Source organism: Ailuropoda melanoleuca, chromosome 14 (assembly GCF_002007445.2).
Source record: "Ailuropoda melanoleuca isolate Jingjing chromosome 14, ASM200744v2, whole genome shotgun sequence".
NCBI classification, from domain to species: domain Eukaryota; kingdom Metazoa; phylum Chordata; class Mammalia; order Carnivora; family Ursidae; genus Ailuropoda; species Ailuropoda melanoleuca.
In genome coordinates, this window is record NC_048231.1 from 38,006,147 (window position 1) to 38,067,815 (window position 61,669).

At 54.8% G+C, this 61,669-nt stretch overlaps 1 protein-coding gene and 1 long non-coding RNA gene across 7 annotated transcripts in view; one reads left to right on the plus strand and one right to left on the minus strand.

The window, feature by feature from the left end:
- Positions 1-8,731: 8,731 nt before the first annotated feature.
- Positions 8,732-43,144, plus strand: LOC100471845. Of its 6 annotated transcripts, none has more exons than XR_002142314.2 (7): positions 8,732-8,833; positions 11,707-12,253; positions 12,399-12,440; positions 14,151-14,264; positions 19,019-19,196; positions 28,172-28,247; positions 42,768-43,144. It is a non-coding gene; the product is annotated as an uncharacterized LOC100471845 (long non-coding RNA). The 6 variants fall into 6 exon arrangements; XR_004620173.1 differs by lacking the exon at positions 42,768-43,144 and adding exons at positions 28,588-28,814; positions 35,916-39,174 and having other exon boundaries at positions 11,707-12,440; XR_855331.3 differs by adding an exon at positions 11,386-11,462 and having other exon boundaries at positions 8,739-8,833; positions 11,707-12,440.
- A 17,965-nt stretch (positions 43,145-61,109) lies between these two features.
- Positions 61,110-61,669, minus strand: part of RTL1 (retrotransposon Gag like 1) — a 3,939-nt gene continuing 3,379 nt past the window's right edge. Inside the window, exon 2 of the mRNA XM_034643081.1 lies at positions 61,110-61,580. Coding sequence (XP_034498972.1) covers positions 61,110-61,580 — 471 coding nt within the window. The remainder of the gene's footprint in view (positions 61,581-61,669) is intronic.

Here is a 61,669-nt window from a genome sequence, read left to right on the forward strand (position 1 = left end):
TGTGTGAGGGCCCTGTGCAAGCCCCCAGAGCGGGGGCCGGGATATACACTGAAGCCTTTCAGGGACAGCTTGGGCTGGGCAGCCAGACAGTTTTGCTTGGATCTCTGGGGCGGCCACGTGGCCATACGTTCAACGCTCCGAGATGTCTGTGCCCTGAGCCAGCCAGAAAAGTGACTTACAGCTGAAAGCAGGGTTTGAACGGTTTCTGCTGTGGGGAGGCCCCTCAGAGTAAACAGTAAGAATTTCTGGGAAATGTACATAAGGCCAGACTGTTGGGAAAGACGTGGGCCCAGAATTCCTGATCCTCAGCCCCGGGCGAGAGGTGCCAGCTTTTCATGGTCCTCCCAGCTCCCACTCGGCTCTCTCTTCCAGTTAAGTGACAGTTCTCTATTTGCCAATCCTCCCAGGGAGGGCAGAATGGCTCACTCATCTCGGGCCCGGGCTGAGCATACTGCCTACCTGAGATCCAAGCAGAGGCAGCCAGAGGCAGGCCTGACACATAGTAGGTGTGCAGCCCAGCGCCTCTGATCTTCAACTGGCCTAGCGGGGGGCTTGTCCCATCACTTGTCATTTTATCCCTAGCAGCTAAGACAGTGACAGCCAGCCCTGGGCACCCAGTGTTTCTTGAACTGAATGAATGCACAAATACCTGGACTTGCCCAACAAAGTTGGTAAAAACTCAGCTAAAGAGGCAAAAACTTCAGTGGGCGTGTTTTGGGGCAGCCCCCCCCCCCCCCCCCCGCTTTGAGCGTGCTGGCCTGGCCCCTTGGCCCAGGAGCCACCTACTAGGTGACTGGCTCCCGAGGGCCTCCACCACCCCAGCTGGGGACTTTGACCCCCAGAGTCCCTCAGAGAATGTGGAAGGCTTTTTGTGTTTCACAGTCTGTTATTCGATCTTACTCTGTGTTCAGAGCAAACCTGTGGCCTGAGTTTTGATTTTCATATTTTTTGCAGACGGAAAAACTGGACGCTCTGTGGGGTGAAGTGGGCAGGACCCTCCTCAAAGGGCCAAGGGGTCCAGAGACCTTCCCAAAGCCCCCCACCCCCAACAGTTCACAAAGGCCGGGGGATCTTTAGGTTGGGAGCCAGTGGGAGCAAGCAGGCCTTTGAAAGGCGGCCTTTGTTTGCTTTTCTTTATCATCAAAAGTGCAAGGGCAGCTCCGTTTACCTAAAGGCAGGCGCCTTTAAGCTCATCCTTTCTGCAAACACCTAAAGGGTATGTTGAACGTTTGAGCCCTGTCTCAGAGGGCAAAGCGTTTGCAGAGCATAAGCCCAAGCAAGCTGGTAGATGGGGGCGAGACACCGAGGCCTGCGGAATTCTGAAATGACCTTCAGTGCCTGGCCTTCACCCCCAGCACCCCTGGTGGTGCAGTTACCCCAATGGGGGGGTGAATGAAGCTTTTCGGTGGGCTGTGGCTACAAGATGTGCGTGCATTCTGGCTCTAGAAAGGGCACGGAGCAGGGACTGGCGTGGGCGGTGCCTCCTCGCCCTCAGAAACTTTGCCACTGCCCTTCCATTGGGATTGCCAGGACCGAGAGCCTCACGACTGCTCTCCCAGGCCCAGAGCTGTTCCTCCTCAACTGTGGGGAGGCTTTGGCAGAGACTCTGTGCTCTGTGTTCCTCTGGAGAGGGTGGCCTTGCTAGATCTGCAACCCCGGGGAGTGTGTGTGTGTGGGGTGGGGTGGGGAGGAGGCCACCCCAGTGACTGAGCATCTCCCTGAGCCCTGCACTGAGGGCTTCCCGTGAATGGCTTCATTCAACCTTCTTAACAAGGTGCTCGCAGAGAGGCAGATACCATTATTTTCCCCATTTTACAGATGAGGAAACTGAGACACAGAGACACCTAAGATGCCCTCAGAGCCAAGCAGCTAGTGAGGGGCGGTATCCAAGTTGGAACCCAGGCCTGAGGTCAGAGCCTGCATTCTAGCCCACCTGGCCTCATGGCCTCCTTGCCAAATGTCCATGCCTGTCGTGTCCTACCAGGTCTAGGAGGACAACAGGGAAGAGGGGGAGGAGGAGGGCCATGTGTCCTGGGAATAATTTTTATCTGAAAGATCTCGTTTCCCCCTGAGCTTGCAAACTGCATCTCAGATCCCAGACTTGAAGATGGGAGGTTGTACCAAAGAAGACAGTAGGCCCTTGGTGGTGGTGGGGATGGAGGGTACTGGGCCAGGTGGCTGTGTTCTGGGAGCCGGCCTGGTCCACAGGGAGCCCACAGGGCCCAGCAAAGAGGCTACAAGTGGGGAGGTCTGTTTCTCCGTTCTTTCTGGCCGATCGTGGGGACCGGCAAAGCCCAGCCCCGAAACTGTGGGGGGGAGGTTCAGCATCCGTGCTTCTCAGGCATTTTGGAAAGAATGGTGTTCAAGGCCATCCTACCCACATGAGAAGGGCACCTTCATGTCTGTGGCAGGCCGACAGAGTGCACAGAGCACAGAATTTTTGCTCATTGACCTAGCAGTTTTACTGAATTTACTTTTTAAAAAATTAAATTAGATTTTATTATTGCTATTTTTAAAGGAGATAGACGTTTATTGAACACGCCACAAGGGAGTGACAGGGAGGACAGCAAGGGAGAGACTATCTGCCTTTACCTTTTTTTTTAATTACAAAATAAATTTATGCTTCCTATAAAATAAAGGCAAACAACAACAACAAAAAAAGATCTCTTTGTGCAATTCTTCGTGCCCTATAGGTGGGGACACATGGTGAATACACACTCATATTTTCCCTCCCCATTTAATCTTACCACCAAAAAGAGGCATTTTATCCCCATTCTACTCATGAAAATGAGGCCTGGGAGGCTGAACAACTAAGTCAAGGCCACACGGGGAGCAAGTAGATTTGCACCTGAGGTCTGATCTCAGGGCCCAAACCCTCAACCACCAGGTGAGACTAGTCCACCAGAGGCTGAGAAAGGAGGCCAGCAATGGGACTTTGTGACCGCAGGGCTGTCATCCCCCAGCCTCTCCTTCGCAGTACAACTTCTGAGCTATTCCCTCCCATGGGAGTCACGTGCACGTGCTTCCTTCTGGCTTTTTGGCAAAAGCCAAGGGGCTGGGCATTCCTCTTTTCGCCGGTGCCCTTTCCAGTGGCATAGACTGTTACACGGACGGCCTAGGGTCCACAAGGGAGGACTGTGTGCCCCTGGGACCCCTCTTTGTGCAGAGGGTCCCTAATTGCCCCGTTTCCTGGACGCCCTTGACTCTCTACCAGTGAGCCGGTGGCTTCTGGGTGAGGCTGAGACACAGATATCACCAGGCTTGGCCCAGAGAGGCCGACTGTGCTCTCTGGAAGGATCTAGACCTTGAATGTTTAAACTGAAAGCGTGCCCAGAATTGGCCCCCTTCCCTTTGCTGTTAAGAAGACAGGTCTTGCTATAGTCATCACTGAAATCTAGTACAAATGTCTTCTCTTGGAGCCTCTTGGGTGGGGTGGCAGTTTTTCAACTGTCAGCGATCTTTTAGTTTTTTTTAAAAAAAAAAAAAGCAAACTTTCCAGTCCTGTTCTACCTGGAATACATTTTCTTCTGGGGGCCCCTCCCCCAGGCCTCAGCCCTTCTGTCAACACAGCAAAGCCAGCCCCCTCCCTCGCCGCAGGCAGTTGAATGAAGCAGTTCTTTGCTCCACCGAAGGAAATATTTCCATGGAGTGGGGCCAAGAAAACCCCTCGCTTGAATCCGGGGGCTGGCCCACGCCCAAAGCCAGGGGGGCTGGGTGGGGGCGGGGCGGGTCGAGTGGCCACCTTTTCCTCGTGTCAGGATGTGACTTCTAAAATCTGACCCATGGCGGTGTTCTGCTCCGCCAAGATCCCATTCTTGGCCTGCCTCATCCCCTGGTAGATGGATTTCTTTAGGCCCCTCCTTCAGGAAGGAAACCAGTGAAGCTCACTTTGTTTTGCTGTGACCAGCTCAGAATTTGCTCGCCTCTGGTGCGGGTTCGAGAGAGCCCTTCCAGAAGTTGGGTGTGGCTGTGGGGCTGCCCCAGCCCTTCCATGCCCACCCCACTCTTGAAAGCCTCTATCCAGGGACTGTGCCTGAACTACTCAGGAGGGGGGTCCTGAGTCTCTTCGTTTGCATTTATTTCAGAAAAAAATTTCGTATTTGAGGACCCTAAGGAGGAGGCTCAAATGGTCAGTCGTCTTGCACTGCTGCATTTTTTCTAAAATGCACATTATAAAAGCAATACGTGTGGTAAAGACACTTGTAAAAGTAGAAGAAAAATCACCCAGAATCTATTCACCCGGAACAACTAATGGTTTTGGGGGGTATTTGGGGTAATTTTGGGCTATCACCTTCCGGTTCTTTTTCACTGGCTCTAGTCATGGAAAGTATTGGTAAAGAACCGTGTCTACCCTCTCTCCCGCATACCACAAACCCCCAGAGCCAAACATGCACGCTGCCTTGAAGCCCAGCTTCAAGTCTACCGGGAAGTAAGCTTTATCCTTGGCCTTTTGCAAAAGGCGCTGACTTTTATTTGTCTTTTAATATCTACAATTTGACAAACTCCTCTATGCAAAGGTTGAGGCTGCACCCAGAAACTCAGGTTTCAGGGAAGCGGGGTGTTCCTGATATTGGTGTCCTGGGTGGGAGAGGTCCAGAAGTGCAGAGGCAGCCACGGTGTACAGCCCCTGACTCCCCAACCCCAGAATCACGACCTCCGCCAGAGACCCCCCTCCCCAAGCATCCAAATCACAGGAAGTGTGGGTATGAACTGTGTTTGGATAATAAATAAATACATAAATAAATAAATAAATAAATAAATAAATAAATAAAAAGTGAGCCCCTCATACAAGTCCTTAAATGGGAAAGAGGTTAGACTTCATTTTGAAGGCAAACTCAAGTTCCTGAGAGGGGTGCCTGGCTGGCTCAGTCGGTAGAGCACGCGACTCTCGATCTCAGGGTTGTGAGTTCAAGTCCCACGTTGGGTGTAGGACCTACTTTAAACTTCCTGAGGGGTTGTTAGTATCAGAGCAGTGGGTCTGTGTGCATTCTAGAGGAGTCACTGTCAGTTCCAGGACCCCAGAATATGGGACTCTTACTTGATCATTTCCCCCAAATCCTTGACTGCTTGAGGTCCAATCTCTCACGTCATAGGAGGCAGAGAGGCTGTTCCTGACAATGCCCAGGCATCTCTACCCCAAAATAACTTCAAGGGAAGGCCCTCTGAATGCCCTGCTGCTTCTCTGATTTTGGTTGAGGTCTATGAGGAGATTGGCAGGGGGTTCAGAGATGTGTGATTTTGGGACATTGGCATTGCCGGAGGCTGGCTTTGGAACTGGGGATTAAGAAGGCACAGCTTTGCTGTAGCCACTTGTGGGAAGTGTGGAAGGAGCCTCAAGAGATTTCTGGGGAATACTATCATTTTAGGGGTACGCGGAAGACTGGGAAAATCTGCTTAGAGGAGCAGCCACATGGTATTTTGTAAAAGCTTGCATTGTGGTTTTTGAGAAGAGAGTGCATTTACCCATGGCTGGGAGATTGATATAGGAGGACCTTGTCTTCATTTCCTGGCCAAATCTTAGGACATTTGTACACTTGCCCACAAGTATGTACATGTGGATAGGAGACTGCTCACACAGCTTTTGAGGGTTCCCAAGTATGAATTTAAAAAAGAAGAAAAATGTGTGCTTTGAATTAGGTCTATGTGAAAAAAAAAAAAAGGCAACAGGCTAAGCCATGCGTCTGGGACACTGGCTCTCCTCCAGGGCCCTTCAAGAGAGCTGGGTTTCAGCATGTACAGAAAGAAAACGAGTCATTTCTCAAACCTGGATTTCCTTGTCTGTTTGGCCCTATTGATATCAATCTGAGCCCTCAAATGTCCTTTTTTGAGCAAGGAAAGCATGCACGACATTGCTCAGATTGAGAAACAGTTTGGATCCAAATATTACCATAGATTTGGCTCTTTCAAGTTATTTCTTCCATTGCTTTGGACCAATAAATATTTAAAAAGTTAGGTTCTGAGCTCCAGAAAAGCCAACAAAAACATTTAAACATATGGATATCTTTTTTTATTGTGGTTAAAACCACGCTCAGTAGAGATTAGTTTACAGCAGTGTTTTCTTTCTTTCTTTCTTTCTTTCTTTCTTTCTTTCTTTCTTTCTTTCTTTCTTTCTTTCAGGAAGCCAGAAGGATAAACATGTTGCCATGGTGTTCTGTTTAAAATAAAATACAATGGAAAGAAAAGCAGAATGATGAAGTAACCACATGGACTGCAGGATACACCTGATACTAATTACTGTCATGCAGAATGTTCTGGAAGACATTTGACTCGCCTGATGTATACATTCAAATCAAGCAAAGCAGGACTGGAAGGCTCCTTGGGGACCATCTTGTCCAACTCTTTCCTTTTTCCAGATGAGGAAATAGGGGCCCAGGGAGAGGCCTGGACCTCAGCCTCCCAGTTAGGAGGGAGCAGAGAGGGGATTCACCGCCCCCCCCCCGGCACTTTTGTCGGAAACACATAATTTCCAGGGTCCTTTACCTTGGCCTGTCAGTAAGACCCTGAAAAAGACGAGTGGGCTTTACCGTTAAACTCTTGAGCACAGGGCTTTGGAGCCAGAGAGCCCAGAAAAAAAGCAGAGAGGCTGATTGCGCTAGGAGGCCCAACTTTCCTCCTGGGCGCCAGGCCCTGAGAAGAGATGCGAATGGATGTCTGGAGTTTCTCCTTCCTGGGCCTCCCGGGGGCACCCAACCAAGGCCTGGGGCTCCTCCCAGAGCATCAACTCATGTCCTTTTGGGGCTGCAGGGCTGACGCCACGAGGCACTGTCTCTAGGGCAGCCTCCAGGGGCCCGGAATGCGTGGCTACTGACGCTCTCTGGTGGCCGCCTGGGCTCCCACGCAGGCCTCCCACGCGTGGAGGGAGAGCGGGAGCCCCCGTGACAAGGCGCACCCCTCGCCTCTGCCCCCGAGAGGCTAGCAACCGGGCCTGCCGGCGTCTGATTGGCTGCGCAGGCCTGACGACAGGGGCTCCTGGACGCTGATTGGTCCCAGCCCGCTCCGGCTGTTTCCTAGCTATTAATACTGAGGCTAATAAACGTTCTCCTGTTGACAAGGATGCTCGGAGCCATGATTTTTTGAAGCTTTCTTGACGTCTGCGGCTGGTGCAGGCCTTTCTGTCTCACAACTCTTGATGGGGGACTCTAGTCTCTGGGGCTTCTTGCGTGCTCCCCAGGCTGTAAACTGGGTGTTCTCTTTAACCCCCTCATATTATCTGACACTTTGGGGTAGCTCCCCGCCATGCCCCTCCAAAGCCCACTCTATCTTCGTCTCCCCAGCAGCACAACTGCTCACCTATAAACGAGCCCCCTGCCCAAGGCTCGTTGTCTCTCGTGACCTGGTGGTCCACTTTCACCTCCCTACTACAGCCCGTGGGCTTGCAAACAGCTCTGTTCCTTCTTTTTAGCCCCGGAGTCTCCTGTTCGTGTGAAAAACACCTCGCAGGATCGCCGGGCATGGGGGAGGGGCGGTGGCTCGCTCTGAAGCTGCTTTGAAACTCCCCCCCCCCCAAGTAGCGCAGGGGGAGCTGTTCTAACTTGATAGTCCCCACAGGGCCCCTCTGCTTTTCCCCTTTGGGACCCATCACTCATTCTCACCCCTCTTCTGTCACTAGGCGCTTCATCCTTGCCCTCCCGGCTGCCACCCACCTGTCACCCTAAGATAGATCCTTAGTCCCTTTCAACAGCATTTTGACCTTTTCGAGAGGACATTTGATTGACGGCCCTGCCCGCTTTGCCACTCAGTGCCGGGCAGAGCTGCCGAAGGCGCCACCTGTTACGGATTAAATCTCATGTGCCAAGTCCCGGAGCACGAGGCCGTGCAGCTATGCTCTGCCGCAACATGTGTCGCTGCCTGTTTCCCCGGGGCAGTACGGGGAGGGGGGGGGCTTTTCAAAGTGTCTGTGTGGGGGAGATCACCTCAATTTGGGGGGATACCCCATGCATTTCCACGTGGGACACAGTCCTCCTCGAAAAGTACTTTCCCTAGAGGGAAACGGCTCATGTCTAAATTATTATTACAACCCCGGTTGGGGAGAGGTACCCCCTTGTTAAAGTGTAGGAAACGGACCCCCTGGTAGAGGAAGGGGCGTTGCAAGGTTCTCGTGCACGGGTTGTAAGCGGCAAAGCCCAGGACTCAAAACCCGGTTTTTTTCTGACTCGGAGATGCTACGCTGTGCCGAGTCTTCTATGTCAAAGATAACCAATCAGAAATGGACGGGTGGGCTAAAAGGGGGTGACAGCCGCCGACTTACATTTGGGTACTGGTTATCTTGCTCGGGGCGTTTTATTTTCTGGGACAATAAGCAGAAAGCATCATTTTCTTTCCCTAAGCCGCATCCTCTGGTGGAGGTTCCGAAATAGTCAGGTGTGTGATCTGCTGCCACCAGCGCCCCAGCTTTACCCTCGGCCCGCCTGAGGAAAACCATCCCTTGTCCCGTTCTCCCAGCAAATTGTGCAGACAGATCGCCCTGCTCGGCGAGCGGGGCTCGTGTAGGGAAAAAGCACCAGCGAACACAGGGTGTTGGTCATGGCGGCGAGGGGCACTGCGGCAGATTTTTTTCCTCCCTTCTTTGCTGCAATCTGGGTGCGGCTAGAGCAATTTGTCATAGAATCTGGGGGGCTCATTTTTCCGGCCAATCACTTTTGGAGAAATGAGCGCATTGCAGCAGAATGCGCTGACGTCAGAGACCACCCCTTCTGCGCCTGCATATAAACCCCACCCAGCCAGCCCCTAGCGCAGACGGCGGAGAGCTGAGATGGAGCGCGCCTTGGCCCGCTGGCCTCGGCTGCAGCTCCTCGGGAGAACCCGGGCGCCCACGCGAGAATCTCCCCACCTGGTGAGTGGTTGGCCATCCTGCCTGAAAGGATGTGCAAATCGAAGACGACAGCCCTTCGAGGTTGGGCTCTGTCCTCCTGGACATGCCGATGACAGACGCCGGGGACCTTCTCTCGAAGGCGGCCACCTCGCCTGGTCCCCGAGTGTCGGCAATGAAATACTGTCAGGCAGGAAAATCTCGAGGCACATTTTCCTGGGGTTGGGGGGAAATCAGGGCCCTTTTCTTGTCCGGGCCCTCATCTTGAGGGTAGCCTGGGCGGTAGGGACTTAAATGAAGACCGGGGAGAGGAATCCGATCAGATCTCTGTCAGAATCCGGTGTACCGCAGTGACCGGGGTCCAAAACCCCGATTTTCTGTGCTCGAAGCCACCTTTAGAATCACGGTTAGTGGGAGATATGGCGGCGGGTACATTCTGCATGCCCCACGAGTGGGGGGGGAAAGCACCTAAAAAGAAGAGTCTCCCAGGTAGATTCCCCCCTAATTTTTGGCTAGGTGGCCCGTAGGCGTGAGGGGTACAGGTTCCCGTCCGCAAGGGATTGCGAATCCAAATACACGGGTTTTGTGCAGAGCCGACTCCAGTCAAAATTTAGAGTAGAATTGCTAACTGCTATCATCTGGTTCCCCCGATCAGTCACTTTAATAGTGGAGAGATATGGCGCCCAAGTGCAGCCCATCTGAAGCCCTCTAGGATCAGTTCCGTAGAGAAGGGCGGCTGGGGGAGGGTCAAGTCATTGGGGGCACTAGCAGAATAGAAGCAGGGGGGTGATTTGGGGTGGAGAGAAGGCCATGTCCTTGGGACTGGGGAAGACCAATCTAGAGGGAAGAGAGAAATGCAGAAAAGGGGGCGTGTTGGGGGTTGTCCTGGCGCTGGGAGTTGGGAATTGGGGGTCGGGGGTCTTTTTAGCATTGCGTGATGGTCGCTAGAAGATTCTGACATGTTGCGGGCTTTTGACTTTTGATAAAGTCGTCTTTTGCCGTTTCCTTTGTCCCTGTCAAGCCCCCCCCCACACCGCCCCCTCCCCACTCTGGGCCGGCGGGCTGGGTGGGGGGGCGCGAGCGGGTTGCTACGTGGCAGGTTTCTGGAAGGTTCTCTTGCTGGCCGCCAGAGGGCGCTGGTGGCACTGCGGAATTTTGGGGGGCGGGGTGGCGAGGGGAGGTGGCCTTTGTTCTTCTGCTGGAGGGGGTCGATCGCGGGATTTACTGGAGAATTCTGGATTCATTTACCTGAGGGGGAAATGTTTTAAGATCTGGGGGTTCACTGGGGAGCAGCTGGAGCATTCGCGCTGGGCAGAGATGCCGTGATTCGCACTAGCTGTGTGACTTAGGGTGTCGTGCAAGAGCGTGGACGCATATTAGTTTATCTTAGTTGGTTTTGGTTTTGGGGGTATTAAGAAGGTGTGGCTCATTTGAGCAGGATGAAGGGGTCGTAAAATTGTTAATTAGGTGTCATCGTGCGAGATTTTGAAATTCTTGCTGTGACCAAGAAGGGGAGGTGAGATTACGTGGTGGGGGTGGGGGGGTCGATGGTGCTCTGGGTGATTTTAGGTGGTTTTGGCTGCCTTTATATTATCTTTTAGGTGTACTATTTTGTATCATGTGTCCAGAGACCACACAAATGAGTGAAAACGGTGTATCTAGAACTGGGCCTTTATAATTTTAATTGATTTATGTTTAATTGGATTTACCGAAGGTCAGAGTCAAGATTTCTGTGTTTTTACTTATTAAAAGTGGAATCGTATTCTGGAGAGATCCTATAGCAAGTGCCTTCTTGATAGACTCATGTGTCCCTGATGCAGGGTGACCCCCACAGTTGGGGGGGTGCTGGAGGGCCCCTGGACTTGTGTTGGGGGGGCGCTGCTCGATGCCCACAGGTGGATTCTGGCATGCGGTGGAGGGAGTGGTGTTTCGGGGACATAGCAGCCCTGCGCGATGTGCTGGTGTGGGCTGTGGCCGCCCCCCCACCCCAGCCTGAAACCTGTTGGGTGCCCCCCCCCGGCCCATTCTATGCCAGCTGTGCCCCTGGCAGCTGCGGGCCAGGCGCTGCGGGGGCGCGGGAGGCTCTGCTGCGCGCGCGCCGCAGGTGGCTGTGCTCCTGAGTCCTGAGTGCTGGCTGCGCGCCCCCTAGCGGTATGTGCCTGCAAATGGTTCTTGGCCCGCTAGACCTGGCTTCAGGTTGCGCATGCGCTTACAGCTAACACTTGTGCCCTGTCAATCAAGTCTTCCTTACCCCCTCCCACTTCTCTCCCTCCCCTTTTCAGTTCTTTCCTCCCTACTCCTCCCATTTCTCCTCTTCCCCTCTCCTCTCGTTTTCCTCATCCCTCTTTTTCCTCCCCTTCCTCTCTCCCCTTCCCTCCTCCTTCCTCCCCCTTCCCCTTCCTCCTCCTTCCATTCCCCTCCTTCTTCCCTCTTAACTCCTCCCTCCTCCTGCCCCCTCTTTCCCACTGCTCCCTCCCTCTCCCTCTGACTGCCCCCTCCCTCTCTTTGCTGTTCCTTTGCTGACCGTTAGAGGTCATCAAGATGGTTTCTAATCCAGCCCCCTTCCCATGCCTTAGGGTCTCTTCAGGGATGACATCATCCGTTCACCTCCTTGTCTTCAAGGACCATCCCCTGATGCCACGCTGCTGCCAAGGTGCTTGCTGCTCTCCTCCACCTGATAGTACCTCAGCCCCTCTTTGTAGCAGTGTATAACCCAGCGTGACAGATAGAATCCCCACCCCTGCCACCCTCCTTGCACCACCCCCAGACCCATTAGCACTTAAAAGACCATTTTAAATTTTAACTAATTAGTTTTAATTGTAATTAATTCATTTAAATTTAATTACTGCCTAGACTTGGGCTTTTAAGTGGGTCCTCTAACCTTTGATCAATTGCAGAGGACACTAGGAGCTCCGACCCCTGGATGACACCAGTATACAAAGCAGCCACTGGCAGAGACCCCCCGGACGAGGATGACAGAAGATGAAGAGGACCAGAACTGACCAGCCATCTCTCCCTCTTGGCTGAATGTTGAAACCAATGCCCTAGTGAGGGGGCATTGGTCATTAACCCCTGACCTTTGCTATGCTTATGCCTTGATGCTATGAATACTTTCCTATAAGTCTCTGCTTGTGTTCATGTGCCAGCGACCTGGAGTGTTTCCCTCCCCAGGGAGTTGTCAGTCTTTCTCCGACGACAACCCTGTTGTTGCCTGTATGATGTCCTGAATGAAAGGATCCCTTTGGGAACTTCTCTGGAGGGGGACCTGGGCCAAGGGCTTGACCAGCATCTCACTGGCAATTCCAAGGCCCAACATGGGCTTCTGGAATGAGCATGAGCCCTGACGCCATGCTACGGAACTGCCAAGGGCATCCCCACCTCTTCTCAGATCTCCCTGTTCTTTCTGGGGAACGGGGCCAAGAAGAGCAGCCTCCCAGGGTTGTTGTGAGTATTGAATGAGATCAAACCACCTCAGGCAGGGCTGGGCATAGAGGAGGCGGTCAGCAAATGTCTGTTGAAACGTTTGGTAGGTCAGCCCCTTCCCACCCCTGTCACCCTCGTCTCATGCTTCTTGTTTATTCTCCCACAGCGCTCCAGGCAGCCCCCTGTCCACGGGGCTCTCTTGAAGCAGGTAGGGGTCCACCAAGATGGGTGGTGGGTTGACCTGAGTAGGAACATGAATCTTGCATGTGGTCATTTCCAGAGCACTTTCTATGTTCTACAAATGTCTTATTTCCATGTCGTACATACATATGAACGAAGCAGCCTCACTTACAGATGAGAATGGGTTCGACATTGATTTGAGGGATTTTTAAAATGGTCGGGGGGGGCACGGGGAATAGGACTTAGGAGAATCAAGTGCCCCCTCCCATGGCATAGGACACGTTCACATTCACAGTGGGACACTGAGGCTGGAGGAGTGTAAGTGTTTTGTCACATTGTTGCCAAGAGAAGGGGTCAGAGTTGGACCCTGGGTGCCCCTGTGGCTGCTGCTTACACCACCCCCGCCCCCGGCCCAGAGTTCTACTAAGACCCTTTCGATTTCCAATCAGGCATTTGACAGTGGGATAGCTTGTTTGAAATCCCAGCTGTCCAGCGTGGTCTGGGGGGGGGGGTCTGGGTGGCCCCAGTGCTGCTGCCCTGTGCTGGTTCCACCTCTCAAAGAAGGTGTGACCTTAAACAAGTCACTTAACTTCTCCAAGCCCCATTCCCTTTCATGGGCTAAATGGGGATTTAAAAAAAAGAAAAGAAAAAAAAAAAAGCACCCGTTTATCTACCCCACAGGGCGCCTTTGAAGACCAAGTGATGTAACCACTATGAAAGTGCTTTGTAAATCGCTGTGGAAATTGCTAGATACTTAACTCCCGGGGTTAGTGCCTCGTGGTGCACATGCCCAAGCTCATTCCCCCCGCAGTAATAATGGCACCCAGTAGGTGCTGTTTGTGCTGAATAAATAAATTCCAGAGTAAATAAAAGCAGAATTAACTCAACAAACATTTTCTGGAACGCCGACGATATGCCCAGCACACCAGGCCTGGTATGTGATCCAAAGATGATGAAAACGGTCTCCTGGAAGCTAATTGGGGTCCTCATTGGACCCGCACTTTATTTCGTCCCCTTTTAAGCCAACCAGTTTTGTCCGGACAAGACAAAAACAACTCTGGCGCTTTAGAGAAGCCCAGCTCGGGGGAGACAATAGCTCCCGGGCATCTGAAAGGGGCTGATTGGATTATGTGGCAAATAGAAGGTGGAAGGGTGACTTGGAAGGTGACAAATGAAGTGGGAGGAGAGCTGCTTTGAGTTAATCCAGGCTATTAGGAGGGAACCTTTTGTCTTCCAGGGGCTGGCAGGAGCTTTTACCACTGGTTTTTACATCCTTAATGTAAGGACGTGTAATTTATGGTCAGTGAAAATCCAGGCCCCAGTGAGGTTTGAGTGGGCTGTACAATTGGGTGTCCTGCTACCAGTGAGAATTATAGCGAACATCTATGTCCCCCTTTGCAGTCTGCAAAGGCCTTTTGCAGCCATGGATTCATTTGAACCTCACAACTCCCTGTCCCGACCCCGGGGCTGGCCGCCACCTCCAAGGGGAGCAGAGGCCATCAAGGTGTTGTTCCGATTGGGGTCCCACGGCACATTTGCACCCCCATCACCTCTTGGGCAGTGAAGGAAGAGGTGTCTGCTGTGCTGGTCCCTCCTGTCTCAGACCTACCTGTCCCTCCCACCCCTAGTTCTTCCCTCTCAATTCCTAACTTTGCTCTCTCCACAGCCTGGGGCCTCCCAGGCCCACCCCCCTGTCCCCCTTTCCAGCCACTACAGCCTGTCTCTTTCCTTTTCACAGCCAAGCTTCTCGAAAGGCCTGTCTACACTTGCTGTCTTCCTTCCTCACCTCCAATTTCCTCTTCAACCCACTGCCTCCTGACTTGTTCTGCTCCGTCGAACGACCCTAACTCAGGTAATGACTTTTCTGTCGCTTAACTCTGGATCTGTTTCCAGCTCATGGACACACGGACACATGGACACATTTTCATTCTTGGCCCTCACATGGCTTTCGGCTCTGGTTCCCTCCTGTTGACATAGACTCCCCAGGCGCTTCACAGAATCACCTGCTCCTGGCTTCCCTCATTCTTAGTTTCTCCTAAGAACTGGAGTATCCGCAGCTCTCCTGTCTACGAGACTGCCTGTCCTACTGTCTTACCATCTTGGCCAGGTTCGAGGCCTGCCCGAACCACCTGGTGTTGAGGCCTTGGGGTTAGTCAGTTTTTCCAAGCCACATTTTTCTCAGTTCTGGAATAGGGTTACTAGTCTTTACCTGGCAGGTCAGGTGGGATGGGTTGCAGGTAAGAACCAGATATTAGTTGAGGGACTTGAAATAATGTCAATAAAATGTTCATGAGAAAATCGGAGTCCCCATCAGCTTTTCTGACAGGTTAAGTTCCCACAAGGAGAACCAAAGGGGGAAGAAAGATGTGGGGGGCGGGGGGGGGGTAGTAGCAGAGAAAGAAAAAAAAAAAACGTAAGAAAAGACACTAGAGGCACCGAAAAGTGGAGAAGGGAGCCTTGGAAAATATTGAAATCTACCAAAAACCCATCCAGAGAAAGGTTTCCTCTCGGGTCGGTCCGGCTAAAAGAAAGTAAACAGGAAAAAGGTTTTAAATTGATTATCCCAGTGACAAATCCCTGGAAGCTTTCAAATCAAATTGCCCCATTTTGGGTTTTTAACTCCTTCTATCAAGTTTAACCTCTTTACCTCCTGCATCCTGGTTAAACCCTCCCCAGCCCCCCTCGCTGGTGATTAAGTCCTGAAGGTACACGCAGCCTTTCAGCGAATGAATGGCCCACAGAAAGTGCCCTCCCCCTCCCCCCAGCTGTGGTTTTCAGTTTTATTCCACTTTCCGCCCTTTCCCCTTAATGAACACAGGGCTAATCTTGGGCCTTGTCAAGGAAGACGCAGCAGACGTTAATGAGGTAGCTGCTGGATTCCAATATTCGTCTCATAAGGAGCCCTTCTTTGTCTGTGAAGGAAAAACACACTGATTATCATAATGAGGTGAACTGGCGTCCGCAGGCAGGGGCAACCGGTGCTTAGGCCACACTTCTAATTCTGGTGTTGGAGCCCAGGTTTCATTTGCTCCTCATTTAAGTCTTTGCCTCTGTCCCAGTGAGGGGTCCATTGAGCGGGGTTGAAAGTTGAAGGCCGCTTTGGGAAGCTGGCCTCAGATACCGCTGCTTTGCAGAAAGTTCCTTTGTTCGACCCTACTACACACAGATGTCGCAGTGGTCCAGGCGCTTCATGCCTCCTGGATTCAATCTCCAAAATTCCCGGGAATGGATGTGTGCGTTTCCTACAGAGTGCGCACCTGACCTGTTTCAGGACTCAACTGATCTTTAGACACATCATAATCTACGTGTGGAAGCCCTGGAATTATCCTAAGGCCAACACCCGTGGAATACCCCATCCTGATCAAGAAATAGATGGATATTGGTGCCCCAGAGCCCCTGCCCTGTGAAACAGCAAGGTTTGCGGTTCCCATTTGGCTCCCGCATTCTCCTGAGTGTGATCTTCGGAGGGCCAGCAATTCGTCAGGGTCACTCGGTGAGCCAAGTGCACAGAGGGGACATTACAGAACCAATAGTCAGTGCTTTTACTGGCTTCCAATCTCCCTCCCCCATATATCCTGTGCCCTAAAGGAATACCACGCCCCAAGCTTCTGTCCTGATATTTGAACTCCCCAGAGCCCATCAATCTCTTTAGAGCAGGTATCTCCCCAAGTCTGCAACCTGCCCTTCTGGGTCCCAAGTTCTGGACTTTTCTACCCCAAGGCTGATCAGGATTAGACCACTCCCAATTAATCATCAGATTCTAGCCAGACCTTCAGCCAAATGGAAAACTAAGGGAGAAAGGAGGTGATAGGGGCGAGGGGAGGAGGCCCACAAGTTCTCTGTTGGCTAAAGGTTCTCTGGCATCATGGCTCAGAATTCACTTGCTCTTTTCAGATCTGCAAGCCCAACTCCTCTGGCACTTTAACCATGTCAGGGGATGGCCAGGTGACCCAGGGGTTGCCTGGGTGAGGATGAGCACCTCTGAAAATAGGGATCCCACCAAAACCTACCCCACCCTGTGTAGTTATTGGAGAGTAACATAATAGAGCAGTTCCTGGTGTTTCTAAATGAGAAGACTTAAATAGGAAAAAGTTAACCATGGACCTCTTCTCAAATAAATAGTAATTAAAATACAAGCCCCCAAGTCATTAATATGCCAGCATCTGAGAACCTGGGAAGGGCGTGGAAGGCATTAGTTGGCCAGGATCTTGGGGATTTTTGTACTCATTCCTGGTACCCTGAGTGCCTGGCATTGACAAAAATCCTCTCCCCCAACTCTGCTTCTGTTTGGGTTTCTGTTTTTGTTTTGTTTTTTTTTTTTTTTTAAGATTTTATTTATTCGACAGAGATGGAGACAGCCAGCGAGAGAGGGAACACAAGCGGGGAGTGGGAGAGGAAGAAGCAGGATCATAGCGAGGAGCCTGATGTGGGGCTCGATCCCATAACGCCGGGATCACGCCCTGAGCTGAAGGCAGACGCTTAACCGCTGTGCCACCCAGGGTTTCTGGAAACTAGGCAGTCCTCTTTTAAGCTTTTCTGAAGCCACCAGCAGAGGGGTCTGAGCTAATCACTCCCTTGAGCGTAGGGGTGGCCCGTTGTCACTTGTCCCCTTGTTTCTGCCACATCCCTGCTATGCCTGGGAAGGACATCGCTCTCTGTTGCCTGTGCATACAGGACCTTCTGCACCCCACTTTTCTAGCCCAGGAGTCCAGTCTGGCTTCCTGCATGAGCCCCCTGGCTCCCAGAACCCACTGGTCTCAACACCCCTCATTAAATCAGTCCTGGAGGCTCTGGAGTTCTAGGAAGAGGTGGCTTCACCAGGTGGAAAAGTAGAGAATGCGTGAGGCCAGGAGATGCCCCCGCCCCACAATTCTGAGTTTCTGCTTTTCTGCTTTTACTTCCCACCTCTGTTCTCCACCCCCTTCTTTCTCCCCTCCTTTCATCACCATTTCCTGATTTGGTCCTCTGGGGGTGCCCTAGGCCAGCCCATGCCGCCTCTGGGTGCCCCAGCCTCAGCTTGGCACAAAGTGGGGTTCAGTAAGAGTATGTGGGATGTCTGTTTGGACAGGTGAGTCAATGAAGGAACTGCCATTACTTGTGATGCTAGAGGGGAGTCTTTGGGACCCTAGGAGTTTAAGGCAATCGGGTGGTGGGTGGGTTTGGTTTCACTGAGGGGGAGTGGGCCTCGCCCCACCCCCAGCCCCGTTTGAGCTGGGCTTTGCTGGTCCTGCCCCTTCACTCACTCAGGCGGCCATGCCGTCATCCAACAGTTGATCCTTACTGAGCGAGCCCACGGCCTGGCCCCGGCTCGGCCCCAGCATCCCGTAGCGTGTCCCTTGATGGTCTCTGCCTCCCCGGGAGGGCTGGCCGGGGGGTTGCTTCTGTTGAGGGCGGCCTTGTGCTGTCTCAGGCGCTGGAGCGGTGGCCTCCGGCTCTGTGGAGAAGGCCAGCAGAGGGCTGAGAGGGGTAGGCCTGCCGTCTTTGGGCCAGTTGGTCCCCGTGACCTTTAATTTAATCCCTGGAGGACACTCGAACCTGCCCATCTCCAAGGCTCTGCCCCCCGCCGCCCTCTCTGCCTCCCACCCCCCATCCCGTAGCTGAGTGCTGATGGCTGCCTTGGCCCCCCCCCCCCCCCCCCCCCCCCCCCCCCCGCGGCGCGCGGCCCGGCCCCCGGGGGGGGGGNTTGTGGTGTGCGTGCCCTCGGGCTCCGGCCATACAGGTCTCCCTCTTGAGTTGGGGTCTGTGACCTGGACCTCTATCTTCATGATGCCTTCCTCCCCCTGGGGCTAAATCTAGCCCCTCTGCCACCCGGGCATTGGCTGGGAACCTCCAGGGAGCTCTGCAGGCCCCCTTGGCCTGGTTGCCTACCGGCTCCACTCTGTCTGGTGGCCAGCCTGACCCACCTGGACCTCGCTTGCCACAGTCTGTCTGTCGCCTGGCCTGACCCACACGCCCCTTCTCTGTGCCTGAATCACGGGCTCCTGACCCTCTGGACCTCGGCTGTCCAGCCTTGTGCCTACCTGGTTGGTTTTCCTTGCTGAGCCCACACCTGTGGTTACCTGGCCCTGCCTGCTTCCTCGTCCACTTTCCGCCTGCTTGCCTCTTGGCCTTCTATTGGGTCCAAATGCCCCTCCCCCAGCCTAAGGAGCCCCTTCCCCTGTGTGGCTAGAGAACCAGTCCCCAGTGCCCATGGGCCAGGCCCCCGCTGGCATGCCACCTCCCCCAACCATCCTTGGATGCCCCCTCCCTTGGGGGGGTTGGAGGGACCATGACTACAGCCAGACTTCTGTCCCGCTACCTTTTGTCTCGTCCCGCTGGGTGTTAGCCACAGCCTGTCCCTGTGAGTCCTGGGCTCTGCCGTGCCCCTGGCCTCACGGCTGGTGTGGGTGCTGCCACCTAGGCCCGTTGCTTCTCCTCCACCTCTCCATGTCATTGCTCATCTTCACGAACCACCTCCTTCCACCGAAAACCGCGCTGCAGGTGAGACTGGGTCTGATGCCTTTTCGTGTGTGTGTGTGTGTGTGTGTGTGTGTGTGTGTGTGTGTGTGTGTAGCTCTTCTGGAGTGCTAGCCTTGTCGTAATCCTAATTTCCTGCCTCTCCTGCAGGTCAGCCCTGTCCTCGGCATGCTGGCTGTGACCTGGCTGGGTCGGCCCAAGAACCAGAGAGAAGAGGCCGAGGCAGCCCCTGGAGGACCGCCGCCCTGCCCCACTGAGCCCGCCCTGCTGTTGGACGCCTGGTGCCTCATGTCCAGCCCTGCGTTTCTCCACTTCCTCCTGGTTTGGGGTGAGTTTCTTGCTTTCTTGGGACACTAGGATTTTGTTAGTTTCAGCTCACACATCTCTATTCAAGAATGTACACATTTAGCCTGGGGAGGGGGCCGCAACCAAGAGTGAATCTTCTTCACCAACCTTGTGGCCTGGGGTCTGCACGCTGCCTGGAGCCAGGACCGTGGCCACATGGAGCCAGTGTGGGTGGGGCCCACCGTGGGCAATGGCATGCCATGGGCCAGGCCCGGTAAGTGAGGGGTGTCCACAGCTCTGGCCCTGGGCCCCCAAGAACCAGCTCGGGCCAGGCACACAGTAGGTCCTCAGTGCAGCTTTGCTAAGCACGTGAATGAAATGAAGAATGGTGCATTTGCCCTCTCTGGTCTCCGACGCCTGCCCAGAGGGCCAGCGTGGAGACGGGGAAATAAGAAATCTTGTCTGTCTGTAGAAAACCTTTCTCCCTGAAAGCCAATGCTATGGTCAGCCCTCGTGAGAGTGCTGGGTTCTCACACACCAGGCTTTGATAATGTCCTTTAATCACAGAGTGGTTTTTGAGTGAGTTCTTCTCTTGGCCCCTTTTCCTCACCCCTGAGATTGCAATGAGATGGGAATGTTTGTGTCTGTTTAAATAAAATCAGTAATGGTAGAGAAGAAGAAAGCCGGGGATTATAGGCACACAGTTCACGCCAGAACGAGTCATTTGTTTATCTGTGCTTTACTTATTCGAGACGCATGGATAGAACCATGGGGGCTCAGGGCTGGGGCTCTCCTGGGGTGCCTAAGACCAGCTTTGCCTTAAGGACCAGGGGGTCTAGCAGGGTTCCCTGGGAGATCCCATGCAGTGATGTGGCCCATGTGGCAGCTAAGCAAGATGGACAGGAAGAAAGGAAGCTCAGCTGAGGGCACGTTCCTTTTTCAGGTCCCAGGAGCCGAGTCTCACGGAGGGGCGGGGGGCGTTGTCAGAGCCAGTGCAGGGGGCTGGGCTAGCGAGGCTGACTCTGTGTCTGCTGTGCCTTGCGCCGGATGCTCCCCGGGCAGCCACGGGGGTGATGGATGAGGCCAGTGAGACTCCTGCGGTGGTCCAGGGGAGATGGGGAAGGGCCCGGTGAGGCTACCTCAAGCCCACAGACAGTGATGGAGCCTTGAGTGGGTCCCAGCAGTGTCCTTGGGCCAGATGCCAGCATTGCCCTTGGTGCCCACACACAGGGTCTGTGAGAGGCAGGCGATGAACAGAGCAGGGGCCCCCTCCTCCAGGTGCTGCAGACACCCCTACCCCACGTCACATTCACTGCAAGGTCTTGGGTTTCTAACTCAGCTTCCATGATGCCCTTTCATCCGACAGAGGTTTCAGAGACGGGTCTGCCCTTCCCTTCTCCACTGAAGGGAAATGGGGTGTGGATATTATTTTTAAACAAAACCCGTCAGTGTAGGCAACAAGGGCGGAGGCATCCGAACCTGGGGACTGTTGTCTTTGCTTATTTTCATTCCCTGGAGAGCCAGGCAGGCTGCCTCGAGGTGGGGAGTGTGTGCCCAGGGCTGAATCCAAGGACGGGCACCAGGAAGGCTCTGCCCTGTGATATTTACCCCATAGCTGGCATTTGCTGAGCCATTGCAAGCACGTGGCAGAGAGGTCTGGGTGGGAAGCTTTACACAGGGCAGGGTGCAGGTCTGGGGGGTGGTCGCACCCGGAGCTTACCAGACAGATCCGCATAGCTAGTCTGAGCCAAGCGCCCGTGGTTTCTGGATTCTTCCGGAGGGACATCTCAGCACTCCCTCAAGGTGGGCTGAGCTGAGGGGCAGAGTCAAGGTGAAGGCAGGTGTCCAGCCTGCCCCAGACTTTGCCAGCCCCCTGCCCCTCGTCCTCCACAGCAGTGTGGGGTGGCGTCTCTTTGGGCCCAGTCGTATTTCAGGTACACTTGGGAACGTTCCATCTCAGGCAGATGCATGTTTTTGTGTGTCATGAAGCAGAAAGTAAAGACTAGATCAAGCATTATTAAGTGTTGAAAGAAATGATCATTTTCAGGAAAATTCTTTTTTGGAGGGCTTGGCCCATCCCTGAGCAGTAAGGGGTAGATAGGAGCCCCTGACAGGCCCAACAGAGGGCAGAGGGCCCTGTTGCTGTGGCAGGAGGGGTTTCGTTGGCCCTTTGTCACATGCGAGGCTGGTCGCCAGGGCCTTCCTCTAACTGGGCACTTCTAGGAAGGCACAGATGCACGGAGGAGATGGTGGTCTTCTCTGGAAGCTGGCGCTCCCCTCCCACGGGCCTCCCCCTGGGTGGGTAGGACACGGAGCCCAGAGCAAAGCTCAGTGTCTGTGCTCCTGGAAGGACACAGAGTGACCCTCAGCCCCATGTTTTCCCACCTGCAGGTTGCTTGGGGGGCTCGTTGTAGCTTTCGGGGCCCCTGACCTCATGCCTCCTGACTTGTGATTCAAACTCCAAATGCATTTCCAAGCACACTTCTCCAAATAATGTCAAAACCTGGCAAGACTTAAGGGCAACAGGATGCATGTGTTTCTTACTCGTTTACATGAAGTAACTTCAATGTGTTTTTTATGAGCAATCTGACTTCCAGAAAGAGAAAAAAATCGACCCATCTTTAATGAGCTTGCTAATGAATTTTTCCTTGAAAAGAAGAAGGCGGCTTTACACAGAAGAGGGTGTGGAGGGAGACAAATTAAGGTTCCAAAGGGTTAAAGGGCAGTGGGTGATGGAGAGACCAGCATTGTCAGCTGAATTGAGAAAGGCCTGCCGCTCTGGGGGCTATTTCTTTTTAGAAGACCCGAGTTGAACACAGTGTGAGTCCATCCCAGGAGTGGTCCCCCTTCCCTCTGCTGCTTTGAGCCCTGTCCTCTCTCCTAAAGGGGGAACAAGGAAGCGTCGCCTGTTCTCCCGTCTCTGGTGTGAGCAGATGAAAAATTGTGGAAAAGAGTCATATCTTTCCAAATGAGGCCATCTCGAGTGGGGGGTTCCCATTTTGAAAGCGAGACATGAGTGTGGGCAGAGAAGGAGGGACAGCTATCTCTCTGGTGCCTGGTTCCAAGGGGGCAGCTCCGAGTCCTGAGTGGCCTCGAGAAGCTGGGCCCTTAGGGGAGTCTGAGGGATGGGCTGTTGGAGAGGCAGCTGTCGTCCTTGGTGTGGAATGAGTCTGTGTTTCAGAGCCAGGAAAGAATTCAGAGAGCCGTTGGGACTCTGTTGGGAGGAGGTCTGCTCCCGGAGTTGTCCCCCCGGCCCTCCCCCTGGCCCCGGCACCCTGCACCCCGGCAGGACAGAGCAGACCCAGCACGAGGGGTCCCAAGTTCAGTTCGATGCAGCTGAAGTGGGCGTTGGGGGAGGGGGACTCCTTATCTGTGCCAGGTTGAGAGACCCGTCTTTGAGGAGCCCATACATCCTGGAATTTCTAGTGCCTTCTGGATTTTAGAGGCTCGGTCCCATATCCTGGTCTTCACAGTGGAAATCTGATTGCTCTAGCCATGCTTTTGGGGACTGACTGATGAGAAAGTCTCCAGAAATATCTGTATTTGTCTTCTCAGCTGCCCCCTCCCCTGAGTCCTGGGCTCACGAGGGACCCGGGGCCAGAGCAGGTGCTGAGGAGCCGAGGCTGGGGTCGGCCCCCACTTGGGATGCGTGTGGGAGGGGAATTAATCAGGGGAGAGGAGGCTGGTGGAGGGTGTAGTCGTGGGTCTCTTAATTGCTCTCCAGTTTCTTTGGGCTTAAAAACAATCCAGATGGAGAGTTCTTAAGTCCCCCACCCTGGGGGTCGGGGGAGAGGAAGGCTGCCCACCACCTTTCGCCTGGCTCCTCGGAGCCTTGAATAGGGTCTTTGGCAGGGGCTTAAGGAGGAGACTCTTAGCCTGGGAGCTCCCAGGGCTGTTTGAGGCGGAACAAAGGCGCAGGCAGAAAGGAATGTGGGGGCGCCCCCCATGGAGAACAGCCACCTGGGGATAATCGGGAGGGCTGAGTGCACATGAGTTTTCCCAGGTCCTCTGAATACATTCTTTCAATAGAAGGTGCCTTTTCTTCAGATGAAAAGGAGAAAAGCTCAATCACCTTCCCTGGACCGGAGTGTGTGTGTGTTCCCTCGGGCCGCAGTGGCCCCTTCCTTGTGTGTGTGTCGGGGGCTGCGCCGCACAGACAAGAGGCTGCACAATGACACGGTTAACCAGTCACCCCGTCAGCGCGACCTCGGACATGCTTACGCTCCTTGGGGCTAGGGCTTCTCTGCAAGTTTCTCAGGAGGAAGAATTCTTGTGCCTCTGCCTGTAAACAAGAATTGGACTAAACCGGGCCTGATGACCGAGAGAACGCCAGACAGGCAGATGGGGCCAGGGAGACAGGACTCCAGGGTGGAAAGGAGGGGGCCGGGAGGAGGGTCCGAGGGGCTGAAGGCTGACCACGTGTCTGTGCCAGCCGTGCGGGCCCACAGGGGGGTGGCTCCTTCTGCCTTTCCCCACCCCCTGTTCTCTGGGCCCGCCTGACGCTGGAGGCAGAGTTGCTCCCACCAGCTTAAGAAATTGGGGGCTGGTGTTGGCATTTAGGGAGGATGACGGGGTCAGCACGGCTCACAGGCTGAGGGGTGGCCCCAGGCAAGGGGACTCTGCCAGGTGGAGGGCAAAGTGTTTGCGCCAGCCCGGCCCCGAATTGTCCTGAGGGCTCTGGCCCCTTTGGGGCAACTGGGGAGGAAGTCCCTGCCGTGAGAGGAAGGAGTCCCTGTCTCAGTCTTGGCCGGTGCCTCTCGCTGCTGGCTTGTGGGCCTCAGTTTCCCCATCTGTAAAAGGAGGCAGTAGCTGTCATCTCTGTGTATTCTCTAAGGCAGAAGGAGCATAGGATGTCAGTTTGGGAAAGGCAAGGGCCCTGTTTTACCAGAAGGGGTGGTGGGTGGAAGGCCTCAGGTGTCAAGACTGGGCCCCCACTCACCTCCTGGCTGGGAGGAGGGCACACTCCCACTACCTGGGACTTGTCATTCAGAGGAGAAAATTCTGAATGGGTGCTCTGGACACGGTCTTTTGGAGACTTGGTCCCAGCCCACGCTCAGCCCCAAGTGTGGGAGTGACCTTGGATCCTGTCTCTAGCCTTCTTGACCTCAGTTTTCCCATCTGTAACATGGGGCAGTGCAGGATCCCGGGCATCTGAGGGCCCTTGGAACTCTGGGTTTCTTCCAGATGCCTCAGTGGCCCTTTGGTTTGTTTGTTTGCTGGGTCTTTAGAGTCAGAGGGTCAGAGATGACTGGTCCCCTGCCATCCCACCCCCTCTGCTTTAGAGAGGGAACAGAGAGCAGAGAGGGCCGGTGCCCCATCCCGGATAGCAGGCCCTGGCCGTGAAACCCATTGCTGGTGGCTGGCTCCCTCTTGACCAGCATGAGCAATGGGGTGCAATCATTAGCGAGTCCCCAAGGCCAGCGTTGTGTAAGCAAGATCCCCATAGCGCTCACACCCCACACTGGCTCCCAGGGGCTGCCTGCGCACTCTGAGGCCGGGATGGCATTCCATGGAGCGTTTTTCCAAATGGGTGGGCCGCCGGCCAGGCCTGGAAAACCTTTCTGGGCTGTGGAGTGGTCAGTGTGTAATGAGACTGGCCCTGTGGCGGCAGTCCCAGGAGGGTGTGGCTGGCCGTGCCATCCCCTGGGGTTCACCCGTGCGCTGTGGTCACGAGACTCTGGGCAACACCTCTGTTGGTGCCCTCGCCTGCTCGCTGAGAACTTCCTAAAAAAGCCACCAGGGTGGAAACTTCTGGAAAAGTGCTCAGTAACCAGGCCTGTACCGGCTGCCCATCCCAGACCCAACTTAGAAGATGCCTCCAGCTATCCCTTTGTGTTTTAGCATGGGATGGGTAAATGAGATCACAGAGCTCTCGCTTGGTCCCGCAAACGGTTATCGCTACAGTGGGCTGCAGCCTTTGTTTTGTGACTTTGGTTGCTATAATACCTGGGAGCTGAAATGAGGAGTCGAAAAATTGCCAGCCTCAATTAGACCAGCGACTGCCTTTGCCGAGGCTGCCTCCGCCACTCCAGCCATTAACCGTAAACATACACCAGAGAAGCCCTAATTCTCTCTAATTGCCCACTCCTGAAGCAGAGAGTGAGGTTCCAGGAAGAGGCATATGTAAACATTCTCCGTGGCCTGGCCAACTGAAATTAGAGGGCTGATGGGGGCCGGCGAGAGAGGGGACGTGATTTCAAAAGATGTCCCAATTACCTCTCCCATTTTCATAAATGGGTCCATAATGTCCAGGCCCCGGTCTTCACAAAGGTACAGGAAATTAGCTTTGCAAAGAGCCTGCGTCTGTAAGGGAAGTTGTAGGAGGGTGGTCTTTACTCAACAGGTAGGAAGCATGAGATCTGAGGCGAGGCTGATTATTTGTATAAACTACGGGCTCTATTTCTGGAAATCACCATTTTATTGAAAATAATCCTTTTGTGTCTTTCCCTGCACTAAACATCCATAAGTTCTTTGTACCAAAGGCATGCCAGACCCGTTAGGTCCTGCTGGCCTCCGGGAAAGAGTCACTTTTAAAATCTTGAGACGAACAGCTAGACTTTTCTAAGTCTGGGAGGCCATGGAGGCTGTTTCTGGGCGTCCACCAGTGGGTCATGAGCTCAGGGCAGGAATTCAGGAGTTCTGAGATCAAATGCTGGTGGCGGCTGTTTCTCTGGACCCCGTAAGGAAGCCCTGTGTTTTCCTCTGGTTCCAGACAGTGACTCATCTCTGCAGCTTTCCTGACGCATCTGTTACTGCTCCAGTCCGGCGCTGCGTTATCACGGATCACGGTGGACCCAGGGCTGTGCTGCACGCAGCTCTGAAACCAAGGCACGACTTTGCCAGTGCCGTGTCTTCACAGAGCAGCCTGGGTCGGCATGAAGGTTAATCTAGGGCCACCAGGAGCTCTGGGGGCTCATGGAGCCCTGGGGGCAGAAGCAGGGAAAACAAAACAAAACAAAACACAGATGCCCCAAGCTACCTGATTTCCCTGGTCCTAGTAAACACACCAAAGTCCTCCCTCTGCCACCCTTACGCCCACGGGAAGTGGCAGTGCTGGGGTCTTGCTGTGTGTTCAGGGTCTAGAGTCCCATTGTCACCTTAGGACTGTGGTCATGGTAAGAGGGCCACCCCAGCTGCTCACCCCGGGGAGGGCTGGAAACTATCTTGGGGGGCATTTGCTCCAAATGGGGGGCCCAGAGTCTGCCCTTGGTCATCCACCAGCTTACGACTGTTTGGTTAACATGTATTTATTTTTATTTTTAAAGACTTTCAGTTTTTTGGTTATAAAATCAGCCAGTTAGAGGAAAACACGGTTTGGGAAGCTCAAGGCCAGGGAAGGAATTTTTAGGAGGATTTGGAAGCAAGAGGTATACCCCACTGTGTCCCGGCCAAGTCTTGGGAGGCATAGACGTGGAGGGGATCGCACAGGGCTTAAGTCAGGGCAGGGGGAGTTGCAGAGGGCCTCTTCCTACCTTGGGGCTCCCTGCCTGTGCCCTCTCTTGCCCTGACCTCTGGCTCTGCCCTCACCCACCTCAGAGCGCTGTTCAGACCTCAGCTGTGGCCGACTCCCTTTTGGCTACGCTACTTAACCTTCACGAGACTGCTGAATGTGTGCTCACAATCAGTTCACTTAGAACAATCTGTTTTGTTTTGTTTTGTTTTGCTTTAACAAATGGATGTTTTTTCCTCCCTAAGGGGCCTTAGGTTTATGGAAAAAGTGAATGGCAAGCACAGAGAATTCCTACACCTGCCCCTGTCCCTGGTTTCTCCTGTCACTAACAGCTTGTGTGTGCGGCCCGTTTTGTTACAACCGATCAGCCAATGGTTGATACGTTGTTATGAAAAAAAGTCCGGTGCTTACGTCATTCGTTGGGTTCCCTCTTTTGTCTTGTATAGTCTGTGTTTTTTTTTTTTTTTTTTTTAAGATTTTATTTATTTATTTGACAGAGAGAGACAGCCAGCGAGAGAGGGAACACAAGCAGGGGGAGTGGGAGAGGGAGAAGCAGGCTCCCAGCAGAGCAGGGGAGCCCGATGCGGGGCTTGATCCCAGGACCCTGGGATCACGCCCTGAGCCGAAGGCAGACGCTTAACGACTGAGCCACCCAGGCGCCCCAGTCTGTGTGTTTTGACAGATATAGTAACTACCGTTGCTTAACTCACTTTTTTTTTTTTTTTTAACTTTAAGGCAAATGCTTGAAATGCAAGGTTTGATGTGCCTGGACACAGCTCTTTGGTGCTGATTAAAATGTGTACATAGGGGCGCTTGGGTGGTGCAGTCGTTAAGCGTCTGCCTTTGGCTCAGGACGTGATCCCGGAGTTCTGGGATCGAGTCCCACATCAGGCTCCTCTGCTAGGAGCCTGCTTTTTCCTCTCCCACTCCCCCTGCTTGTGTTCCCTCTCTCACTGGCTGTCTCTCTCTGTCAAATAAATAAATAAAAATCTTAAAAAAAAATAAAAAAAATAAAATGTGTACATAATTATTTAAGTGAAGGTATCTCTCCAGGCACCACGATCTTCTATCCTCTGACATGTGCACCATGGTTTAGGACCCACATTACAGACAGCACAGCCCGTGGCCCACAGCCTACTGCTCTAGTCTTGACCCACGCTCACACCACACCCTGAGCACAAGCTGTGCCACGGCACTGCCCTTCCTCCATAGTGGGATGCCCTTCCAGGGAGTCTTTTCCCCACCCTTTTGGTGTCCAGCTCAGCTGTCATTCATGTCGTGGCTCTAAATTTTTGAGCTCCACAAAATGGCACTTATCTCCATGCGTAGCACTAAGCCAAGGGCTCTTGGGTCAGGAGCCACATCCCTGCCTCTGGGCCTGCCCCCATCGACTCCGTAGGTAGTTAAAGCCGGGGCGGGGAGCTTGGCGGGTGAGTGAGCATGCAAGCTGGGGTACTGAAAAGAGAAATGCTTGATTTCACCAATTCCACACCTGCTAGAAAGTTGGGGAGTCCCTGCTTTAGTTGGGTGAGGTTCCATCCCAGTGACCCTGTGCTCTCTCATTCCAGTTGAAGACGCCATCTGGAATCCTCCATGGAAGGAGACAGCGTGACACATGACCCAGCACCCTCCAGCATTCAAATCGTAAGTTGCCGGAGTGTGGGGGACACAACTGTGGGCTCGTCACTTAGGGTGGGGGCTGCCACCCAGAGCACATTGCCAGGCGAGCCCTGTGGGAGGGCCTGGGGAGCACTGGCCAGGGGGCCGCTCACGGGGAGGCGGGTGCCCAACGAGCCAAACTGATTGCGGACCTGGGGGGCTTGTGTTCTAAGGCAGGACCCCCAGCCTCCTTGTGTTGTCTCTGTGGCAAAAGAATTCTATAGGCGGCTTCGAGTGCCGGACCCCCAAAGAATTCCTTCTCTCTCGCTCCTCTCAGTGAATGGCCCTTTCATTATTGAGTGTCCCTTTGGCTCTTGTGCTCCAGGGCAGACTAGGATGGAAGTGCCCTTGTGAGCTGGGGGGCCCTTCAAAGGGCCAAGGAAAAAACGCGGGCCGAGGGACCAGCCTCTCAAACGGGCTTCGAGCTCCAATGACCTTCGCTCACCCCCTTGAAATGTCTGGAAAACAGAATGGGCAGATTTTCTGTCTTCAAAGTTTCCGGCTAAACCTCTTCAAGTTCTTTATTGTTTGGGACTGAGACACTCAGCAATGGTAATGGGTAGTTTCTTTTGTATTGGCCTTGAAAGGCCAAAATATTTTCATATTGCTACAGACAAAGCCGTCTATTTAGAAATGAACGCCATGTCTGTCGTTTCCCACTGGGGAGACTGTGTACAACGTGTGTGTGTGTCTCTGTGTACTCTAGGGTCTTGAAACAGGTTTCTCATGGGGATGGCCATTCACCGGGGTCCAGGGGGAAGTGCCTGCCCTGCCAAAGGGGCCTGGGGAACCCGGCCCTAATTGCACATCTATCCTGGTTGGTCTAGGATGTGCACCCTGGGAGGGTCTGGCTGCACTAACCTGGGCTCTGCCTGCATCTGCCATGTGTATGTGTTAGGGACTGTGGCTTGTGCCTTCGTGGTCAGCTTGGTGGGAGGAAGCAGGAGACTCTAAGATACTGTGGGTGTTCTGTTTCTCTTGTTGCGAGGTCATTTCACTGGTATCTGTTACATGATCCAAATAATGACCCGTAGATGGATGAATGAAGGCACAAAGGAGTGGATCAACTAATAAACAGGTAGAGAAGTGAGCAAGTCAGGATGCGGATGCAGGGAATGAGATCCCATCTGATGCCTAGCAGAGTGATCTCTGAATCAATAAAATATTGAATCACCAGGTAAAGAGAGCCACACACAAGCCGACACCCAGTCCTCATGGGCCAGGAATAGGTGTAACGCAAATAAATGGCCCCTGAAGTTTACCAATAAAAGAATAAAATGTAAATAGAAGAGAGAATGATCAAAGGGTGGAAATGCAGAAGCCAGTAGCCACAGGACCGTGCCGTGTGCTTACACACTCGCTAGGAGGCTAGATCTTCTTTGGAGTGTTCTGATCACAGATGACAGCAATGATAATGGTCCTTCCGGGCGGGAGGAAGCTTCTGGAGGTGATGGATAGGTTTAGGACAAGGATCGTAGTGTTGGGTTCATGGTGCACACTTCTCTCCAGACTCATCAGGTCCTGTATGTTAATTATGTATGGCTTTTTGGGTGTCACCACTCAATCAGAATTAAAATGCATAGAGAGAAGGTCACTGAAAGGACTCCCAAAGCACTGGTGAGCACGACAGGTGCGGGAGAGGGAGAGAGGGGCAGGTGACTGGGGAGAAGGAGAGCACAGCAAAAGGTACTTAGTAGATGAAAGGAAGAACGAGCATTTCTTCGATTAGGGGTTGCACAAATACATAAGGAGATATAAGGAGTACTATGCCAGGTGACCGTGAACCAGGCATTACGATGAATCCACACGTGGGCACCTGGCTAGACAAATAGGCAGCCAAGAGTTCCAAGAACAGATTAAAAAAAAAAAAAAATAGAAGAGAAGAGAGACAGGACCCAGGACATCAAAGAAGAGAGTTAAATTTTACCAAAAGTTGTCTAACTCCTGGCACACATAAATAAATAAATATCAAAATGAGAGAAAGCCAGAGAGAGAGTGAGTGGTGGGAACTCCTGGACACGGATGGGAGCATGGCGTGAGGGGCTTGTGTCCCCCAGTCCTGGGAGCTTAATCTGTCCCATGAAAGGATAAAAGAGAGAATAAAGTAAAATACCTGAATAACAATCAAGAAGCACAGAAGGAAAAGGAACAGGTAGTCCGTCCAGAAATACAGGAATGGGTGAGAAAATACAGACAAGTAGATGGGGGTAGGATTCGTGGTAGAACATTGCCATGCAGCAAAGGTTATGGTGAGTCCAGTTCGATGAGCCAGGGCACTATCAATAAAATAAGTGTCTAAATCAACCAGTAAATCAGGACCTAGAGAAACAGGGCAGAGTGAAGGGGAGCCGGCCCCCTGGGCAACAGGGTTGTCATTAATGTCATCTGGGCCCCAAAGCCCCCGGAGAAGGCAGGCAGGCAAGTGGAGGGGAGAAGCAAAGCTGACTCAGGAGGGAAGTACATCTCTCAGGGTGTTGGCAACCAAACAGAGAGATGGGGGCTAGGTAGGAGATCTGAGGGGGAGGGTGGGCTCAGACTGCGGAGCGTCATGGGTCAGAGTCTGGACACTCATTTCCATTAATAGCGGAGTAAGTAGCTGATAAAGAAAAAGAAAACATGAAGGGAAAATGGAAGGAAGGAAGGAAAGGAAGGAAGGGAGGAAGAAATGCACGCACCGCAGAGCCTCAGGGGTCAGGGATGGCCATTTGCAGGTGGCAGTAGGATTCATCCGTCTGTGGTGACTGAGGGCCAAAGATCGAAAGAACGCGAGAGAGGAGAGAGAAAGGAGAGAGACAGAAGCGGGAGAACGGGCTTGGGGTGGGGCGGACGGCTGACTACAGATCAGCACGTATGCAGTTAGGTGTGCCTGCCTCTAGGAGCATAAACGTAGTACTTAACTAGGGACAAGGACTGGATGGATCCATGAGCGCCCTGGGGAAGGAGTGAAGGAACAAAAAGGTTTGTGTTAAGCAATGAGGAGGGTGCCTAATTTCCAACAGAATGAAAAGGCAGTGAGAAAGACAAAGGATGGGAGGAAGAAAAAAGCCATCAAGATGGAGGAAAAAATAAAAATTAAAAAAGTCTATAAAAGTAATAAATAAATAGGTCAGACGGTTAAGCCTAGGAGAGGGAACTGGCTTAGCACCAATCAATGTGAATGATTCACATTCATTCAGATCTGGGGCCCCAGAGTTTATAAATGATAAAAACAAGACCATAAATAAAAAGACTGACACGCGTAGATACACGAGAGGGAGAGGCCCACACTGGGGTAAGAACACGAGCAGGTGCCGTGAGCCCAGGGTTATGACTGGCTCAAAACTGGGCTCTGGAGATGGCGAAATAAATCCTAAACCAAATCACCAGCTCGAGGAATTAACGAACAAAAGGGAGCCTCACGTGCATGGGCGCTGAGAGGGCTCCGGGAGCCACACGTGGTTAATCCAATTCTGTGCAACTGAGGTCCGTAAATGAAAGAATAAATATTGAAATAGAAGGGTGACAGAAAGAATAAACGGACACAGGAACGACTGAATCAGAAATGGAGATGCTTGGGACAGCCAGGAGAGCTGTCCTTGGGATCGTCACTCATCTGACTCCGGGCCCCTGAGCACCCCCCCCCCGCCCCGAGCAAAAAGATGCAGGGACCCAGCTGCGGAGGGGAAGAGAGAGGAGGAGAGTGGAGGGAGACTAACAGGTGAACGAGGAAGGGGGGAAGGACACCATAGAAGGTCACTGCGGGTATGTCCGAAGGTGCAGGCTCTGTTAGGATTAGCCATGAGATCGACTGGTCCCTGTTTGCAGAGCGAGGAAAGTGGAGGGAGTGGAAAAAGAAGCAAAAGATGAGAAAGGGAAGATGATAAACACGAAAACAACCACAGTGACAAACGGAGAGTTGGGAGAGCTTGTCTGAACAGGGATTATAATTAGTTTACATACATTCTCCTTAAATAGATACATGCATTACCCCTTTCAGAGAATAAATGAAAAATAAAGGGAATACCCAGCCCAGTGACAAGGCTGCGTCGTCTAACACTGTAATAAAATAGATGCAATGGAGGCCCATAAATGAAAGAATAAATACCTAAGTGTAAACGCTGGCTCAGTGCCAGGAAGAGAGATTGCAGATGTGCATGGGGACATGGTGCTCGGTGTGCAAGGGGGAGTGGGGGGCTTACCTGGCAGGTTCTCTCACAGGGGACCAGGAAGGGAAAGGGGGGCCCCGGGAGTGGGAGGGCAGGGGAAGTGGACTTACCCTTGTGTGGGGAAGAGCAACATCAGGAAGGCGAGATTTGGGAAGAAATACAAGAAAGGAATAGGGAACAAAAATGCTAGGTGAGCACAGAGGTAAGGGTTGTGAAGGGAGGTCTGCACACCCAAGGCTCTGATCGTGGAGGCCCACAGATGAGGGAGTTAGGTGTAAAGGGATGAATGGAGGAGGAATTAAAAGGGGGGGAAGGAAGGAAGGAATAAGGAAAAAGGACGGAAGGAGGGAGGAAGGAAAGGAAGGAAGGGAGGAAGGGAGGGAGGAACAAGGGAGGAGGAAGGGAGGGAGGAAGGGAGAAAGGAACAGAGGAGGAAGGAAGGGAGGAAAGAATAAGGAAGAAGGAGGCGAGGAAGAAGGAAGGAGGAAGGAAGGGAGGGAGGTAAGAAGGAAGGAGGAAGGAAGGGAGGAAGGAAGAAAAGGAAGGAAGGAGAGGGAAGGGAGGAAGGAAGGAGGGAGGAAGGGAAGGAAGGGAGGAAGGAGAGAGGAAGGGAGGGAAGGGAGGAAGGAAGGAGGGAGGAAGGGAAGGAAGGGAGGAAGGCAGCATTTTCTCGGGCGCCGAGCCCAGTCGCTGAGCGAGAGGGAAAGAAGAGGGATGGCTCTTGGTATGTTATGTGCCTGGCACACGCACTTTGCCTGGCAGGGAGGAGCTGGCTCAGGAAGACCCAGGGCGGTATGCTGGCTGTGTGGGCCATTTCACCTCATTTCTCTAATCCTCAGTTTCCCCATCCGTAAACTTGGAAGGGCATCAGCTTCCTGCTTGGATTGATCATGGGGGCAAATGCCGTCCCGCTTGTTGGCAGTGCCCTGTCCATAGCCCTGGGTAGGCGGAAGGGCTCGGGCTCCGGCCTTGCAGAAGGCTGTGTGAACAGGGGGTGTGGGGCCAGGTGGGTGTCTTGGCCCCTCCCTGGGCTGGGTCACCTGTGAGGGAGGCTCTTCCCGCCAGGGGGCAGCAGAGGGCAAGGGAGCAGGAGGCCCAGGGCTTGTGGGCTGTCAGGGTGTGGCGCCACTCCTGTGCAGGGGCCCTGCAGGGAAAGGTTAGCACGGGGCCAGAAGGGCCTCACAAGGTTGACGCAGGAGCCCGGTGACCCAGGCGCCCAGAGGCAAGTCCCCAGAAACCTCGTTCATTCAACCTTCTGAAACGGGCGCAGGCACCCTCCAGCCTCGTCTCCTAGGCCTCTTGCCCGTCTCATCGGGTGGTCTCAGGCAGGTGCCCCTCAGCCCGGGGCTGCAGACGTGGTCCTGGGATCCCGGCCCCCTTGACATGGCATCCCCAGAGCCCGTTTCAAGGCCTCACTGTCTTCTCGCCTGTTTTCTGATGTCCTCTGTATTTGGGCAGAGATGGCGTGGAGGTGTGTGTTGGAGTTGTCCCCTCTCCTCCTGATCTGCCCTCCCGGGGCCACGGCAGGGCGGGAAGGTCATTTGTACTGACGTTTCCGACCCCAGGGACCCTGTGGATCTGTCCGGTCTCCTTTCTCTGTAGTGGACAGGATTTGTGCAGTGTGTGTCGTGTGCCTGTTTGTCTGAAAAAACCAGAACAAAGTCCCTCTTGACCTCTCAGTTTCTCTTGGGGACGTTAAACCAAAACTGGACTCTTGACAAGTGCCCTGAGCAGGAGGAGCCGTCTTGGCCGGAGCCTGGTGTGTGGCTGGGAGCCGGGGAGCCCAGAGGAGCCGGGCTGGGGCGGGGCTGGAGTGGGCGCTGACACCTGCGCTGACCCTGGACCCTGGGAGGGAGCAGGTGCTGGGGGGCGGCTGCTGCCCCGGGGGCCAGCCATGCCGAAGGTGTGCAGTCAGGCCAGTGAGGTGGGGGCCGTGGGATTCACAGCTGTGGAGTCGGAGACAGGATGTGAGGAGGCGGTGAGGGGGACTGGGGTGACTGCCACGCCTCTCGTGTGGCCCCAAATGGAGGATGGAATTCATGTGTGAGGAGCCACCATTCTGTGCCTCCAGGACCACGTGTCTGGGCCACGTGAGCAGGGCCACATGGGCCTGTATGCTGGGGCTGCAGGGCTCTGCTCACCTCCTCCTTAGGAATCTGGGGGCTCTGGGCTCTGCCTCAGCCGGGCTGAAGCCCGAGGGGTTCACCGGTTACCCCGAGATACCTGCTCACACAGGGACACCCCAAAGAGCTTCCCTAAGCAGCCCACGTGTCACTGTGTGGACTAGGGTGGGTGCAGGAGGGGCCCGGAGCAGGGAGAACCCTATGTGGCTAAGCTAGCCAAGGCGCAGGGAGACTTGAAGATGTTGGGTGTGCGGTGGGGAGGAGGAAGGGGCCACAGCCAAGAGCCTGGAGGGAGCAGAGGAAGAGGACCAGACCTCTAGGGGAGCCTCCACCCCATGTCCGTGGGGCTGGTGGGAGGTCCCACTGGCTGAGAAGAAGCTCCAGGGAGACCCGCGGGTGCCCCAGTGGGTGTGTGGGTGGGATTCAGTGGATTGTCTGTGTTCTCAGGAATGCAGAGGGCATGAGGCTCGTCAGGACGCTCAGAGTCTTTGGCCCTTAAGAGTTTTAAGTCTGGAATTCTAAGGGTCTCCATTCTGGGGTGCTGAGATTCAGGACAGGTCTTCCCCCCTGCCCCGCCCCCCCCCCAGCTGCAGAAGCCTGATGGGATCCCTGTCCAGACCCACCCACGAGCTCCGAGCTGGGATCTTAGTGCTCCCCTCTGATCAGGGCACATCTTAAGTGTGTTTTTCTTTCTTTGAACTTATTAAAACAAGAACAAATTTTCTCTCTTGGACTTTGACTTCTGCATGCACTCCGTGCACAAATCCTTCCCCTGGTGACACTAGGAGCTCTCCTTAGACTCCTCTGTGACTCCCAGCTCCCTCCTCTGGAAACTCAGCCTCAGGGCTGGCCTTCCAGAGACTGGAGGCTGGAGGCTGGGCCTCGGGCAGACAGGCCAAGGCCCCCCTTGTGTTCCTAATGTAAACGGTGTGGATGGCACATGACCTAGAGCAGGAGGTCACCCATCGCCCTGACACGTCACGCCACTGTCTTTCTCCCCTTCACATTCCTGTCTGTGGGCATACTTTTATTTATTTTTTTAATGGACTTTTTTTTTCTTTAATAAGCATCCAGTTTTAAACCTTGCCTTCTTCACTACATATATCCTGTGTTTTCCATGCAATATTTTTGTCATCAGCATTTTTCTTTTTTCCATGAAAAAAAAAAAAGAATCATCGCCTCAGTGGCTGTGTTGTGTCCCATGGAGTGGTTATTTGCCATCATTTGCAATGCCGACCTGCTATTGTTCTGTATAACTCATCTTTTTTTTTTCCCTAATGCTATGAATTCCACCACGGCGAATGGCTTTGCGCACATCCACTTTTTTCATTCTTACGAATTGCTTTCTTTCACCTGGAAATGACCATTGCTTCATGGCATGCCAGTTTCTCCTGCTAGACTGTGAGCCCCTTAAGGGTAAGGAGCTTGCCAAATGGATCTTTGTACCCCCAGTGCCCGCCATGTTGTGGGTGCTGCGTGGGTGGTGTGCTGGGTGAGACGGTGGAAGGATGGGTGAATGCGTGGGCGCTGAGTGTATGATTGGCTTTCCTAGGGTCGAGCTTCTTGAGTGAAAGGCCAGGGAGTTTGCATGGATGTTGATTAATTTCCAAGGGCTTATAGCATTTTACAATGTCCAGTGATGTATTAGAATTTTGTTAAGATATTCCTAGTTTATCTCTGTTAAACAGTGTTTTTCTGTCATTTTAACTTGCATTGCTTTGATTACTAATGAAGGTTGAGCATTTTCACATATACTTGTTAACCAATTGTATTTTCTCTTCTGTGAACTGTTTGTCCAAGTCCATTGGGTCATGGCTTTCTGGTGAGACTGTTCAAGGATGGAATGGGTGTCCTTGGGATGTAGTGAGCCCTCCGTCACTGGAGGCATTCAAGGGACAGGCCGGGCAGAGCTTTGATGAGGGTAGTTTAAAGGAGATTCACATAGCAGGCGTGGGGTTGGTCTAGATGGTCTTGCAGGTCTATTTGACTAGGATTTGCTTCTCCCTGGAAATGGGGGGTGGGGGCCTCTTCCACTTGGCAGCCTGGCAACATTTAAGATCACATTTAAGAACCCTGGCTGGGTTCATACATATATGATTTATAAACTCTACACCATACCCTCTGGAACTCTTGTGGGACAGGAATAATCTCTTTGACCCTCCGAGGCCCAGATAACCATGCCTAGCATCTCGTGCAGTTAGCTGGTAACTTCCCGCCAGCCCTGACACCCAGCCTTGTTTTCCTTTGAGGAAGCCAGCCCCCTGGACCATCATTTTCCACCTCTTAGGGAATCAGGAGAGACCATCTGTCCTTTGCATTCCCAGTGTCCTGTGATGTGTGAGCAAATGTCCCCGAGGCCTTAGATGGATGGCACATGTTAGATCAGGACTGGTGAAGAATCCTTTGTGTTTTCTTCAGTGGGGCAATTAAATTCCATGACCCAAGGAACAGAATGGACCCCCTGGTCTTCTTGGGTTTCCCCTTGTGCCCCACCACAAACTGACCTCAGCTCAAAGTCCATCGAGACCATTTGGGGAGGGTGTGTCACCCACGGGGGGCTTGCCCTACTTCCAGAACACCCCTGCCCTCAGCAGAGAGCTGCTTCCTCCCGCCAAACCCTCTACTATAGCACTGAGCGCGTTTGCCTGCGGCAGAATTAGTCATGCACATGTCTGTCCCAGCATCGAGGCTTGGAGGCCAGCAATGACTTCCAGCATTAATTTAATCCATCCATTCATTCATCTGTGCGTTTGGCCTCCATTTCTTGACCTGGTGCTTTGGCCTCTCCCTTCCCTGAAAGCAAGCCTTTTCATTTTGGGCGGGCTGTGTAGCGCCATGGGCTGTGGTCATGAAGCGAACGCCCTTACTAGAGCTTTCTCCTTCGGGGTCACTGCTCTGAGCACGTCCCAGCTGGACTCATCTGCCACTGTCACCCACACGGCTTCTGTCCCCATGGCGCTTTCCCAGGCATCACCCTCGGCGGCGGATCCAGGGCCAGGGTCCGAGAGCCCCCCCGCCCCCCGCTGTGCGCGGAGGTGTCCTCCCCCAGGCCTCCCTGCCTGGTGCATGGTCCCTGCCCTGAGCTTTGCCTTCAGCCTTTCTGCTTCCTCCACCAGATGGCAGTGGTTGTAATTCACCCCTTCATTCCTTCATCCCTTCATTCCTTCACAATCGACACACGTTTTTCCGAATTTAGCTAGTGCTATACTAGAGATGGCTCCCAACGACTCATCCCGATTATCTCTTTTTGGAAGAGAAGACGGGCCTGTCTGCAAGGGGCCATGTTTGTGTGCCAGCAAAAGGCGCCACCCTTGGTTCAGCCCCAACTTCCAGATCGGAGTTCCGTTGGAAGTTTGATTGCCCTCCCCGACTTTGTTCCTTACAAAACTAGGTTGATTGGTAATCAGCAAACTGCATCCCTGGGTGTTCAGAAATCATAACCTGTGTCAAGAGGCCAGAGTGACGGCTATGGGGTCTGAGATGAACGGCTGCTTCCGGCCGTGAGCTGGCTTTTAAGTCATTAGGACACCCTGATCTTGCCCGCTGGTGATCTTAGAGCTGTTCCTGTCCCTTTCGAAATTAGTTAATGCTGAGCTCTATTTAAAGAAAATTGGGGGAGATGATTGCTCCCTGAGGTGACAAGGATCATGCCCTGTGTGGGGGTCTGTACCAACTCATCCGTTGACAGACCTGGGCATCCAAGACACATGGTACTTTGCAAACCCTGGACGTGGCCCCGAGCATTCATGCGGGTCCCAGGCCAGGCAGGACCCCCTCCCCACCTTTAGTTCACTGCTGCCTGTGTGGGACAAGGCAGAGGTCTTGGGGTCTCTGCTTAGAATTCTGCAGTTTATTCATTGCATTAGAGAGAGGGCGTAGTGGGCAAAGCCAGGACCCTGGAGCTGGACAAACGTGTGTGGTTTAAACTGACCGTGACAGCTTGAGTCTGTCTTCTGGGGGGACAATGGCACCCACCTCGCAGGGCTGTTGTGAGGATTGCTGTAACCAGGGCTTTGAACTGGGATTCTGACCAGGCGGTGCGCGTGCCCCCGGGGGGCTGCTGGGGGTGGGATGACAGGCCTGGAGGGGCAGCCTGACTCAGCAGGTTAGCGGGAAATTGCTTTGCCAGACACGCAGGGGACATCGTGGGATAGGGTGCTAAATTGGTATGACATTGTAGGGTTAGATGGGAGTAATTTTGGCAGGGATCTTTATGCCGGGGGAATGGGGGCCTCTTTGGGCAACACCCTTGCCCCCCCGGGGTACGCGTTCACGCTCACCTCTGTAAAAGGTTGGAAGAACCCTCTGGGTCCTGCCTACCGCTGGGTCTTGCCTGTGGGCGGCACTCACACACATTCCTCCCTCCGCAAGAGATCTCTCCTGGCAGTGTCCTCCCCCCGACATACTAGGCACCGGCCATCAAAGACACCGCAACGTCCCCTCTCTCAATTAACAACATTTGGGCTCAAATGCCAGCAGCCTGGGTGCCTAACACAGAACCAAGCCAGTGGTAGGGGCTGCCTTCCATTTTTGTTGAATGGCCAAATAATGAGTTGTAACCACATGCAAGTGGCAGATGTTAAAACCCTTACTAAGAGTTTGTATTTTGCTCCTGATTAACCTGTTAACAATCGTTGTATCTTACGGACTTCTGTATCGTGTGTTGTTTGAAAACCAGGATTCTTGTTTTGGGTGTTGTGCGATGAAACTTTAGCTGTCTGTGTTCTGTGTTAGAAATTAGAACCCGGCCGACCTGGGGGCCACCTAACTGTTGTGCGGTGCTGGGCAAGTCACTTCTCCTCTCTGACCCTCGGTCTCCTTTTCTCTGATGGGTCACCAGGAAGCTTCCTCCACTGGGTGGTTGTGAGGCCAGGGGCCGGGTCAGCTATAACAGAGCTGATCAAATGCTGGCTCTCGTTGAGAATGGTCGTGTGTTGGGGTTGCCTGGAAAGTTCCAAGCCTTTGCTGGTTCTAAGTGAGTTGAAAGTCAGAACTGACTTTGCGCTCAGATTGTATTTCAACAGTCAATGGAACGTGTAAGACAGAGGCTGAGCGGTCTGCAAGTATTTAGCGAGTTGGCCCAGGGTAAACACTGGTTTGATTAATGAGTGACGGCTTTTTTCCTTCCTTGGAGCCTCCCCCTCGTCCCACTTTCCATCCTGGCTGCTGCTTCTCATGGGGAGGATTGCCGTTGGCTGGGGTGACTGCTTCGGGCTTGCTGTACCTGTCGATGCCGTGTCTGCTTGTGGGGGCTTCTGCAGACATCCGTGTGTGCCCCGGGTTGAGTCTGCCAGGCAGGACGAGGTTTAGAGGCAGCGTGAGGAGGGGCTTCTGGGTGACGTCTTTGGGGACATCTTCTTCTGCCCTTTAGGGGAAAGGCCTGTGCTCCTCATTTGCTCACACCCCTCTTCCGTCTTTCTCTGGCTGTAAGGTGAAGAAATCAGTCTGCAGTCTCTCTGTGGGCCTGGGACCAAGCTGGGGCAGGACTGTAACCACTACACCACGCAAGCTTCCTGCTTGATTGGGGGGTGGGCCCGGTTTCTCCATGAGGGAGCTGAGATTCAGAGACGGGATCAGAGCTAGGGCTCAGCAGTCTTGCATGAGGAGCTGGTGCCCTTTGACCCTGCCAGGCAGGCTCTCCTAGTTACTATGACTGGTCTCTGCTGGCCCACGCGTGCCTGGCCATGCCCCTGGCAGGGGTCACAGTGCTCCAGAGCTCAGTCGGCTCCAAGGGGGACTTGGAAGCTTGGCTGCATTAGATAAGATATTAGGGGTCATTTTGGGTGGGGGGAGGTGTCTTCAGGAGACCCTTGAGTTTCTTTCCTGGCCCTGTCCAGTGCGTGTGGGGGAGTAGCACCCTGCTCTGTCACCCCGAAACACCATCCCAGGTGGGTTGGAATTCTGCACCCCCAGCCTCTCTCCTGCCCTGCCCGTCCTCTGTGGAAGCCTTGCTGGCCTCCCCTTCTTCCTGCCTCCTGCTTTCACAGCCTTGGTAGGCAAGTTCTTTGTTGCCCTTGCTGCTGTCCACGCGGCCACTTCTTGCGGGAGGTCTGGCGTCCACCCCTGTGCACCTGCGGCCAGGAGCACCAGCACCGACTCCCCGATACTCCTCTCCCTCAGGCTTAGCGGAGGGAGCCCTCGCTGTATCACTGTTGGCTGTCTGCCCCGTGGACATCCCACGTCCTTGAGAACATGTCTGAGCAGAGAGGGGCCTTGCCTTGGTGCTCCCGAGGGACCCCACGGGAGAGACAGGTAGATAGGGGCCTCCTCCCAGGGGACGATGAGTTTATGTTCAGGTGTCCGCTCCTCGATGGGCCTTTGGCTCCTGGAAGCTTAGGCCTGTGTGTGACCCAGGATGAGGAAGTCTCCTTGGTGCCCAGTGTTGACAACGTCACCTGCCCCTTGAAATGGGCAGCGCTGGATCCCCATTTCCTGAGGGCAGGTGAGGGACCGGAGGATCAGAGGGGTGACAGCCAAGCTGTACCTGAACCCTCACTCCGAGAGCTATGCTTCTCTGACCCTTTACCGCACTAGTTGCGTCTGATAGAAGTTCACGACTGACAAGGCAGGTTTTCAAGGACGTGAAGAGCTGAACTGATGGTCAGCTGATATGCAAGGTGAATCCACATGTATTTCTTTAGGAGGAAAGTGTGTTTTCTTGGCAAAGACTCTCCAGGGCAAGTCCTGAGGGTCTCTGCCTGTGGTGGGGCTTCCCCCTGGGGCAGGTGCAGACCAGAGGAGGGCCCCTCCTGGCGGAAATGTCTGTCTGCTGCACATTTTTGGAAGTATTTATGTCTAGAATAAAACTTCATTTAGGCTCAAATGTCCTCGTTTGTGCTGTGGCCAAGTGATTTTGGTAATGTGGCATTTGGTAACGCCCAGGTTGGAGGGAGGCCCTGGTCATGCCCACATCTTCTCTGTGGCTGGTGGTGGTGGGTCCTGGGGTGTGGAGATCTCCACCTGAAATGTCTTTATTTCCACCATTGGTGACAGTTAACCTGTAAGGCACATGCCAAGTCCGAAATGCAGCCGTGGGCACCCCAAAAACAAGGGGGGATTGGACTCCAGACCGTGGTTCCTTTCATCTGCTCTCACCCCCAAAGACAGTACCCGGGCACAAGTTGAGGGTGGGACTCTGGAGGTCTTGCTCTTTTGAATTCTGGTCCTGGCATCACCGTTGGCCAGCGCAGTGGCCTTGGGCAGGTTACAGGCACCCCGAGTCTTGGTTTTCCCACCTGTAGAATGGGTACTGAACAATCGTATCCGCACAAAGGACGCTGGTAAGCCCCGAGTACAGGTTGCGTGCCTTGCTGCACCCCATATGCTGCTCTGAGAATCAAGGTCTGTGTTCGAGGCCACTCTGGGGCCCATGTGTGTGTGGCCTGGCCGATTTTGCTCACCTGTAACCTGGAAATAGTCATGTTTACCTGGCACGGTATTGTGGGATTCAATGAGTTTGTTTATGTGAAAATAAATGCTTTGTTACCTGGTGCACAGGTGGCCTCACCCCTTGTTCTCTGGTGGGCCCCGGGTCTGGCCAAGGTGCCCTGCGGCCTGTGGGCGCTGGTCGCAGAAGCCCTGTGCTCCCCAGAACTACGGTGGCCCAAGTGGCTGGTTCGTGGAGTGGAAGGTGTCAGGGAAGCACGCGGCCAGCTCTGGGGAGGCAGGGAGGGAGGGCAGGGTTTGCTTTTAAATACAGAGATTTAACAAGATCAGAGGGGGTGGGGTTGAGGCCAGAGGCGTTGAGGGCAGGGGGGGAGCAGGGGGAGCTTTTAGACACCCCCAGAGGAGGGGGGCTGCTATTTTAGAAAACATCCAGGTTTAATTGGCAGTGGTTTGGGTAGGAGAGCTGGGGTGGTGTTTAGAAAGGCCGAGAGTTCCAGATTCTGGGTTAGTGAGGTGAGAATCTTCAGAGGTCATGGGTGCAGGAGGGTGTCAGGACTAAGGGTACGCTTCTGGAAATCTCTGCAGGTGGGGGAGACTGGGGAGGTGGTGACGTGCGGGAGCCCAGAGATCGAGGGGCACTAGCTGGAGGGCAGGAGCTGGTGCCTGGGTGTTCCTCCGACCCCCCATGGCTGCTGGGAGCCGGGGCCTTCCCCCCGTGGTGTCCAGTGGTGTCCAGTCCCGGGGGCCTCTCTCCTCTCCTCGCCCCCCCGGCCTGCCTGTCTGCATGAGAACTCTTGTCAGCCAGTGAGACCGGGAGCAGGCCCCTTCATCTGCACCTGTGTCTCTCTCAGCCTCCGCAGCCACAGGGACACCCTGCACACGTTCCCGCGGGACAGGCCGGACCCAAAGACTCTGGACCAGGGCCGCCCCCTGCGAGGAGGGGCATGCCCTCCTGGCCTCTCCTTGCCTAGCCACCCGCCCTCTGACTGATGGACTTCACTGATCTGAGGCTCAGACACGTGGGCTGGACCCCTACCCACCCCTCATGAACCCTGAGACTTGGGGGAGCCACCGAGCCTTCACTTGTCCACGCCTGAGGAGTGGGCTCGGACACCTACCTCACAGGGTTGTTGTGAGGAGCGAGTGATGTGGTTTGAAAGCGCCTGACCTGGGGCTTGGCACACCCTATTGTGCTCTCAATAAATGTGTTTCTTGCCTTAACAAAAACAGTGATGGATGTGCTACTAATATGAGGAGGGCTGAATGTCGGGTGTGCTGTCTGGCTGGGGCTGCTCTCACCCCGGGCGTGTGGTGGGCGGGGAGGGCGGGGGAGCCAGCTCTGACCTCCTGTGGCAGATGTGTTTTGGGGTGAACTAACTCGGGCTGGTCCCCCTTCTTCTAATGGTTTTGGGATGTCAGGTTCCTTTCCAGAAAGGCACGTAGCTGGGGAGTGGAGGAAGTCTGAGCTGAGCGCAGCATCGGGGTCTCCAGAGCCCCAGAAGGGCTGCCCCCAGGCTGCAACGCTTCCTCCCCTCCTCCTGCACTCCCCAGGCCCTGCAGGGGCCAGGCAGAGCTGCGGTCCTGCTTGAACTGACGGTGAGTGTGTGGCCAGCCTGGGTATGACCCAGGGCCAGCGCTTACTGCCTAAGATGGTTACCGAGCTCAGAGGGACCTTGAGGAGACGGCAGGGGTGCAACCTCAGATGCAGCTGCTGTTCCCACTGGCACGGGCGCCGAGCCTTGTGCCTCCGAGACCCAGCTCAGGAAAGTCAGGCTGTTGGCCAAATGGTGACAGAAAGGGGCAAGGGCCAGGGAGCTGTGGACCCAAGTCCACACGGAGTCCTGGGGGTCGGCACACCTGGCTTTGCTGGAGCAGATGAATTCGACATGCAAGCAGTGAGAAAGGAGAGGCTGACCTCTGCCACTACCACCATCAACACCAAAAGCCACCTCCGCTGCCACCTCCATCACCACCACCTCCTTCCTCCTTCGCCTCTTCCTACTTCTTCCTCCTCTGACTTCCTCCTTCATCACCTTCTCCTTCCTACTTTCTCCTCCTCCCTCCTCCTCCTCCTCCTCTTCTCTTTCTTCTCTTCTTCCTCCCTCCTCCGCCCCCACGCAGGGAGGTGCCTCAAGAGAACTACAGGAGAGTCCCACCGTGAGTGCATGGGGCTGAGCATGGCTCCTTTGCAGAAAGAAAGAACTACCTTGGTGCCCATGGCCATGTCTTGGCCAAGGAGACTCGACCCCAGTCCCTGATGGAGATGATGACACCCATGGTGCAGAGTATGGTCCAGGCAGCATGAAGACAAGGAGAAGATGGTCTCCAGAGTGTGTCCCACTGAGATGAGTCCATCCCAGCCAAGTTGGGGCCAAGAGAGTCCTGCCCATGGTGGATAGAGCCCCAGTCTCTGATGCCATTCAGATGTCCATGATGAAAGACCCCCTTGACGTTCCAGGGCCAAGACCCCAGCTCCAACCTTCCATGAAGCTCAAATGTTCATGAAGTGCCTCCTTGATGTTCCAGAGCCAAGACTGCAGTTCCATCTGATGAAGATCAGATGTCTATGATGAAGGATCCCCTTGATGTTCCAGAGCCAAGACCACAGTTCCAGCCTCCAATGAAGCTCAGATGTCCATGATGAAGGGACCCCTTGAAATTCTAGAGCCAAGACCCCAGCTCCGGCCTCCAATGAAGATCTTGCATCCAGAATGAGGGTCCCCTTGATGTTCCAGAGCCGAGACTGCGACTCCAGCCTTTGATGAAGCTCAGATGTCCATGATGAATGGCCCCTTGATGTTCTAGAGCCATGACCTTAGCCAAGACTTTGATCAATCTCCTGCATCCAGAAGGAGGGTCTCCTTGATGTGCCAGAACTGAGACCCCAGTTCCAGCCTTTGGTGAAACTTGAACATTCAGAATGAGGGTCCCCTTGATGTTCCAGAGCTGAGACCCCAGTTCCAGCCTTTGATGAAGGTTGGGCATTCAGAATGAGGGGTCTTTTTGATGTTCCAGATCCAAGACTTCAGCCCCAGCCTCTGGTGAAACTCAGATGTCCATGATGAGTGGCCCCCTTGATGTTCTAGAGCCAAGACCTCAGCTCCAGACTCCAGTATGGCTTGTGCATCCAGGAGGAGGGTCCCCTTGATGTTCCAGAGCTGAGACCCCAGTTCCAGCCTTCGATGAAACTTGGACATCCAGAATGAGGGGTCCTCTTGATGTTCCAAAGCAAAGACCTGGGCTCCAGCCTCTGATGAAGCTCAGATGTCCATGATGAAGGGTCCCCTTGGTGTTTCAGAATTGAAACCTCAGCTCCAGCCTCTGATGAAGCTCAGACATGCAGAACTGGTGAGAAAGCCTCAAGGCTTTCTTGGACAGGACTTTGCTTGGGCAGGACTGGGTGTGTTGAGACTGGAGATGGCAAAGGAGACTCTGCTCTCCACCCAAGGCCTTCAGCACTCCTCATTAGCCACACCAGAGGTAGCATTTGGACCCCATGGGAAGCTGGGTTCCAGATGCATTAGGAAAGATGTGGAGTAGGGACTCCTGGCAGGAGGAACAGTGTTAGGAAGAGCATGGCAGCCGAAATAATGGATTGTGAGTGGCACTGCTGACGAAGCTTGCCCATGAGAGTGTATCTGTGCAGCAAAGCTCTGTTTTATGCCTTTTAGTTGTGCTGGACTCATGGCTGGCTGCACACCAGCCTTGACCCACGGGGCTGCCAAGTTGGCTGGACCCTGGAATGTAACCCAAGCTCGTTTCTGCGGCTTAGCTCCTCTCCCAAGGGAAGGTGCTAAACGCCCACTCGCCAGACCGGCGTGAAGCTGTGACCTTGGGGCTGGTCAGATCTGGTTGCCTCTTTCTAGCAACGGAAGCTCATTGAGGTTGGGACTGAGACAGGGCCAGGCCATCACGATGGGTGTGAAGACAGCATGGGGGGCGAGGGGCGCCTCCAAATACATGGGGACATGATGGCAGCTTCCCAGATGCAGCTGCCTTCTGGGCTGGGACTCTGCCCCAAGCACCTTGATGATAGCTGTGGTCCTTCCGGAACTTAGTTGACACCAGACTGTCCACTAAGCTGAAGAGGGATGACAACTAAAGAAATAAGGCCAAAAATATTGACCTTCTCAGAAGCCATAAGAACTCCATGGGTGGATAGAGTTGAAGCTATGCAAAGTGTCAACTTTGGGAGGAGAGAATGCATGGTATCTGCATGTGTGGACTCTGAAGTCTCTAGACTGGGAGCTTCTGAGAATCTGGTATCATCAGTTATGCCATTGAGACACAGCTCCAATAATATATCCCAGAAACTGACTTATTTTCTGCAGTTGGAGCCTGCAGGAAAAGGGAGCAGCTAGCAAGAGTTCTTGAAAAACACATCCTAACGATGCCAACATCATTTTGGTGATATTTCCTGGAAATTCATTAGCATTTGGAACTATGCACACAAAAACTTCTTTTATGAGTAACTGGAACTCTAGACCTGGGATGGAATGGAGGAGAAATGTCATCTTAGAGGACTGCCCTGCCCTACCCCCACCCTCATTTGGCCAAGTTATTTTAGGAGGTTTCCAAGAACAAGCAATTATTAGAATCACTCGTTGCTGATTTCCTAGAAGTCCCCACAACAAATTCAAAGCCAAATGCAAACCGGGTGAGCCGGCAGGCTTGCAATGTTTGTGAAGAAATGTGGATTCTGTTCTATAAAAAGTCATCTGCTTCAGGGAGTGAGGCTCAGAGGAGGCATTAAGGATGAATGGATAGAAGTTCTAGGTCATCAGGCAGAGCCCTTGATTTAAGATAGTTCAGAGACTCATGCACGGCCCCTCCCAGGAAGGTCATCAGCTCTGGGATGTTTCTGAACTGTGCTAGGCATTGTGCTGGACTTGGGGAGGAGAGTTTGATGCAGGTGTGAGAGGCCAGATTCCAGGTGCTACCACCGTGGTCTCAGCGCAGAGGGCTTCCCTTGGATCAAGATTAGATGGCCCAGAAAGGTCTCCCAGTTAGCTCTCCTATTTTCCAGGTGAGGAACTGAGGCCCAGAGAAAGGTAGCTTCCTTGATGTCTCTTAAGACTAGCTCTCTCTGGAGGTCAACACTCCCTGCCCCAGGCTGCCTCTGATTTTACTGAGATTCAGGAAGAGCCCCGAAGGCTGAGTGGATGGTCTGCAGTCACCCGTCAAGAGAGCAGTGGTAGGAAGGCTCGACACTGGAGCTCCCACCTCCTTGGGCAGATTGACCATGGTGGTGACATCCTCCAGGAGCCCGGCCCCAGCGCCATGCTGGAAGAGCAGACCAGAGGGAGTGAGGATGCTCCAGGGATTGCGGGGGCGGGATGGGCCAGGAGGAAGCCTGACTAGTAGTCCAGGGAGCCAGGCCCAGTCACAGTTTGCTCTACCCCCCTTCAGGGCCTCAGTTTCCCCATCATTTACTTTGTTCTTCTCCTGCTTGTTGGAGTGGCTGCTGCTGGCCAAATGGATCAGTGACAGGGAGGCCGGGGTTGCTGAGGGAGTGGAAGGTCATGGCTTTCTTCCTTCCCTGGAGGGACAAAGTGGGGCCCCAGACTTCACTGACACTTCTAATTCAGCTCTTAGAGGAAGCAGGGAAGGCAGGGAGATGCCTGGGGCTGCGGTTTTCTCCCAGATGACTCTGATTTTCCCCTTCTCATTCTTCCCAGCAGCTGCCGTTCTGGAGCTGGCGGCTGGGGTGAGGCAGCGTCAGGTGGGCCCTGGGGAAACTTTTCTCCCAGGCTCCGCTCTCCTGAGGGCTGTTTTCCTGGGCCAGCCTGCCAGGGAGGGGCCGTGTTCCTAATTGTGTCCTCCGTGTACTTCTCAGGGGACACTTTGAGCTCTGCCCCTCTCTGTACCCTGCAGTCACATGGGGGCTCAGGGGAGGCAGTCCCAGCAGCAGCAAAAGCCCCTTGCTGAGGCTGGGCCCACCCATGGGTGGGTGGAGGTGGGTCAGTAGGATGGACGGGCAGGGCAGTGGGGGTAGGACTGCAGCCAACTAGCCCGGAAAGTCAGGCTGAATTCAAGCCAAATGTTACGCAATCAGCAGAGGAGGGGGAACCCCACACCCCAGAGAGGTATTTATTAGGCTGATTTGGAATCTGTGCATTTCCCAGACGGCCCACAGCCCCATAGCTGTCTTCCTGCAGCCGCGGGGCCTCTAGGGACAGTGCATCCCCAGACCTCGAGCTGGGTCGGGTGCGGGGTGGGGTGGGGGCTGGCAGGGTGTCGTGGAACATTACCTGTATACCTGCACTTTACAAAGCACTTTATCTGTTTGCTTGGTGTTGGCTGATGGTGGAGCTGAGTGGAAGCGTGCCTGTCAGTGGGCTGGGTGCTCCTGTCAGCCCCCCACCACGTCAAGGTGGAGACCCTGGGCTCAGAGAGGGGCAGAGGCCATTCTAGGATACTCATATGTGCCTCGGGGACAGGCCTTCACTCTCTTGGGAGGGGCCCTCCGTGCCCAGCAATCAGAGGACCACACTGCTGAGAGGAAAGCCCCCCCCCCCCCGCCCCCAGTGTGCCCCAGAGCTGACCACCTGGGATTGGTTTCCCAGCCTGGAACATGTCTCCCTTCACTTAGAACTTACTGTGACCCCAACCACAAAGGGTCAGGCCATAACTGCACCCCACCCCCCACAGCCTTTGCTCATGCTGCCTGTGAGTAAGCTGCCTCTAGAGCTTTTCTGCAGCCTGGGACCCTGGTCCCAGCATTACTCTGTACCCCTTTACCCCAGCTGCCACACCAGCCCCCAGCACCAGGTGGGCCCTGGATCGGTGTTGGGTGACTGCCCCAGGCTAGGCTCAGGCGTGGTCCTGGCCCTGGGAGGGCTCAGTGTGCACAGGGTCCCTGGCCTAGGTTGGGGGGGCAGATGTGTGTCCCTGCCTGCTTGTGTGTGCCTGGATCGGGGTGTGTGTGTGTGTGTGTGCACGCGCGTGCGTGCATGTGAGTGTGCACGCGTGCGAGCGTCTGTGCTTGTGTGCGTGTGCCTGGGTGAGAGAGACAGATGGTGGAGGGTGACTGGAAGTGAGAGACAGATTGGATCTCTCCCTAAGCTCGGACACCCTGAGTGCAGAGTCCCCATCCGCTTCTCCCCCAGACCCACTTCCTACTGTCACCCCCTGCCACATGCCCCCTGGAGCTTTGTCCACAGGCCATATGTGTGTCCATTTCTGCCACAGCGGGCAGGAGAGTGGCATCCTTGGCCCCAGACCCCTTACCTTTCACTGTTGCCCCCCCATTGCCTCACCCTAGTGATGCTGTCACAGGTCAGGGGGATTTTGCCCTCGTGAGCTGCCGACACCCCCTCTTACCAGCTCTGCCCAGTGGACCCAGTAGGCTTCTCCCTTCTGCGTCCTGGTGTGGAGCCCTCCCCTCCCGCAGCCCCCCAGCTCCTGCCCCTTGGGCTGGGGTTCTAACTAGCTCCCCCGTACCAGCCCCTAGACCCCAGCTACCAAGGCAGCTCACGGTAGAATTCAGCCATCTCACAGATGGAGGGACAAGAATGGGTTGAGCGAGGCACGGCTGGGTCCTCTGCCCAGCCTCCGTGACCTGCCCAGCTTTCCCGGCTGCTGTCCTGCCACCCGGGGCATCTGCCACCCATGGTGCTCGCCAGGGACCTCAGGACCAGATGGAGCCTCCCAGACCTCGGCCGCTGCACCCCACCCTTGACAGAGCCTCGGGCCGGAGGAAAGCTGTGTCCCGGATGCTGCAGGATCCAGGTCAGTTCCCGCTGTGCCTCACGGCGCCCCAGCCCCTCATCCCCCAGGGGCCGCATCTACTTGAGATTCAGTCTGAACACCGTGACTCAGATGGGAAAAGGCCAAGAATGACATCAGACATCTTTGTGTGTGTGCCGGTGAGGTTGGGAGTGGACAAATCAAATGAGCCTGATCACAGCCCTGAGCTGGTGACAAGGCTCCACGTGCATATTACAGAACATACGGGAGCCTGCACTGTTGCAGCCCTGCACGCTTGGCCTTGTTGCCAATTCAAGAGTGGGCTGGGGGCAAGGAGGAGATAGGCGTCTTTTCAAAATTCCTTTATGGGCTATGCAAGCAAAAATGTTTGCTGACCCCTGTTCCAGGGCATCCACTGTTCCTCACCGGCAAGGTTCTCGGCCTTCGTAATTGTTCTCCAAGCTTCGCGCATGGTGGATAGTCTGTCGATGACGTGGGCGTGGTGGGGGTGTTGGGCCAGACGCCGGGCTGGGCTGTGGTTGTGAAGGTTCTTGATTCGTGTCCCACATTGGCCTTCAGAAGTTTCCAGGTCCCCCTGGTGGGTCCTGGGTTCCTCCTCCTCGCCTTCGAAGCTTTTGGGGGTCCATGTCAGGCGCATCTGTCACCACGGGTTCCTGCATCGTGGCTCCTCGCCCCTAGCACTGTTTCACTGTCATCTGCACCGGCTGGCAGGGCCCAGGACCCTGCGGGCCGGTCATCTCGGGCTCCCATCACCTCCACCTGGCCTCTGTCATCCTGGGCACGGCATCTCATCTCCATCACTGTGGACCTGGCCATCACCCATCCATCATCTGCCTCACCTCCATCATCCTCGCTTCGGGGCTCCCTCTGGCCGCCAGGGCCTTGTACATGGTAGGCTTTCATTCATTCGTTTGCACATTCGGTGAAGGTCTACTGTGTGCCAGGCCCTGTGCCAGGCATCAAGTAAATGGACATTGCCCTTGGGAGTGCACGCCTCGGGGAGACGCACGAGAGCCGGCGGATGGCGGAGAGCCTGGGCCAGGGCAGCAGGGACACGGTGCGGAGAAGAGGGAATCTGACCACGGCGGGGGCCAGGGGGCGGAGGGTTCAGCCGAGGGCCTGCTGAGTGGGGTCTGGAAGAAGAGGTCCCTTGTGATGTCTTTCTTCCCTGCGGGTGGCTGACATCTCAGAAATGGTCCCGGGAACCCAGGCGTTCACTGCTTGTCCACGGGCTCCTTGCTCCTAGGCCTCGGCGCAGTTCCTGCTCCTCCGGGAGCCTGGGCTCGCTGCATTCTGCACCCCATTTTCCGGGGCAGCCTCTTGGCTGTCCCCTTTGTTGGAGATCACCCAGTCCTACCTGCACCCATCGTTGGTCACATCATTCTTTTTTTAGAGGGGAACTCAAACGAGTTCTCTGAGTATCAGATGTCAGCACTCAGAGGCTTAGGAAACAAATTCTGTGCCCTTGCCACCCAAGGGGACATGAGAGAGGGAGCAGGACCTTTGCTTCTCATTGCTCAGCCCTGGGGTGGTTTCAAGGCAGGGTTAGATCACCTTGGAGGAGGGGAGGTTGCTGGAGGGGAGCAGGGAGCGGGCTCCATGTGTGATGCAGTGCTCATGTTCCTGGGGTGAAATCAGAAAATGGTGGACAAGGCAGTGAATGTTTGTAAAGCAAAATGTATTCCATTGTAGCTGAGGAATATTCCATTGTATATATGGACCACAACTTCTTAATCCAGTCATCTGTTGAAGGGCATCTCGGCTCCTTCCACGATTGTAAAAATCTGAGCTGTGTCCTTGGGGCTGTTAGTGTATTCGTGTTCTCTGAAACGATGCTGGTCTAGGACCGAATTGTTCTGCTCTTGATGTTAATGCCTGTGCTTGGCCAAGTGTTGGTTGTCAAATATCCATTTTGGAAGTTTCTAGATCTCGGAGAGCCAGAATCTTGGACCCTCTGGTGTCCATGAAGACCCTGTGGATGTTTTGGGTGGAGGGACATGGGCTTGTGGGGTGTGATGGTGGCTCAGAGGTCTTAAAAGTCCCCTTCAAAAATTGGAGTGCACTCAGTTTTAGAGGAGCTGGGTGGGCTTCTGGAGACCTGGCAGGTGTGTTAACCTGGAATTTTGCCTGCGCTCGATGGTCTTGTCTAACTTCTAGGATTGTCAGGTGGCCCCTTTCGGTTTGCTTCTGAATCACAATGAGTGTGGTGTGTGCCGACTGCCTTGGGGTGAGGTGGTGCCCTGGGCTCCCTCCCTCACTCCAGTTCTCCCATCATTTTAGGGGAGGGGCAGCTCCTCGTTGGGTGTTCCTGAGGGCGAGCACCGCTCCTGGTTCCTGCCCGAACTTACCTGTCCTCGCTCACGTGTCACACTGAGCCCCTCCTTACACACCTGTCACACTGACACCCTCCTTCCACATGTGTCACATTGAGCTCCTCCTCCTTCACGTGTCACACTGAGCCCCTCCTTCACCTGTCACGTTGAGCCACTTCTCACTCACTGGTCACACTGAGCTCCTCCCCCATCATGTCAGACTGAGTCCCTCCTTCCTCATGTGTCACACTGAACCTCTGATCCCTCATGTGCCACATTGAGCCATGTCTTACTCAGATGTCACACTGAGCCCTTCCTCCCTCATGTCTCACATTGGGCCCCTTCTCACACACCTGTCACACTGAGCTCCTCCCCCCTCATGTGTCACGCTGACACCCTCCTCCCTCACATGTCATGGTGAGCCCCGCCTCACTCACATGTAACATTGGGCCCCTACTCCTTCACATGTCACACTGAGCCCCTCGTCCCACACGTATCACACAGAGTTCCTCCTCCCTTATGTCACGCTGAGCCCTTCCTCACGTGTCATGCTGGGCCCCTCCTCACTCACCTGTCACACTGACTCACTCCTCACCTGTCACACTGAGTCCCGCTTCCCTCAAGTGTCATGCTGAGCCCCACCTCACTCACATGTCACATTGGGTTCCTCCTCCCTCACCTGTCACACCGAGCCCCTCCTCTCACATGTGTCACACTGACTTCCTCTTCCCTTGTATCACACTGAGCTCCTCCTTTGTAGTGTGTCACACTAAGTTCCTCCTCCCTCATGTGTCATTCTGACACCCTCCTCCCACATGTGTGACACTTTGCCCCTCTGCCTTCACGTGTCACCCTGAGCCCCTCCCTCACGTGACACACCGAGTTCCTCCTCCTTCGTGTGTCACACTGGGCTCCTCCTCTCTCGTGTCGCATTGAGACATGTCTCACTCACCAGTCATTCTAAGACCCTCTTCCCTCATATGTCACACTGAGCCCCTCCTCACTCACCTATCACACTGAGCCCTTCCTCCCTCACCTGTCACATGGAGCCCCTCCCCCTTCATGTGCAGCTGAGTCCCTCTCCTCTTACGTGTCACATTGCAACATGTCTCGTTCACCTGTTACACTAAGCCCCTCCTCCCTCATGTGTTATACTGACCCCCTCCTCACTCACCTGTCACACTGAGCCCTTCCTCACTCGTGTGTCACATGGAGTCCCTCCTCCCTCAGGTGTCACATTGAGACACATCTCACTCACCTGTCACACAAAGGCCCTCCTCCTTCATGTGTCACATGGAGCCCCTCCTCCCTCACCTGTCACACAGAGCCCCTCCCCCCCATGTATCACGCTGAGCTCCTCGTCTTTCATGTGTCACACTGAGCCCCTCCTCCCTCATGTGTCACATTCAGCTCCTCCTCTGTCATGTGTCACATGGAGCCCCTCCTCCCTCATGTGTCACGCTGAGTCCCTCTTCCCTCAAGTGTCACGCTGAGCCCCACCTCACTCACATGTCACATTGGGCCCTCCTCCCTCACTGTCACACTGACTCCCTCCTCACTCACCTGTCTCCTTGAGCTTTTCCCCGTCATGTGTCACACTGAGTCCCTCCTCCCTCATGTCACGCTGAGCTCCTCCTCCCTCATGTGTTATCTGAGCCTTGCCTCCCTCATGTGTCACACGGAGCCCCTCGTCGTCACCTGTCACATTGAGCCCCTCCTCACGAGTCACACTGACACCCTCCTCTCTCATGTGTCACACTGACCTTCTTCCCCTTCATGTGTCACATGGAGCCCTTTCTCCCTCACATGTCTCATTGAGACACATCTCAGTCACCTGTCACATAAACCCTTCCTCCTTCACGTGTCACTCTGAGTTCCTCCTCATGTGTCACATTGAGTTCCTCCTCCCTCACGTGTCTCACTGACTCACTCCTCAGTCACCTGTCACACTGAGCACCTCCCTCCTCAGGTGTCACATTGAGCTCCTCCTTTGTCATGTGTCACATTGAGCCACTCCTCACTCACCTGTAGCACTGACACTCTCCTCCCACATGTTTCACACTGAGTCCCTCCTCCCTTATGTGTCACACAGAGCCCCTCCTCACTCATATGTCACTGATTCCCTCCTCCCACATGTGTGACACTTAACCCTTCTGCCCTCACGTGTCACACTGACCCCCTCCCGCTCACATGTCACACTGAGCCCCTCTTCCCTCACATGTCACACTGAGCCCCTTCCCTCTCATGTGTCACATTGAGACATGTCTTACTCACCTGTCACACTAAGCCCCTCCTCCCTCACGTGTCACACTGAGTCCTTCCTCACTCACTCATCACACTGAGCCTGCCCCCCTCATGTGTCACATTGAGACACATCTCACGCACCTGTCACACAAAGCCCCTCCTCCTTCATGTGTCACATGGAGGCCTTCATCTCTTATGTGTCTTACTGGCCCTCCCCCTTCCACATGTGTCACACTGAGCCTCACATGTCACACTGAGCCCCTACCTTATGTGTTACATTGAACCCTTCCTCACTCGCCTGTCACAGATACCCTTCCTCCATATATGTGACACTTTGCCCCTCTGCCCTCATGTGTCACACTGAGCCACTTCTCCCTCACATGCCACACTGAGTTCTTCATCCCCCCATGTGTCACACTGAGCTCCTCCTATCTCATGTGTCACATTGAGACATGTCTCACTCACCTGTCATTCTAAGCCCCTCTTCCCTCATATGTCACACTGAGCCCCTCTTCTCTCACGTGTTACATTGAGTCCCTCCTCACATGTCATACTGAGCCTGCCCTCCTCATGTGTCACATGGAGCCCTTCATCCCTTATGTGTCACAATGACACTCTCCTCCCACATGTGTCACACTGAGTTCCTCCTCCCTTATGTGTCACACTAAGGCTCTCCCCTCTCATGTGTCACATTGAGACACGTCTCACCTGTCATTCTAAGCCCTCTTCCTTCATATGTCATACTGAGCCCCTCCTCACTCACATGTCATACTGAGCCTGCCCCCCTCATGTGTCACACGGAGCCCCTCCTCCCTCATGTGTCACATTGAGACACATCTCAGTCACCTGTCACACAAAGCCCCTCCTTAATGTGTCACATGGAGCCCTTCATCCCTTATGTGTCACACTCTCCTCCCACATGTGTCACACTGAGTTCCTCCTCCCTCATGTGTCACACTAAGGGTCTCCCCTCTCATGTGTCACATTGAGACATGTCTCATCTGTCATTCTAAGCCCTCTTCCTTCATATGTCATACTGAGCCGCCCCTCACTCACGTGTCTCACTGAGCCTACCCCCCTGATGTGTCACACAGAGCCCCTCCTCCCTCAGGTGTCATATTGAGACACATCTCAGTCACCTGTCACACAAAGCCCCTCCTTAATGTGTCACATGGAGCCCTTCATCCCTTATGTGTCACACTCTCTCCTCCCACATGTGTCACACTGAGTTCCTCCTCCCTCATGTGTCACACTAAGGGTCTCCCCTCTCATGTGTCACATTGAGACATGTCTCATCTGTCATTCTAAGCCCTCTTCCTTCATATGTCATACTGAGCCGCCCCTCACTCACGTGTCTCACTGGAGCCTACCCCCCTGATGTGTCACACAGAGCCCCTCCTCCCTCAGGTGTCATATTGAGACACATCTCAGTCACCTGTCACACAAAGCCCCTCCTTCTTCATGTGTCACCCAGAGCCCCTCCTCCCTCATGTGTCAGACTGAGTTTCTCCTCCCTCACATATGACATTGTGCCCCTCCTCACCCACCTATCACACTGAACTCCTCCTCTGTTGTGTGTCACACTGAGCCCCTCCTCTTCCATGTGTCACAGAGAGCACCTCCTCTGCTGTGTCCCATGGAGCCCCCTCCTCCCTCATGTGTCACACAGAGCCCCTCCTTACTCACCTGTCACACAGATTCCCTCCTTATTCACCTGCCACACTGAATCCCCCCTCCCTCATGTGTCACACTGAATCCCTTATCCTTCAGGTGCACACTGAGCCCTTGCCTACCTCTCTGCCCTTCCCCCTTGGCCATGGCTGTTGTCTTTTGCATCCCCTACCAAGGTTCCACGCATGGCAGAAGGTGACCCACACCGAGCCCCTGTGCCACTGGAGTCATTAGCCCATTACAGCATGGCAGGCAGCCCAGGTGGACGCGTGGGGTGGCAAGGCGGGCAGTCCTGACCCACGGCAGGAAGCCGTAGAGCAGGTCACGGAAGTCCGTGGCTCTCTCCCCGCCCCGCAGCTCCTCTTCCCTCGCCTGCCTCCTGCCTTTTCATCCCTTCTCCCCAGTCTGTCATGGCATTAGGAGGTTTTGCCAAGCTCAGGAAGGCCTTCCTGAGGAGTCGGTCCATGTCAGGTGTCGAGTGTGTCGTGTGTGCCTTCTTTGGATGGAATGCATTGGAGCACGATGTGACACGTGCAAGACTGAAGTCCCCTCCTGAAAGGACTTGGTCTTGGCCTCTCAGGGAGGCTCCAAGAAGTATGTGACACGTGGTGGACAGGTGGTTCTCCAGCCCCCCTGGGCACCGGCTTTCTGAGGCCTGAAGGCCGGGGCCAGGGCCCTGAATCTGCATGTTCAACTAGCTGTCTCGGTGACTGTGGCGGGTGGCCCGAGGCCTCACTTTTGAGAAACAACTTTTGGAAGTGTTCAGTGCCTGATACTTCTCTTCCCTGCTCCTGACTGCACTGATCAGAGGGGCCTGCAGCCTGAGGGCTGCCGTGCTCATTCTGGCCTCTCTCTTCCAGGGCCGACTTGATTCCTTTGGGCTGAGCTCAACTCACCTTCCATGGAGGCCTGGCTTTCGGCCGCCTGGGTGTCTGTGCGAAATCCTAGGTGATGGTGTTTCTGAAATGTGTCATCTGTTTGTTTTGGAAGACCCTGGACAGGGGGCAGGATGAGGGTCTCATTTGGGTCCGAGATCCCCTCGTGGTGGTGCCCGCTGGCCCAGCAGCAGGACCTGTGGGGCGTGGAGGGCAGGCCTGGGTGGCCTTCGTCTTCTCACTTTGGGAGCAGTGTGGGGGCTGCTGGCTTAGCTCCTGTCACCCCCCTCATGTGGGGGCCCGCGTCAGAGGCCCCGCATCAGACCTGTGGCCACCTGCAGGAGGGGCGGGCGCATCCGGACCCGGGTTGTGAGTAGCCATCAGTGGGATGGCTGCATGTTTGGGAAATGGGTCCAGTGTGAGCCAAACCTCAAGGCCGGAGCACTTGGGACATGGGGGTGGGCGGGAGGGGAAGGTAGGTGACAAGAGGGGTTGATAACCTTCCCTGGGGTGGACCTCAGGGTGCTCCCTGGTTCCTGGGCGCTGTCAGAGCTCACTGGCTGCCGCTGATCCTGGGAGGTGGGGTGTGGGCACATGTAGGCATGACCTCGTGCTGGCCAGGGCCCGAGTGCTGGGAACCCATTGTCCAGAGTCACCGCATGCTTGTTGTCTCACCTTGTTTGTTGTGTCTGTGTTGTCGTAACCCCCCAGCCCAGTTGTCATTTAATACTAACTTTCTTTTCCTTTTTGTTTTTTTCTTTTCTGTTTTTTTTTTTTTTTTTTAAAGATTTTATTTATTTATTTGACAGAGATAGGACAGCCAGCGAGAGAGGGAACACAAGCAGGGGGAGTGGGAGAGGAAGAAGCAGGCTCCCAGCAGAGGAGCCCGACGTGGGGCTCGATCCCGTAACGCCGGGATCACGCCCTGAGCCGAAGGCAGACGCTTAACCGCTGTGCCACCCAGGCGCCCCCTGTTTTTTTTTTTAATCTTTTTTTTTTCCAGGAGGAAGATGGTCTGTATTCTGTTTTTTAAAACTCTTTCTAGGGAGGCAGGGACCTCAAAAACACCCCATGTTTTTGCTTTGTCAGTAGCTCTCCGAGGCCCGGGCATAAAGCCCCTCTGTTTGGGACAGCGGCAGGGGCTCAGTGAGGCCAGGACCCTGCCATCTGCTGATGTGGGAGGCAGAGGCCTCTCCTGCTAGACCCCGTGTGTGTGTGTGTGTGTGTGTGTGTGTGTGTGTGTGTGCGTGCGTATGTGTGCATGTGTGTGCCCACCACTGTGGGTAAACCTGTGCACCTTGGTGGGCATCTGGCCCTTCCACTGTAGGGCAGGGCTGATGGGTGACAATTTCTCCGTTTGGGCCCCACTGAGAGGCTGTCCTGGCCTGGCAGGTGTGGCAGTGCTCTTGGCAGAACTTGGGCCCCAAGCATATGAAGGGTCACCCTCCACACCCCAGGCCCCCAGGCCTGCCCCTATGGAGCAGGCACACAGGTTTGCCTGTAGGCATCGAGCCTCTGGGACCCTTAGGGGCGGCCCGAGTGAGGGGCCAATGCTGGGAGTGACATCCCCACTGTGACCCCAGGCCATGTCCCAAGGCAGTTCACCACCATCAAGGAATTCGAGAGCCCCCAGAAGTGCCATCTGGGAGCAGAGGGCACTTTAGGAACCAAGGGTCCTGGGACATTGTATCTTGTTGTCTCTGAAACTCCTCTCTCCTCTCCCCTCTCCCGTTTGATGACAGGCAACAGACCTGAGATGAGCAGCCATTAGCTAGGGCCACCCAAAAGTCAGGATCAGGGCCACTAGGGGAGACGGTGGGGTCCTGAAGCCGAGCTGTTGATCTTGACCCATAGGACCCACTTGTGGCCTCTTGGGGCCGCTGTCAGGGGCAGATGTTAGGAGGGCAGGCAGAGCAGTGTGGTGCCTGTGGCTCCTAGAGCCACCATGATATCAGCCCTTGGTGGGGGTTGTTCCGGGGCCCTGTGACAGTAGACATGCGGAGTGGGCACTGTAGGGGTGGAATGGCCTGCGGTGACAGAGCAGAGGCCACAGGGGAGGGTTCTCAGTCCCGGCTCTGTCTGTTCCTGACCTCTCTGCAGCCACCAGCAGGTTGCCTGGGGTGCAGGGGGCGGAGGGTAGAGCCCTGAGTGCAGGTTGTGCTGACTACTTCCTTTGAACCCTGTAGGGTCCGGTGACAGATGAGGAAACTGAGGCAGGGGGTTGGGCTTGCAGCCAGCCAGCAGGGAGGCCGGGTGGGAGTGGGTGGCAGCCCAGAAGCACTCCTGAGCCCCTGGCTTTGCACTTGGGGATCCTGACCATGATCTCTTGGTGCTGCTCTCAGGGGTAGATGCCTCAATTAGATGGACAGGTGGCCACAGCCAGTCGCCCCTGGAGACCGGTGAGGGCACAGGACATGAGCCTGCTGTGCTGGTACAGAGCCTGAAGAACTTTGGGGATCAGTGGGGCTGTGCTTTTCCCTAGGATGAGGTGAGGGGGGAGGGCCAGTAAGGGAGATGGACGGGATGTCAGGCACCTGCCGAGCCCCTGACCTTTGAACCTGAGATCTGCTTGGTGATCTCACGGTGCCACGGTCAGGGGCAGAGTCAGGGGCAGTTAGGGGCAGTCAGGGGCAGAGCCGGTGGCAGAGTCAGGGGCAGTCAGGCAGAGTCGGGGGCAGAGTCAGGGGCAGTCAGGGGCAGAGTCGGGGGCAGTTGGGGGCAGAGTCGGGGGGAGTCAGGGGGAAGAGTCGGGGGGAAGAGTCAGGGGCAGTGGGGGGCAGTCGGGGGCAGAGTCAGGGGCAGACCTTGTCGGAGGGGGGATGGGGTATTGTGTGAGGGCCTAGATTCCCTCCCCCAGGTGAGGGTCCTGGTCGTGCAGGGAGTGGTTCACGTCCTTCCACCATGCCCCAGTTCACCAGTGTGGACCGCGGGGGCAGCTGTGCTCTTGGAGGTCTGAGGCTGCTGCTGGGTGGGTGAAGCTGAGACCAGGTAGGGGGCCCTCAGTCTGCATGTGCTGGACTGTGGGTTGGACGGGCCCTGAGCGAATGAGTGCCATCCTCCCTTTGCCTGGACTCCCCGGGGGCACCCTCTAAACAGCCGTTTTGCCACTTGTGACCTTGGCCTCCGCTGGGGATGGGAGAGGGGCAATTGTGTGAAGTGGCGCTCCTCTGTGTTAGGGGGCAGACCACAGCCTGCCCAGCCTGTCTGTCTTATGGGGGAGTTAGGCCCAGGCCAGAGGTGAGACTGGACCCTCAGGAGGAGGCAGCTTCCCAGTGTCCCCCTGCCCCCCATCCCAGTTTGTGTGCCAGGCACGAGGTGGGGCCTGTTTGGGGGGAGAGCCCAGACCCCCCACTCCACTTGCCCCCCTCCTCCATCCTGCCCTTCACCGTCTACCTTCAGATCAAACCACAGAGTCAGATAGTCTTTTATTTTGTTTTATTTTGGGGGTGGGAGAGGTGAGGGGGTGGGAAAGTGGGGGGGTTTCCTCCCCGTGGCAGAGAGCGGTGGTCTGGTAGGAACTGGCTCAGCACAGTCCGCTGGGTGTCTGGGGCCTTCCTCAGTCTCTCTTGGAGGCCCCTCCCCTGTCGTGGACCTCCGGGTCCCTGTGCTGTCAGTGTTGGGAGGGGAGAGGGAGCCCTGCCAAGGGAGGTCACCCCCTCAGTGTCCTGGGAGTCATGGGGACTCTCAAGAATGCAAATCTGGTGAGTGCTGGTACGTCGGACGCTCTGCGGACAGGCACCGTCCAGGTAAGGGCGGAGCTCAGGGCCAGGCAGAGTCAGGGTCGAGGGAGCTGAACCAGAAGGTGGGGTGGGGGTGGGCTTGCTTTGCAGGGGGTGGGCGAGGGAGGTGCCACAGCGCTCCACGAGGTGTGAGCGGGGCGGGGCGCAGGAGCACCGGTGGTGGAGGTAGAGTCAGCGGAGCACCCGAGGTCAGTGTCCCAGGACGGCACACGGTGGCCACTCGTCACTCCAGGGGGTGGGTCCCCAGCATCTGCTTGCTTGGCTGCGTCTGCTGTGCCTGATTCTCACCTGGCTTTGGGGCATGGGGTCATCTCCTGCTCACCACTGCTGTCTCCCTCATTGATCTCACTCCCAGCTGCAAGCCTGGGACCTGGGCAGTTAAGACGGGACTGTGGTCGTGCGGCCCTGCTCTGGCTCTGGGTCTCTGACGGTTGGATAGTCCGTTGTTAGCACAGCTGATGTTGCTGGTTGATGAGTTGAAGAAATTTTTGCCCTTCACAAGTGGGTTCCCCTTGGGTCAGGAGTGGCAGGAGGGGGGCGCTGGGTCTGAGCGAAGCAGGCCGAGGCACGGGGAGGCTGGAGGGAGAGGCCGAGGTGGGGGGGCAGAGGAGTGGAGGGTATGGTGCGGGCTGCGAGGCACGTCACTGGAGGCTCCCGTCGTCCTGCACCCCGGGCAGCTCTTCCAGCCTGGCTTCTTCCCGGGCCCAGACAGCGGCCGGTCGCGCCTGTGTGTAGACTGCGGTCAGAAAGTGGATCAGGGCCCTGGCCGCCTGCTCCTGGGCAATCAGGTCGGGCTGCCCGGCGGTGCTGTGGACACGGGGTGGATGTTGGCTCAGGAAGGCGAGGACGTCGGCGGGCACGGGGAGGTGTCGGAGGGGCTGGAGGGCCACGGTGGTGTCGGGGCTGAGGGCCTCCTGCACGTCGTTCTGCTCGTCCTGCGAGGTGTCTTGCAGGCCGTCATGCAGGCCACACTGACGGTAACGTTGCAGGTCGTCTTGCAGGGCTTCTCGCAAGACGGCATCTTCATCGCCCACGACGTGCAGCTCCAGAGAGCGGGTCCCTCCCGGGAGGGGGCGGGCTCCTTGCGGGCCACCGCCTCGGACGCCGAAGAACTCGCACAGCATTTTTTTTTTTTTTTTTTTTTTTTTTTTTTTTTTTTTTTTTTTTTTTTTTTTTTTTTTTTTTTTTTTTTTTTTTTTTT